This window comes from Dasypus novemcinctus (assembly GCF_030445035.2).
Source record: "Dasypus novemcinctus isolate mDasNov1 chromosome 12 unlocalized genomic scaffold, mDasNov1.1.hap2 SUPER_12_unloc_2, whole genome shotgun sequence".
Lineage (NCBI taxonomy): Eukaryota > Metazoa > Chordata > Mammalia > Cingulata > Dasypodidae > Dasypus > Dasypus novemcinctus.
The window spans coordinates 199,892-271,980 of record NW_026688130.1 but is presented as its reverse complement, the minus strand read 5'-3'; the positions used below and the strand labels follow the sequence as shown (position 1 = coordinate 271,980).

At 42.4% G+C, this 72,089-nt stretch overlaps 1 long non-coding RNA gene across 1 annotated transcript; it reads right to left on the bottom strand.

The window, feature by feature from the left end:
• Positions 1-19,231: 19,231 nt before the first annotated feature.
• Positions 19,232-70,703, bottom strand: LOC131277406 (uncharacterized). The gene is made up of 4 exons (XR_009184576.2): positions 70,477-70,703; positions 69,920-70,015; positions 69,127-69,299; positions 19,232-19,389 (listed from the first exon to the last, which is right to left on the bottom strand). It is a non-coding gene; the product is annotated as an uncharacterized lncRNA (long non-coding RNA).
• Positions 70,704-72,089: the final 1,386 nt, after the last annotated feature.

Below are 72,089 nucleotides of genomic sequence, written 5' to 3'. Positions count from 1 at the left end.
GCATGCTGCAGCACACTTGATCCTAGAGACAGACTAGGAAGGTAAGGCTCCAGGGTTTCATCTGCCTTGTGCATAGAGGCCTTCAGCACTAAGAAACTGAACCAATCTGAAGGCAGTGTTCATTGTACAACTGGCCATATCAAGCCCTCGCCAGCTGCTCCAGGAGTCTGAAACCGCAACGTCCTCTCCATCCACCTCAGGAACGTAACCAGAGATGCGGTAGATCATTTTGAAGAGATCAGTGACCACCTCAGCCAACAACTCAAATGGAGAGGCAACATGCAGGGAATTTCAGCCAGGGTGGGATGCACAAGAGAGTTTAAATGAGATGGACTTCAGTATTGTTAATCTTTATATACTTTCTAAATACTTCAGAGGCAACATATAACATACTAAATGATATTACTTTTGACAAGATTATGTACATTAATGGGTATTATACTTGAGCACTACAGTAGAAAGTAGTTTCTCCAACATTTTGTGAAAACTAAGAGTTCCCAATACAATCAAGATTACCTTCCTTTACCACTACTTTTATTTTTAGATGTATTTTTATTTATTTCGCACATGTGGTAGGCAGACGCCATATCCATTGGGCCGAATCCCCTTCCCTTTACCAATACTTTAATATGCAGATTGACGTGGCCTCTCACAGGATTTCCTGTAATGAAGTTACTTTTTGTTATTAATATCGATTTACATTCTGAATTAATAATGGCTTCTTGGAATTAGCCATTTATATGCTTCAGTTTAGAAGATGCTTTTACAAACTCATAATGAAGCATAACCACATACACTGGATAATTTTCATTGAAATAATTCTATTTTTTGTTATTTTTTATTTTTTTGAAGATTTATTTATTTATTTAATTCCCCCTCTCCCCAGGTTGTCTGTTCTCTGTGTCCATTCGCTGCGTCTTGTTTCTTTGTCCGCTTCTGTTCTCGTCAGCGGCACGGGAAGTGTGGGCGGTACCATTCCCGGGCAGGCTGCACTTTCTTTCGCGCTGGGCAGTTCTCCTTAAGGGGTGCACTCCTTGCGCGTGGGGCTCCCCTACGCGGGGACACCCCTGCGTGGCAGGGCACTCCTTGCGCGCATCAGCACTGCGCATGGGCCAGCTCCACACGGGTCAAGGAGGCCCAGGGTTTGAACCGCAGACCTCCCATGTGGGAGACGGACGCCCTAACCACTGGGCCAAGTCCGTTTCCCTGAAATAATTTTATTAAATTACAATTAGGGAATGTTTTGCTAAGAAAAAGGCAGAAAGTCTAAATGCGATATAAAAACAGCTTTATTCAATTAAATGACTTTCAGGTTATATCAAATGATTATAATAACTGGGTAATCACAATAGAAAATAATTACTTAGAGGTATAGCAAAGAAACAAAGTATGTATAAACACTCACCAAACTGGGGGAAAATAACACCTGATCCTTCACAAGGCCGGGAAGTCCCTTTAGTGGCCAATCAGAGTCCCAGTTGGAAAAACAGTCCCAGGCAGACCAGCCCCGCCTGGGTGAGACTTGAACCAGAAGCCAAAACATGCCCCACTTTTATACGAGACCAAATCTATGATTTCAAGGTGATCATGCAACTTGTGATTTGTCAGCTCCACCTGGAACCACAACGTACAACTCCAGGGCAATGGCCAGTTCCCCTGAGGAGGGACACTGTGCCCCAAAAGCCCTGTTCTATACTCGGCACTCTGAGCAGGAACATGAAGATATTCAGCTTTTAGTTTTACAGAGGATACAAACGGGAGGTGCAAACGCCACCTCTGATAACTTGTTCCTGTTAAACATTTGTTTTTTTGCTTACTAGGTATGGGGGTTGTCTGCATAACAGCATTACAACATTCTAAACGACAATGCACAAGTTAATCATTCGCAAGTCTAGGCTAAAACAGAAGACACTATTGATTAGAAAGCTTATGAATTCACAATTATTAATCATTTTCCTATAGTACATCAGGGGAGCAGATATGCCACAAGCAACTGGGCTCCCGCCTACCATATAGGAGGTCCCAGGCTTGATTTCCAGGGCCTCCTGATGAAGACCAGCTGGCCTGCGTATCACAGAGCTCTGTCAGCCGGTGCCAGGGAGAGCTGATGGCCTGAATGGGGCACAGCGGATGGCCCGCGCCACAGAGCTGGCAGCCCATGCTGTGGGCAGCTGGCGCAGCAAGATGATGCAACAAAGTGAGATGAGGAGGAGAGACAGTGAGAGACGCAGCAGACGGGAGATGAGGCAGCTCATGACTGAGCGTGTCTTTCCCACACCCGAGGTCCAGGGATCAGTACCCAGTGACTCTTGAAGAAAAAAGAAGACACGAGAAGCACATACGAGAACAAAAACAACAAAGTCTGGGAGGAATAAATAAATAAAACAACTCTTTTAAAAACATTACAATTAGTAACCACTGAAATTTACTTTGTTCCTTGAAGGGAGGGCAGATCTACATTTCCTTCTTTTAACATAGTTTCATTAAACATGAACTTACAACTTTTATCATCTTAAAGATTTAATAAATGTTAATTAATTTACTTGGTATTATATAAACATAAGGAGAGTATACCAAAGTTAAAGAAACTTGAAGCCATTATAGTTTATTCCAGCAATGTTCTTTTTCTTTCCTTGACAAGAGGGTTCTAACATTTTCTTTAATAAAATTGTAAAACTGCGAATCATCTTAACACCACACTGAATGCTAGGTTCTGGAATATATTACAATTCATTTAACTTGTTTTAATTATAATTTGGAAAAGATCTTTCCATAGCTTTCAAGGACATTCCTTTTACTTCATGAAATTTGTTACGAGGATTAATAACCACCCTTATTTTAATGTGTTAAAAGGTTTAAATTGGAAAACACAGGTCAAACCCATTCTTAATTCCCCAGCCTAGAAAACAGTTTTAATCTGCCACAAGAAGCCCCTCCTCAGAGCTCTTGGAAAGAAAGAGAAGGCCCTGGCAGTTGGGTAGATCAAAGGGCTCAGGAAAATCTTTCCCCTTCCCAATTCCCATATGCCCCTCTCTCTCCCCTTCCCACACTTGCCCACATTAATAACATCCCTCATTCGTGTGGTACATTTGTTACAATTGATGAACACATATAGCAAAACTGCCACTAAGTGTGGATTATACTTTATATTTTAAATTCTCATCTAGACAATTCTGTAAGTTATGAGAAGATCTATAATGGCGTGTATCACGCAAGGGAATGCCATGAAAATGCCCCCATATGATACCTATTTTGCCTTCTCCTTCCTCTCAGAACTTTTGGTGGCCATTGCCAACACATAAATGATCGAACTTATTCCACCACCAGAATCACAATAAGTTTATGGTAGAATAGCAATAAACCTATGCTGGTGGAGCATTCATTCACCAAGCATGAGGATTCTGGGATGGTGATGCCAACTCTGACTCTAATTAAGAGGGGTTAGTTCCCATGGGGCAGATGGATGAGACTATCTTCTTGTAGTTGTAGACTCTCCCTGTTCCTTGGAATGGTAGTTGTCCATGATCATCTCCTTCTCAGTTGTCCTTGGTTCTAACACCTGGAAAGTAGGTGTTGCAACCTGTTGAGATTTAGGGCTCAACTGGGAAATGGAAAGCCCAGAAGTTTAAGTCTCTTGGAAATAAACCTATCAACTCTAGTCCGAACTACAGGTTCAAATAAAATTGGCACAACAGCCTTGTGTAGGGAAACCACAACTGAGTCCCACCTCTGTCACACTGGGGAGCAGAAATTCCAAAGGAGAAAGGAGGGCCCACTGGCAAGGAGTCAAACTCCTGAGTTGACTCCCTCCCTGTAGTGTGTGGATGTCTCCAGAGCCCTCAGGAGACCTGCTAATTGAGGCAATACTTACTGTGGGAGCCAATGAGATCCTGTTGAGACGTGCATAATCATAACCTCTAAAATGACCTCCAGGCTCACTTCGTTTTTTAATTTTTAAATATTTTTTAATTTTTAAAAATTTCTTACGTTTTTAATTTTTCTTTCTTTGATTTTTAATGCTACATTAAAAAAATATGAGATCCCCATATAAACCACCCCCTTCTCCCGCCATAACAACAACCTCCTCCATCATGAGACATTCATTGCATTTGATGAATACATCTCTGAGCACCTCTGCACCTCATGGTCAGTGGTCCACACCATACCCCACACTCTCCCACAGTCCAACCAGTGGGCCATGGAAGGACATACAATCTCCGGTAACTGCCTGGCTATCACATGGTCAGTCCAGAGATTCAGGTCCCCTGGGTAAATATTAAACCCCAGCATGAACTACAGTTCTGGTAAAAGTAACAGGAGAGGCTTGTGGACAAAGGTCAAATCTGAGTCCAGCTCCATCTATCAGAAACACAAACTCCAAAGTAGGGCCAACTGACATGGCACTGAACTCCATCTGCCATGACCATAGAACCTGTGGGTCTCTGCAGCCCTCAGAAGAACCAATACCTGGGGTTGTATCTACTTTAGCTGTCTCTGGGACTCTGCTGAGGTGTGCGTAAGTGCGACCCGTCTGATGACCTCCCGGCTCTTTTCTGGAGACTCGCAGACATATAAACTCATTTGTCCTTTCCTTTTCCCCCATTTACTCAAGGTCAAAATGCATTTTAACTCCTGATATTACATGTAGGCTGAGATCTTCTGCTGGTCTGTGTTGACCCTTTTATTCAAGGTCATTTTCTTATTTTTTTAATTATTTATCTTTTATTACATTCAGAAAATATGAGGTTCCCATATATCCCCCACCCCCTTCACCCCACTTCTCCCCCCATAGCAACAATCTCCTCCATCATCATGAGACATTCATTGCATTTGGTGGATACATCTATGAGCACCGCTGTACCTCATAGTCAGTGACCCACATCATAGCCCACACTCTCCCTCGCTCCATCCAGTGGGCCATGGGAGGACACACAATGTCCGGTAATTCTCCCTGCAGTACCACCCAGAACAAATCCAAGTCCCGAAAACTCCTCCACATCTCATCTATTCCTCCCATTCCCCACACCCAGGAGCCACCATGGCCACTTTCTCCACACCAATGCCACACATTCTTCGATTACTAATCACAATAGTTCATGAATAGAATATCAGTAAGTCCACTCTAATCCATATTCTATTCCTCCATCCTGTGGACCTTAGAATGGTTGTGTCCACTCCACCTCTATACCAAGAGGGGGCTTAGATTCCACATGGATGCTGGATGCAATCCTTCTGCTTTCTATTTTAGCCAGTCTTGGTTCCATGGTGTGTGGTTGATTTCTTCAACTCCATGTTGGCTGACTGGGGTAAGTCCAATAAACCACAGTGTAGGAGCTGAAGTCTGTTGAGGCTCAGGGCCTGGCTATCATATGGTCAGTCCAGAGATTCAGATCCTCTCGGTATATATTAAACCCCAGCACCAACTACAGTTCTGGTAACCGTAACGGGAGAGGCTTGTGAAAAAAGATCACATCTGAGTCCAGCTCCATCACACAGAAATACAAACTCCAAAGAAGGGGCAACTGACACGGTGTTGAACTCCATCTGCCATGACCGTAGAACCTGTGGGTCTCTGTAGCCCTCAGAAGAACTGATACCTGGGATTGTATCTACTTTATCTGTCTCTGGGACTCTGCTGAGGTGTGCATAAGGGCGACCCCTCTGATAACCTCCCGGCTCTTTTTTGGAGACTCATAGCCATATAAACTCACTTGTCCTTTCCATTTCCCCCTTGATTCAGGTCAAAAAGTATTTTTAACTCCTGGTATTATATGTAGACTGAGATATTCTGCTGTTTTCGAGTTCAACCTTGTATTCAAAGTCATTTTCTAGTTACATCATCAGCTGGTAGTAGTCCCTCAGCACCAGGGAGGCTCATTCCCGGGAGTCATGTCCCACGCTGGGGGGAAGGGAACGCATTTACATGCTGAGTTTGGCTTCGAGACTGGCCATATTTGAGCAACACGGAGGTTCTCAGGAGGTAACTCCTAGGCACCCTGCAGCTCTAGGTCTTGTTCTTATTTTAGGTGCACAGGCTTACAAACACAGTCATTAGGATAAAGGGCTCATGGTTGGACCTTCCTTCTTTTTCGGTCTTTACCATTGCACCTCGGGGATTATTGCTCTTCCTTTAGGGACTGTGACAGAGCTCCCCTGGCTAGGAACTCAGCACTCCCTCAGTTGTTGTTTTTAATTGTAACCACTATCAAAATACCCAAACATTTGTATGGACCCTGGATATATGCCCTGGGGAGCACCCTGCCAACCATGTGTACCCTGTCAATAGCATCCCACACCAGTATTCCTCTCCTGCCATTGTTGAACCTCTCCGTGATGCAAAACTTCTTCAAAAATAAAGCCCAATATATTCCCAGGTTCCATTAATAGTAAAATGGAATATAGTGATGAGTTTAAAGGTTAGACATAGAATACAATTTTAAAAAGTTAATGTAAAAATAAATTGGGGTATCAAAAAATTTTAAAAAGCAAAAGCTTTGTTTTTGGTGTTTTCCCTTCCATCACTGAAACAAGTGTTGCCCTGTATGCAAGTTAGCAAGGCAACTTCTTCTGTCTTTTCCTCGGTGTCTACATCCTTTCTTTTTCTTTTTCTTTTCCTAATTATTGAGCTCATCTTAACAAAAGTTTTAGATCCCAGTAATTCATATATACAATATACAGTACCCCACATATCCAACATAAAAACCTTTTGCCTCCCAAAGCAATAATCTTTTTACATATTCATATTATATTTACTGAAACTGATGTACAGATATTGAGACAACAGCTTTCAAGCGAGGTAACATTTGGGTTTACATTGTGGTTTATATTTTAGACTATACAATTTTCTAAATTTTTAGTTATCTTATGTTTTACATTATGATTTACATTTTAGCTGATCAGCCACTATATGTTTTTCGTGTACTTTAACATGTCTTATATCTATCCTTGCATACTCTTGTGGAACACTTCTACTACCCACACAGTTACACTGATTCCATCTATTCAATACCTCTCTCCCCCTCCCCTTAGGGCCCACAGTGAAGGTCAATCTTCATTGCTTGAAGGGCCCTGTTCAGAGATACTTGCAATAGGGTTGAGGGCTTGACATGCTCAACTTGCCATAATGCATTGGGAGCCACCATTTCTCTCGAGAGATACAATTCCCTTTCTTTGAGAACATCAGTCCTTCCCAGGATGTGGGCATACTTTCACTGTCATTATATGCGTCTCTATCCAATGATATAACCCCCTATGGCAAAATGAGCACCCACACACTCCCTAGGAGCCTGTCCTGGGTCAGATTATCCCGTTTAGGCATCCTAAACAGGTAACCTTCCTTATTGTATTTTCAAAAAAGTTTCCGCAGCATTATACTCTCAGCCACATACCTGACAATCTCCTAAGTTCATATGTTCAACCACCCTCCCCGCAATTTCTTAGGCAATATTACCCATCCTCCCATCCCTAGCCCTCCTTAAGCCTGCAAAGCGCCACCCAAACATAACCCTATGCCCCCACGTTATCGCTTCCTTGTACAAATACCTCCAGCTTATCATAGATTTCACCCATGTACGTGTCAGCTTACATCCTTCCTCTGCCCCCCCAATTTCCTTTAACCTATCATCCAGTCTCTAGCTGTCTGAGGCAACTTGGTTTACTTATTTCATATCACTGAGGTCACGTAGCATTTGTCCTTCAATGCCAGGCTTGCTTCACTCAACATAAGGTTCTCAAGATTCATCCATGTTATCACATGTGTTTGTAGTGTATTCGTTCTTAAAGATGAGTAGTATTTCATTGTATGTCTATACCACACTTTATTTATCCATTCATCTGTTGACGGGCATTTGGGTTGATTCCAACTTCTGGCAATAGTGAACAATGCTGCTATGAACACTGGTGTGCATATATCGGTTTGTGTCCTTGTTTTCAGTTCTACTGGGTATATGCCCAGCAGTAAAACTGCTGGGTCATATGGTAAATCTATACCTAGTTTTTTGAGAAACCGCCAAACTGTCCTCCAGAATGGCTGGATCCTTCTGCATTCCCACCAGCAGTGGATGAGTGTCCCCATTCCTCCACATGCTCTCCAGCACTTGTAGTCTTCTGTTTTTTTCATAGCTGCCAATCTTATGGGAGTAAGACGGTATCACATTGTAATTCTCATTTGCATTTCACTAATAGCTAGTGCTTTTTAGCCATTTGTATATCTTCTCTGGAGAAGAGTCTCTTTTAAATCTTTTTCACATTTTTTAAATGGGTTGTATGTCTTTTTATTTTCGAGATATACTAGTTCTTTATATATGCACGTTATAAGACTCCTATCGGATATATGGTTACCAAATATTTTCTCCCATTGTGTAGGCTCTCTTTTCACTTTCTTGACAAACTCCTTTGAGATGCAGAAGGCTTCAATTTTGAGGAAGTCCCATTTATCTATTTGTTCTTTTGTTGCTTGTGCTTTTGGTGTGAAGTTCATGGAGCCATTTCCTATTACAAGGTCCTGAAGATGCTTCCCTACACTGCTTTCCTAGGTCTTCAGGGTCTTGACACTTATATTTAGGTCACTGACTCATCTTGAGTTGATCTTTCTATAAGGTGTGAGTTGGTAGTCCTCTTTCATTCTTTTGCATATGGAAATCCAGTTCTCCAGGCACCATTTGTTGAATATGCCATTCTCTTCCAGTTGAGAGGGTTTGGTAGATTTATCGAATATTATATGACTGTATAAATGAGGATCTATATTAGAACTCTCAATTCAGTTCCATTGGTCTGTGTGTCTCTCCTTGTGCTAATACCATGCTGTATTCACTACTGTAGCTTTGTAGTATGTTTTGAAGTCAGGTAGTGTGATTTCTCCAATTTTGCTTTTCTTTTTCAATATATCTTTGGCTATTTGGGGCCTCTTTCCTTTCCAAATAAATTTCACACCTAATTTTTCTAGTTCATTAAAGAATGCTGTGTTGATTTTTATTGGGATTGCATTGCATGTGTAGATCAGTTTGGGTAGGATAGACATCTTAATAATATTTAGTCTTCCAATCCGTGAACAGGGAATATTCTTCCATTTATTTAGGTCTTCTTTGATTTCCTTGAACAATCTTGTGTCGTTCTCTGTTTATCAGGTTTTTCCATCTTTAGTTAAATTTATTCCTAGGTATTTGATTTTTTTATTGACTATTGTAAATGGTATTTATTTCTTGATTTCCTCTGGAGCTTTCTCATTATTGGTGTACAGAAATGCTACTGATGTTTTTGCATTGATCTTATAACCTGCGACTATACTAACCTCATGAGTTCTAGAAGCTTTGCTGTAGACCTCTCAGGGCTTTCTATGTACACGATCATGTGATCTGCAAATAATGAAATTTTGACTTCTTCCTTTCCAATTGGAAAATCTTTTATATCTGGTTCTTACCTCAGTGCTCGAGCAAGTACTTCTAAAATAATGTAAATAAAAGAGATGACAGTAGGCATCCTTGTCTTGTTCCTGATCTTAAAGGGACAGATTTTAGAATTTCACCATTGTAAACAAAGTTGACTGTGGGTTTTTCATAAATACTCTTTCTCATGTTCAGAAAATTTCCTTATATTCCAATCTTTTGCAGTGTTTTTATCAAGAAAGGGTGCTGTATTTTTGTCAAATGCTTTTTCTGCATCTATAGATATAATCGTGATTTTTTTTTCCCTTCAATATGTTTATATGGTGTATTATATTGACTGATTTCCTTACGTTGAACCATCCTTGCATACCGGGAATGAATCCCACTGGGTCATGGTGTATAATTCACTAAATGTGTTCTTGAATACGGTTAGCAAGTATTTTGTTGAGGATTTTTGCGACTAGGTTCATTAGAGAAATTGGTCTGCAATTTTCATTTCTTGTAGTGTCTTTGTTTGCCTTTGGTAATCGGGTAAGGATGGCATCATAGAATGAGTTAGGTAATGTTCCTTCTCTTTCGATGTTTTGAAGGAGTTTCAGCAAGATTGGTGTTAGTTCTTTCCAGAATGTTTTGTAGAATTCACCTGTGAAGCCTTCTGGCCCTGGACTCTTCTTAGTTGGGAGGTTTTAAATGACTGATTCTATCTCTTTACTTGTGATTGGTTTGTTGAGATCATCAATTTCTTCTTTCAATAAAGGCTGCTTATGTGTTTCTAGGAATTTGTCCATTTCCTCTGAATTGTCATTTTTGTTGGAATAGAGTTTTTCAAAGTATCCTCTTAAGATAGTCTTTATTTCTGAGGGGGCCGGGTGATATCTCCTTTCTCATTTCTTATTTTGTGTATTTGCATCTTCCCCCTTTTTTTCTTTCTTAGTCTAGCTGAGGGTTTGTCAAGTTTATTGATCTTCTCAAAGAACCAGTCTTGGTTTTATCTTTTCAAGTGCTTTTTTATTTTCTATTTCATTTACTTCTCTTCTTATCTCTGTTATTTCTTTCTTCTTCCTGTCAGGTTACTTTGTTGTTTTTTTACTAATTCCTCCAAGTGTGCAGTTAGTTCTTCAATTTTTGCTCTTTCTTCTTTTTTGATGTATGAATTTATGGCTATAAATTTCCCTCCCAGTACTGCTTTTGCTGCGTCCCATAAGTTTTGGAATGTTGTGTTATAATTTTCATTAGTTTCAAGGTAGTAATTTCTTTTGAGATTTCCTCTTTGACCCACTGTTTTTCAAAGAGTGTGCTGTTTAATTCCCATATCTTGGTGTGAAATCTGGGCCTCTGGCCCTTGAAGATTTCCAGCTTCGCTCCACTGTGATCAGAGACATTATTTTGTATGATTTTAATCTTTCTGAATTCACTGAGCCTTTCTTTGTGGCCTAGCATATGGTCTATCTTCGAGAATGATGCATGTGCACTTGAGAAGAATGTATATCCTGCTGTATGTCGGTGTAATGATCTATATATGTCTATTAGGTCCAGCTCCTCTAATATACTGTTCAAAGATTTTGTTTCTTCATTGATTCGCTTTGGAGATGTTCTGTCCAAAATTGATAGTGGTGTATTAAATACTCCCACTATAATTGTAGAGATACCTATTCTTTCACTTACTTTTTCCAGTGTTTGCCTCACGTATTTGGAGGCACCCTTCTTAGGAATGTAACTATTTATGATTGTTCATCCTTCTTGAAAGATTATCCCTTTCACTAATATGTAGTATGCATCTTTGTCTCTCAAAATTGTTTCACATTTCAAGCCTATTTTGTCTGATAATAATGTAGATACTCCTGCCTGTTTTTTTTTTTTTTTTTTTTGGTTATTGTTTGCATGTAAGATTGTTTTCCAGCCATTCACTTTCAACCTCCTTGAATTCCTGGGTCTAAGATGTGTTTCTTGTAGACAGCACCCAGGTGGGTCATATTTCCTTATCCAATCTTCCAGTCTGAATCCTTTGACAGGTGTGTTTAATCCATTTACATTCAGTGTTATTACTTTCAAGGAATTATTTATGCTAGCCATAATTTGTTTGGACTTGTGTTTGTCATATATTGTTTATTTCCTTCTCTTTCTGTCTTTTTTGTTGCCCTTACACTCTCCTCCAGCTCTGCCTCTCCTGTTTTTTTCTTTCTTCCTGAAGTAGTCCCTTTAGCATTTCTTGAAGGGCGGGGTTCTTATTGCCATACTCTTTTAATTTCTGTTTATCTGTGAATATTTTGAACTCACCATCATTTTTGAATGCCAGATTAGCTGAGTAGAGTATTCTTGGTTGGAAATTTTTTTCTTGTAGTACCTTGACTATATCAGACCACTGCCTTCTTGCCTCCATGGTTTAAGATGAGAAATCAGCACTTCATCTTACGAAGTCTCCCTTGTATGCAATGGTTCTCTTTTCTTTTCCTACTTTTAGCATTTTCTCCTTGTCATGAGCATTGGATAATTTGACAAGTATATGTCTTGGGCTCGGCCTGTTGGGATTTATGGTGTTTGGGGTGTGTTGTGCTTCCTGGACATGTCCATCCATCTCTCTCAGTAGTTTTGGGAAGTTTTCAGCCATTATTTCCTCCAACACCCCTTCCAGGCTCACTTTGAACTCTCTTATCATATAAACTCATTTGCATTTACCCTTTCCCCCTTTTCTTCAATGACTTTTTCCAGTTGAACTACTAGGTACTTGGTAGCAATCCCTTGTTACCAGGGAGCCTCATTCCCGGAAGTCATGTCCCATGCCAGGGTGAAGATAGTGCATTTCTATGCTGACATGGCTTAGAGGACACACTTGAGCAACAAGGAGGTTCTCAGGAGATATTCCTTAGGCAGCCCATAATACTAAGCTAAGCTTCAATTTCAAAAGTAAGGATTCCTAAGTATAGTCATCAATATCAAGGGTCCATCAATGGTCCATCCTCCTTCACTAGTCACTGCCCCTGTACTTGGGGGATTCTTGCTACTCATTAGGGAATGTGGCAGAGCTCCCCAGGATGGGAATTCTATATTAAATTGTTTATTGGGTGAATCTCCACACATCTTGACAATACCCCATGAACATTTCACCACATGCAAATGCCTTGTAAGTATGCCCCAGGTGAACTTCGTCCCATATATCCCCCAACACTGACATCCCACACCAATGATCCACCCCTTCCACAGCTGTAACCTGTCTGGGATCCAAAATTTCTTCAACACGAAGTCGACAAAATAACCAAATACATTTAATAAGAAAATGAAATAATCAAACTATTAAAACTAAGAAAATTTAAAAATTTTTAAATTTTGAAATAAAAAATTCAATTTAAAAAATTCCATTATGTCTTTCATCACTATAAGATCTACTGTCCTGTAAGCAAAGTGACATTTTTTTCAATATCCCCCGTTCTTTAATTTTTTTTTTTAAAGAAGCTTTAGGTTATAGTAAAGTCATGCAGAGAATACACCGCATTCCCATATTTCAACATCCTCCCCCTTTTCATGTTTCCCCTATTAATTATATTTTACATGTGGATGGTGAATTTGTTACAAATGAGGTAAAAATATTGAAGCATTTCTGCTAACAACGGTCAATGATTCACATTATGCTTTACAAGTTGGACCATGCACTTCTAAAAATTTTGATGAATTTTTACATATCCTGACCCATCACTGTAAGATAAAGTAGAAATATTCCAATGTCCCATGTTCCATCTATTCCATTCTTGCTCCCCCTTTCCTCAGGAGTCACGGCAACCACCAAGCTTCACTCCTTGAAGAACAAGATTCATAATTACTTATGGTAACATCGAAGGCTTGACATACTGGCCTATCCTCACCTGTTAGGCTCTGTCTTCTCTCTCTAAAGACTCCCACCCTTGTATTTAAGAACATAGCAGCACTCCCTAAGATGGGAGTCCATCACCTTCCCATTCACTGTGGGTCTCCATACACTGAAACAGCCCACTATGACAGGATGAGCATTCTCACACTCCCCACAAGCCTGCCAAGGTGCACCCGCTCCTGCATCGCCCCCTCATCAAACACCCTAAACCAGTACAACTCCACTGCTGCAAAGGCCAAAAGAACATCCCTAATGTTCTAGTTTCTACTGCAAAACCCCAGCGATCATCTACTCCCTCCCCCAAAACTGCCCCCAGTTCCATGGACAGTGCAAACCCCCACCCTACCGCCCCCACAGACCACCACCGCCCATCCCAATACCATCACTGCAACACTGTCACGTCCATCCAGCGCACAACTACACCCTTCTACCTTACCATAGATTTTGCCCATATGGACATTGGCTCACAGCCCTTTATGCCATTTCTGAGAGACACTTAAATTTGACACCCTTGTCTGATTCATTCAAAACTGGGAAAGGATTAAAATAAAGTGGATATTTTTTGACAAAACAGCTGTGTTTCATGGACAGGACACTGGCCTTGGAGTTTCCACTCCCAGCTGTGAATCCACCTCTAAGTTATTAATTTCTGAGATCTCAGGGAAGATATTGCACTTTTTTAAAAAAAGATTTACTTATTTATTTATTTAAAAAACCCCTCTTTTTGACATGTTTTTGGCTACCTGTTCTCTGTTTCTATTTGCTGTGCATTTTTGCTATATTTGCTTGTCTCCCTTTGTTGTGTCGTCTTGCTATGTGAGCTCTCCGCGGTGTACAGACCGTCTATTTCTGTGATGGGCAGGCAAAACTCCCTTACCAAGGAGGCCCAGGACTTGAACCCAGGGCCTCCCATATGGCAGGTGGGAGCCCAACTGTTTTGAGCCACAGCCGCTTCCCCGAAAGGCACTTTTTTAAAAAATTGATTTATTGAAATACATCACCCACTCACAAACATACATAAACAATAAGTGTATACTAACAGTTGTGAAAGAAAGGAATAAACATATATAACATCAGACAGGACTCCCATGACTCACCTACCAACAACAACTTATATTCTTGTCAAACCTTTTAAACTAATGATTCAAGAGCTTTGTCAAAATATTACTATTAACCAAAGTGTTTTCCCCCAAGCCTCCCTCTTATTATCTTCATGTCATATATATATGAACATACATAAACAATTTGGGCAACATGGAGGTTCTCAGAGGTAACTCTTAGGCACTCTGCAGTTCTATGCCCAGTAGAAATTTCATGCACACAGGCTTATGATGACAGTCATCAGAATCGAGGGAGCATCACTGGGCAATCCTTCTTTACTAGTGTTTGCCCACCTAGGTCCTACAGTTATGACAGATGGCTCTGGAGTTCAGTGCCTTGCCAGTGGGCCCTACTCTGGACTTGTGCCCCTGAGTGTGATGGAGTTGGACTCAGATGTGATCTCTCTACATATACCTCTTCTGTCACTTTTACTGAACCTGAGGTTGGTGCTGGGATGGGTATATGCTCAGAAGACTTGAATTTCTGGGCTGTCCATGTGTCAGCTGGGCCCAGAGCCTTAGTAGAATTGCAATACCTACTCCTTGGTTCGTTGGACTTACCCAGGTTAATTAACAGGGAGGTGAGGATGGTCAAACACCACACCAGGGAATTGAGAAAGTCTTCAACTGCAAGCAGGAGAATCCCATCCATTGGTCATGGGGGATCTAAGCCCCATCTCGATTTATAGGTGGAATGGACATCGCCATCCCAGGGTTCTCAGCATGGAGGAACAAATTATGGAGGAATAAAATATGGAGTTATTGGTATTCTACTATAAAATTATTGTGACTCTAGCAATGGAAGAAACAATATCATTGATGTGGAGACAGTGGCCATGGGAATTGCTGAAGGCAGGAAGAGGGAAAAAGACGTGTGATATGGGGACATTTTCAGGACATGGAGGTGTCTTGAATGAAATTGCATGAACAGATGCAGGACATTATATATCCTGTCATAACCCAATGAATGGATGGAAAGACAGTGTAAACAATAATGTAAACGATAATCCATGCTGTGTAGCAGCGCTTGAACATATATTCATCAAATGCAATGAATATGACACACTGATGAAAGACGTTGTTATATTGGAGGAGTTGGGGGGTAGGTAGTGGGGTATACGGGAACCTCTTCTATTCTTTAATGTAACATTTTGTCTGATCTCTCAATCTTTAAAAAAAAGATACTAAGAAATAAAAATAATACCCACAACATAACAGAAAGAAAAACAACACAATTAAAAATGGGCAAAGGATATGAATAGGTAAGTCTCCGGAGGATATACCAATTACCAGCGAGGACATGAAAAGGTATTCAAAGACATTATTCATTAGGGAAATTCAAATGAAAACAACTTATATACTACGATAGCCAAAATAAAAACATGAAAGGAAAAGAATAAGTCCTAGAATGTGAATAAATAAGAGCGCTGATACATTGCTTGTTAACCAAGAGCTTCCATACCCTCTAGCCCCTTCCTTGTCCTAGTCAAGTCAAGTTCCCTGAGCAAGGTGACAGTGTCTTTGTCTCCCAGCTGCCTTGGAGGACATGTTAGAGGAGCTTCTGACTGACAGGGTAGATCAAGGGCCATATCTAATGCCAAGATAAAGTCACCTGTTTTTCTATAAAACGGATGTTCCTTTCTTGCGTTCACTCTTTTTCAAATGAGTACAGACATGAAAACACGACCATGTACACTACAGACGCCAGCTGCCATTTTGGGGGAGGAGACATATCGAAGAGGGAACTCCTAATAAAAGACACCTGATAAAAACAGGCAGCCTCAGCTTATAAGGTGTATGGTCGGGAGCCTTTTCCTCTAAAGCAATTTTTCCTCCTTGAACTAAGGCATTTGTAATTGCCACCAAATGGACAGGAACAGCTCATGCAGGTACCCGCTACAATTTTCTTCGGGTCTTTGAATTTACTGCTATTTCAAAACTCACCAAGATCTGAGCAAACACTGTACAGCATGACTCTCACAGAGTTTTATTTTTTCTAATTGCAGGGGGCTTCAAGAGCAAGCTAAGAGAGTACATATTATGGAATCACTCAGCTTTGAGGGGAAAAAGTAGATGATTTCAAAACCACGGTATTTGAGTTGCCTGGAATTGAATCCAATCCACCAAAATGGTTGCTTTGCATCAACTAGAAATTCCTAGAGAACATATGGCAAATGTATGGTCAGCATATGTGGATCCATGTGGTTGAAAAGATCTGGAAGATGTCAAAAGGACAACAGCAATGTTGGAAATTTAGGATAGGCACCACGGGACACTGTCGTTGAATTATTTTAAATAGAAATATAACATACGTACATAAACATATATCAACAATAAATGTATAATAGGGGAAGGGGACTTGGCCCAACGGACAGGGCATCCACCTACCACATGAGAGGTCCACAGTTCAAACCGCGGGCCTCCCTGACCCGTGTGGACCTGGCCCATGTGCAGTGCTGATGCACGCAAGGAGTGCCCTACCACGCAGGGGTGTCCCCGGCGTAGGGGAACCCCACGTGCAAGGAGTGTTCCCTGTAAGGAGAGCCGCCCAGCGCAAAAGAAAGTGCAGCCTAAGAATCGTGCAGCACACATGAACAAATACAAGAAAAAGAAACGCAGATTCCCGCTGCTGCTGCTAAGGATACAAGCCATCACAGAAGAACACACAGTGAATGGACACAGAGAGCAGACAACTGGGGTGGGGAGGGGAGAGAAATAAAAAGAAAAATGTATAACAGTTGCGAACTTAGGAAACAAACATACATAACATCAAATAAACATATATAACATCTCACCCTACCACCAATAACTAGCATTGTTTTTAAACCTTTTTGACTAATGATTAAAGAGCACTGTCAAAGTATTACTACTAAACAAAGTAGTTTTCCCCTAACCATCCGATTACTATCATCTTTATATTATTTATATATGAATATACATAAACAATGTATAGTAAAAGTTGTGAACCTACAAAGCAAACATGCATAACATCGTACAGGGGTACCATACATCAACCCTCCATCATGAGACGTTTGTTACAAAGTATGAAAGAACACTGTCAAAGATCTTACTACTAATCATAGTTCTTATCTTACATTTGGTGTGTTTTTCCTCCAACACACCCTAACATTATTTTTACAATACGTATATATATTTTTAATAACAAAAGCTGTAACTTATAAGGCAATCATGCACATGCGCAAAACTGCCAAACAACACCCCTCCATCAACACACCACAATGTGGTGTGTCATTTGCTACAGATAAAATAATATCATCTGATTATTGCCATGTCCATAGTGTACATTTGGCTCACATTTTCTATACTGCCTCAGTATCAACACAGTACATCTTCTGCATAAAATCAAGAATATTATACTATTACTACTAATCACAATCCATAGGTGACTCCAGCTGTATTTTTCCCATGCTTCTCCACATTCCCAAGACCCTGCAGTAGTCATATACATTTGATGGAGCTCACAAAGGACACTCGTGCATCTGTACCATCAACCACAATTCTCACCCACCTCTTGGTTTACTGTGCTATCCAGTTCCTAGATTATTCTCAAGCATTCTGTCAATTTGCATTTACATAATTGGACTACCATTTTCAGTCACATTCCAAATTATAAACTAGCTGTTACTCACTGTGTGTTACCATCGACTCTATACATTTCCACAATGTTACATTAAAGCGAATTAAAACTTCTACATACATCAAACTTCAGTACTCCACTCAGTCCTTCCCTTATCTCATTTAAGAATCCACCACCTACCACCAGGTCTTCAAGATATTTTCCTGTTTTGGGGAAGTGGAGCTTTCAATTCCAGCCTCGGAACAGCTCCTGAGATGGGTTGTGCCACCAGCGGAGGATGGGCACCGGCCTCCTGGGCGTGGAGCCTCTACTTACGAGTCTTCTCTGCAGATGGGCATCTCCTCCTTCCACTCCTTCAAAGACAACGCAGGACACTCTTCTGGCCTCCTGGAGCCTTCCAACAGGTGCTTCATCTCGTTCCAGAGAGCTCTGGGTGTTTGCTAACTGCCCTGTGGCAGGAGCTGACTCTAGGAGCTCCTTACTCTGCCACCATCTTCCTGTATAGTTGCCATTGAATTTTAATACCATTTCTACACTAATTATCACAAGTTAGGTTAGGTTGCCATTAACTACAAAACCAAGCACTCTAATTCACATTTCTTGCCTCCCACTGTCTTTGCTATTCTTCTTATACTAAGATAGATGGCTAAACCAGCAGCTCACACTGAACTTGTTAATCCACAAACTCCAAACACTCTACCCACCTGTCCAAGGCCAAAATATTCCAAGTAATTCATGGTTAAAATGCCAATGTGCTCGGAGATACTCTATGTCCTCCCAGCTCCCAAGGAATAAATGATGGTTGAGGTTCTCAATGACTAAGAAGATGAGGTGGCACCATCTAATGTTCAGGTGGGGATGCTATTCCATTCTACGATATAAATTTTACCTTTTTTACTTCTTTATCTTTCCAGTGATTTCTTATAAAGAGACATAATCATGTACCTGTATTTGAGATAAACAACTTTGTAGGAGAAGAAAGTGTCAAATCGGGTCCTATTCAAATTGACCCCTTTATAAAAAGGGATTCTCAAGAGGCAGCAGCAGATTATTAACTATATGGTAGGGGTCATTACCTCAGCAACACTTTTCCCTCCATCTATTAAGAATTCTGTAATTGCAAAGCAACATGGACTTGAGAGACGTATGTCCGGGCAAAGCCAAGCCTGGCCCTTCCACAGATGTCCTGATACTTCCTTATGGGGCCTTTGACTTAACCACCGTTTCCCACCTATTCTTCTAAAGCACCAAGAGAACACAGGACCTGAGCAAACACTACACAGCATGATCTGATACAGAGTTTTCATTTCTGTAATTGGGCATGACTCTAAAAGCAAGCAAAAACAGTGCATATTCTGGAATCACTCACTTTTGAGGAAAAATCTGTATAAGAAGATAAGAGACTGACTGCTGGCTTTGTCTGAAGAATCATTCTGGTTCCATATGCTAGAAGAAACAAGGATTGGGGTATGGTTAGAGAAACTGATATTCCAGGTAAAGAACTACCGTTCTTATAAGCATCAGTGGTCCCGTAAGCTGGCATGGATTCTGGGTACAGGGACTTGGAACTCTCTATGTGCAAGCCTGTGGGGGTGCTTGTGAATGTGGGGTCAAGGCAGGAGGTGTGAGTGAGAGGGGCAGTGGGGGACATATCCTGGGACACACTTCTAGCCTCCACTCTTCACCCAAATCCAAAATTCCAGGATTAGGAATGAAACTGAACTGGCTCCCATTTGAGAGAAAGTGCTGTCCAGCTGCCCCTCAGCACTGCCCAAGGCCTGGCAGGGTTTCTGGAGGACTTGGGGAAGGGGCGACTGACTGGCCTGTTTCACACCCTGGCTCTCCCCCTCTGCTGACCTGCTCTCCTGGAATGAACCAGGCCCACCACAGCGTCTCTGGACCACAGGGCCCAGGGCTCCCTGCTCCTCTCAGCACCCACAGCTCCAGCCAGACAGGGCTGCCCTGTCCCCCAAGCTCTACTCATGCCCCTCCCTGACAACGTTCCTCAGGCCACTGCGGGTTTTCCTGCACTGGGCCACGTGGACACGCATAAATCTTTTCCCCCCTCCCTCCCCCAGCTGTCAACACTGTTCCAGAACAAGTCTGATTCTAGAAATTATCCTGTACTAGGGTCAAATAAAGAGATTTGGGAAGTAAAAAGAGATGAAAAGAAAGAAGAGGAAATGTGGAATCAGAAGAAGAGAAGAAGGGAAACAAGTGCACATGGAATCCACAGCTTTCCTAGCTTTCTTTTTGGCATTTCAGGAAATTCAGGAATACTGAAGGGAACACAAGGGTAGCTGCAATTAATGTCTTATGTCACCATGCACGTGAAGTATAGAACTAGCTGATGAAAACAGACACAGGAAGTGAAAGGTGTCCTGAGAACTACACAGGGAACAGAGACCCCTTCCATACAAGCCCCTAGGGTGCTTGGTCATTCACCCAAAGGCTCCTCAATTTGGAGAAGAGGGCTTGTAGCTGTCTGTAGGGTCAACATGGACAGCTTCCTCCTCCATTCCTCTCTCTGCCTTCCCAGATTCCAGAACGTGTGTTTGTATTGCGGATCCTAGTACTGACAGCTACAAAGACCATGCATGAACTGAGGGTCTTTGCAGGAACCTCAGAAGATCTCTTGTTTGCAGACTGAAAGAAGGCATAAAACCAAAGAAATGGAGATGCCTCAGGACTCGACCCCTTATACCCTTTCTCTAATGAGCCAATTCTGTGAAAGTCGGGGTTTTAGTACAATAGATCTAAAGTGAGTTTTAGAAAAAGGCTTTACTTTTAATATTAGGTATTATATTAAACAATATTTTACCCCAACTAGTTTTTTTCTTAATATTGATCAATAAAACAAACACATATACAGATAAGCACCCTAAAGAAAGACAGAGTTCCCTGGATTATATGAAGTCTGTCTTCCCGGTGGCTTCCACCAAGGACACTCCCTCTCTCATAGAACCCTCATTGAGTCATAGCTGAACAAGCAACTGTAAATTTAATACTTAGCATCTGTCCTCAGGCCAATGTCTTTCTAAACACTTCCTTTATTGAACTCTGCTCACTCACATGGAAGGGAACAACGGAACATTATGACCCATGACCCATGGACTAAATGTAATACTTGGACTTCCATGCCTTTTATACTTGCACATCAGTTTTCTTGGGTATAAAATTAATGACTCCATTTTCCTTTGACACGATGCACTGTTTTCAAAACGTTGATGATATTCTAATGTTCTTTCAATTATGCCACTTGGTTTTTTCTAAATGCACAAAGGATTTCTATTTTTCTTTAAAGCCCACCTATTTGACTAGAATATATATTGTCATTATAATCATTTTCATTCAGTGCTCTGTTTGAGAGCAGCAAGAGACAAGCAATGCATGTAAGACTAAACACAGATTTCTCATCAGAAACCATGCACGAAAGAACAGAGTGGAATGATGTATTTAAGACACTGTAAGAGAAAAACTTTGAAATTAGAATTTCACATCTGGCAAGACTGTATTTCAAAATTGAGGATGAGTATAGAATATTCACAGATAAACAGAAATTGAGAGAGTTTATAACGAAGAGACTAATTTTGCAGGAAATACTAAAGGGTGTGCTCCTGCTCGAAAAAACAAAAAGAGGAGAGAGAGGCTTGGAAGAGAGTCTACAAATGAAGATTGTAGCAGTAAAAGTAACTGAGAGTATCAAAAGAGTGGTGAAAATAAAAGATGATAGAAAAAACCTCAATGTTTAGGCATGAACTTAACCAACATTGCAAAGCCCCTGTATACAGAAAACTACAACTCATTGTTAATTTTAAAAAGATCTAAATAATTGGAAGGACTTTCCATGATCGTAGACTGGAAAATTAATATTAAATGCCAGTTCTACTCTAATTGATACACAGGTTCAGTGCAATCTTATTAAAATTCCACCAGCATTTAAAAAAGAAAAGGAAAGCAGGATTATAAAATTTATTTGAAATGGGGAGGGGTCTTCAATAGCCAGACACATCATAAAAACGATAAGCGAACTTGGAGGACTCTCACTTCCATATGCACTCTCACTCTGGATTTTAACTCATATTCCCTACCTGCAGAGGTAAAAACAGCATGGTCCTGGCATACAGAAAGACACACAGACCAATGGAAACAACATGATGGTTTCAGAAACAGACCACCACATCTAGGGTCAAGAGATTTTGGACAAACCTGTCAAACACACCCAGCTCAGGCAGAACTGTCCATTCAACAAATCTACATGGGAGAACTGTAGAGCCGTAGACAAAAGAAAGAAAAAGGACCCTGTAGCACTTTGATATTATTCATACATTTCAAAAGAAATTTTGGATTATGTTTGTAAATTATCTTTTCCTCTGGGTATATGAGATTATACTGGATTCACAGGTTTACTTGATTCAGTAAACTTAACCTACTTGTGTCAGTAGGGCCTTGAGCACCAGCCCCATGGCGGGTTGGGACTCTCCGATAAAAAGTATGGCGAGGACAGAATTGAGGGTTTTTGATGTTGGAGTTTTGATGCTGGAGTTTGATGCTGAAGTCTTAAGGTGGAGCCACAAGAAGGAAGCACAGAGAGGTAAGAGAAGCAAGCCCCAGGAAGGGAGGAACCCAGGAAGCCTGAACCCTTGCAGATGGCAGCAGCCATCTTGTTCCAACAAGCAAAAACAGACTTTGGTGAGGGAAGCACCTTATACTTCATGGCCTGGCATCTGTAACCTCCCACCCAACCAATTTCTGGTATTTTGCATCAGCACCCCCTTGGCTGACTAATACAGAATTTGTTCCCGAGGTGTGGGGAAGTTCTTTGGCAATTACCAAAATGCTGGAATGGTTTTAAAAAAGGGCAAGGGGTATTTTTTTAAGGAATTGTGAGATACTTGGAAGAAAAGACCTATAGTGCTTTGAAGAGACTGCTGATAGCAATATGGATGCTAAAGAGACTTTTGATGATGCCTTACAAGTAAGCGATGAAACTATCATTGGAAACTGGAGGAAAGGCGATCCATGTTTTAAAATTGCAGAGCACTTAGCAAGATTAACTCCTGGTATTTCATGGAAGGCAGAATTTGAAAATGGCAAGCCTGGGCATTTAGCTGAAGGAATTTCCAAATGAACCTGGAGAATGCAGCTTGGCGTCTGCTTTCAGCTTATAGCAAAATGCTAGATAAGAGAGATACGCTGAGGACTGAACTGTCAGGAATAAAGAAAACAGAAACGGATTCCAGAATTTCCAAGCTTCTGGAGATGAAGATCCCTGATGGAAGTGCCCCATTGGAGGACTTAACTAAACTAGGAACTAGTAAATCAAGATTGAAGATATATTTATCTAGGAAAGATTTGTGGGACGGCTTACTGTCTGAACGCGTGTACCCCTGCTTACTACATGCTAAACCAACAAAGTTTATGAAAGAGCTGTATGAACAAAAAAAACCTGTCAGCCTGTAATAAAAAGGACAGGGAAAGGAGAGATTGAAGGAGAAACAGCTTTAAGAGGAAAACCATGGAAGTTGAGATCTGGAATTAGGACATCACCTTGGGACAAGAGAGGAACCCCACTCATATGGACAGAGGGTGATTTTGCCAGCAGTTGAAGAGGGTGGATGTTCCTGACCGATGTTCTGGGAGAGTTTTGCTGCCCCATGGTACAGAGAGGGTGGAACACATTCCCCAAGGAATAGGGCAGTTAAAGTCAGCACCCCACAGGTCTGAGATGGGTGGACCCATCCCCCAAAGGTTAGGGAAGGCCAGGTCGTCAACTCACTACTCTGTGAGAGGGTTGAGCCTGTATGCCGAAGGTTAAGGAAGGCCAGGTGGTCAACTCATTGCTCTGAGAGAGCTGAGGTTGTATGCCATAGGTTAGGGAGAATGGTGTCTTCACATCACTCTACTAGGGGGGGGTTAAGACTCTAACCCAAAGATTGGGTAAGGTGTGGCAATCACCCCAACACACTTGGAGGGAGACACCTAGACCTTGGTCAATGCCACGATGCTTCATGAGGGTAGAAACAAGAAAATAACCATTGGACAAGTCAGTGGTACGGGTGGTTCCACATATGGACCCAAGAAGAAGAAATCATCATCTGAAGAATAACTCGAAGACTGACACTGAATGGAGGATGCCCGGCAGCTTTACTGAAATGTAGAGTACCCATGACTCATGTTTCCCTCCCAATTTCTCTTGATTATAATGAAAATGTTTACCCTTTGTCTGTCCTTTTCTGTACTGGAAGTAGATGAATGGTTTTGTAAGTTTCACAGGTCTATAGAAAACTTTGCTCCAGCACAAACTGTATTTCTTTAAATTGATGGCCATGTGATTTAGTACTTGCACTGTAACTGACTTAAATTTTTTTTTTATTGGGGATGTCTTTTTGGAATTTCGAGGGTGGGGTGTAGCAGTTTGCAATTATTGATGAATTCCAAAAAGAAATATTGGATGGTGTTTGTAAACTGGTCTTTTCCTCTGGACATATGAGATTATACTGCACTCAGTATACTTGAGTAGTTAATCAAGTAAACCTCTTATGTCACTTGGGCATTGAGTACCTGAACTTGGTGGGTGGGGATTGACAGATAAAAGGCATGGCAAAGGACAGAGTTGAGGGGTTTTGATGTTAGAGTTTTGATGATGGAACTTGATGCTGAAGCCTTATGCTGGAGGCCCAAGAAGTAAGCACACAGAGGTCAGAGAAGCAAGCCCCAATAACGGAGGAACTCAGGAACCCTGAACCCTCACAGATGTCAGCAGCCGTCTTGATCCAACAACTGAAAACACACTTTTGTGAGGGAAGCAACTTATGCTTGATGCCCTGGTATCCGTAAACTCCTACCACAAATAAATACCCTTTATAGAAACCTAACTCTGGCAGTTTGAGATAACTGATGAATTCCAAAAAGAAATACTGGATTATGCTTCTAATCTGATCTGTATATGGGCGTGATTGAGTTATGATTAGGGCTTTGACTAGGCCACCTCATTAGGGCATTGATTCCCCACACCATGGTGGGTGGGGACTAACAGATAAAAGGCCAAACAAAGGACAGAGTTGGAGCTTTTGATGCGAGGGTTTCTGATGCTGGAGTTCGATGGTCAAGACATAAGCTGGAGCCCTGGAAAGTAAGCTCACAGAGGAAAGAGAAGTCAGCCCCAGGAAGAAAGGAACCTTGAACCCAGAGAAAAGCAAGCCCAAGGAATTAGGACCCAGGAAGCCAGAGCCCTAACGGACATCGGCAGACATTTGCTCCAAACAGACTTAGGTGAGGGAAGTAACTTAAAGCTTCATGGCCTCGTATCTGTAAGCTCCTACCCCAAATAAATACCCTTTATAAAAACCAACCAATTTCTGGCATTTTGCAGCAGCACCTCATTGGCTGACTAATACACCAGCCCATTTCTGTTATTTTGCATCAGGACGCATTTGGGTGACTCATACAGACCCCTACCTCACACCTTGTACGAAAATTAACTCAAAATTGAACAAAAACCTAAACATATGAGCAAGAACCGGGAGGCGGACTTGGCCCAGTGGTTAGGGCATCCGTCTACCACATGGGAGGTCCGCGGTTCAAACCCTGGGCCTCCTTGACCTGTGTGGACCTAGCCCATGCGCAGTGCTGATGTGCGCAAGGAGTGCCGTGCCACGCATGGGTGTCCCCCACATAGGGGAGCCCCACACGCAAGGAGTGCGCCCCGTAAGGAGAGCCGCCCAGTGCCAAAGAAAGTGCAGCCTGCCTAAGAATGGCGCCACCCACACGGAGAAATGACACAACAAGATGACGCAGCAAAAAGAAACACAGATTCCCGTGCCGCTGGCAACAGAAGCGGACAAAGAAGATGCAGCAAATAGACACAGTACAGACAACCGGGGTGGGGGAGAGAGGAGAGAAATAAATAAATAAATAAACCTTTAAAAAAAAATAGCAAGAACCATAAAGCTTCTAAAAGAAAATGTAGGAAAATATCTTCAAGACTTGTGGTGGGTTGTAGATTCTTAAAGGAGATAAGAGAAGGACTGAGATGGACTACTGATGTTTAATGTAGGTAGAAGTTTTAAGTAACCTTACTGTAAAAAGTGTGGAAATGTATAGAATTGATGGTAACACATTATAGTGAGTAACAGACGGTGTATGAACGGGAATATGGCTGAAAAGTGTACTCTAGGGATGTAAATGTCAGTTAACAGAAAGCTGGAGAATCATCTAGGAACTAAATAGCACAGTAAAACCAGAGGTGGATGAGAACTGTGGCTGACGGTACAGATGCAAGAGTGTCCTTTGTGATGGAGAGCAAATATACATCACTATTGCAAGGTGGTGGGAATGTGGAGAAGCATGGGAAAAATACAACTGGAGTGACCTATGGACTGTGGTTAATGATAATAATGTAATATTCACAATCAATGCCAAAGATGTACTGTGTTGATAATGTGGGAGGATGGAAAAGCGTGCCAACTGTAAGCTATGGCCTTGGTAATAACCTGATGATATTGTCTCATAACCTGTAACATATATGCTACCACGTTGTGGAGTGTTGATAGAGGGGTGTTGAATCAGAATTCTGCATATCTGCATGATTGTTTTCTAGGTTTATAACTACCGTCATAAAGATATATTTAAAAAATAAAAACAGCCCAATTGGAGGAAAAACAAACAAATGTAAGATAACGACTATAGTTGGTAGTAAGATTTTGATGATATTCTTTCATAATTTGTAACAAATGTTGCAAAACAATGCAAGGTATTGCAGGAGCATTGATGTATGGGACCCCTGTATGACTGTATGCATGTTTACATTATAAGTTCACACCTTTTACTATACACACTGTTTACCTATGTTCACGTATGAATCCTACAAAATAATACTACTATGGTGGGTTAGGGGAAAAACACACCAAAGGTAAGATGCTTTGGTTAGTAGTAATATTTTGAGGATACTCTTTAATGTTTAGTTAAAAATATTTCACAACCATGTAAGGCACTGCTGGGAGGGTGAGGTATGAGAGCCCTGGATGACGTTAAGTATGTTTGTTTTGTAAGTTCACAACTATTACTATAAATTTATAGTTTATGTATTTTTAGGTATGAGTGATATACTTCAATAAATGAACAAAAGTGAAAAGAAAATCCACAATTCAAAAGTTCCCTGGGGGCGATCAATAAGAAAATGGAGGTAAAACAGGCAAGCGTCAGTGAGATGGAAGTGAGATGAGTAAAATGATTTACTGAGGATCACGGGGGAAAAAAGATTGAACTAAAGTTAATGGAGCCTTACAGACATGTAGGAGAGTTAACATTCATACCAAATGCTCCTAAAAACAAACTAGCAAAACAAGTGAATAAACCAACTCACGGGAGTTAACTACATGACTCAGCGGGGGCAGTGCCAGCTTCTCACAATAAGGTCCCAGGATCAACGTCCACTCCTGCAACCACAAAAAGAAAAACGAAAAATTTACCTACATCAGCGGAGACAAAACCGGCGATTGGGATCAAAAGAGGAGGAGGATGGGAAGCAGACTTGGCCCAGTGGTTAGGGCGTCCGTCTACCACATGGGAGGTCCGCTGTTCAAACCTCGGGCCTCCCTGACCCGTGCGGAGCTGGTCCATGCAGTGCTGATGCGCACAAGGAGTGCCCTGCCACGCAGGGATGACCCTGCGTAGGGGAGCCCCACACGCAAGGAGCGCGCCCCGTAAGGAGAGCCGCCCAGTGCCATGAAAGTGCAGCCTGCCCAGGAATGGCGCCGCACACCCAGAGAGCTGACACAACGAGATGACGCAACAAAGAGAAACACAGATTCCTGTGCCGCTGACAACAACAGAATTGGACGATGAAGAACACGCAGCAAATAGACACATAGAGCAGACAACGGTGGAGGGGGGGAGAAATAAATAAAATAAACTTTAAAAAAAAAAGAAGAAGAGGAGGAGGAGGAAGCAGGGAAGTCCTGAGGGGGAATTTACACAACAAAGAAATAGCCAGTGACAATAGCAGAAGAGAGTCACTGGCTAACCTCCAAGGGAGGGGGCATGGCAAGCAAACACATGAAAATGGGCAATTATTTAAACAGACATTTCTTCAAAGAAGATATACAAAGGGCCAATAAGCATATGAAAAGATGCTCAAGTCCATTAGCCATCAGGGAAAGGCACATCAAAAGCATGAGGACTTATGACTTCACACCCATTAAAAGGGCTATTATGTTAAAAATTGGAAAAGAGCAAGTGCTAATGAGGAAGCATGTAAATAGCAAACCTTATACATGGGTGGTAGGAATATAAAAATGCACCCAGTGTGGAAAACAGTTTGGCAGTAACTCGAAAAGTTAGACTTAGAATTAACATATGACCTGGCAATTCCACTTCTAGATATATTTCCAAAACAAATGAAGAGGCAGGGATTCAGACAAGTATTTGTATACCAATGGTCACCGCACAGTACACAAAAGGTAGAAGCAAATATCCACCAACAAGGGCTGCCAAGGCTGTAGCTGCGGGAGGGGTGAGCCTCACTCTCTGGTAGAGGCGTGGGTGGCCGCGGCCTCTGGGCTGGGATGAACCGCGCTCCTGCTGGAGGCAGGACAGCCAAACCCGAGCTAAAGCCAGCACAGCGGTAGCAGCTGGACTGACCATTGCTGCTGCAGGATTTGCAGGCCGTTAGGTTTTGCAAGCCATGAAGCAAATGGAGCCTCAAGTAAAACGAGTTTTTCAAAGTCTCCCAACATCTGCCTTCAGTGGTGGCTATTACAGAGGTGGGTTTCAGCCCAAAACGACAAAACCAGAGGCAGCATTCATACTAGGTGGAAGCCCTACTGCCAATAAAGGAAAACTAAGGGATGCTCATAGACAAATTATGCTCTTACATCACCCAGGCAAGGGAGGATCTCCTTATTTAGCAGCCAAAATCGATGCAGCTAAAGATTTACTACAAGGTCAGGCTAAGAAATGAAGTAAATGTAGGATGAATTTTAAGTTCATATCAATTTATGCATATGATTACCAATTTTTATAATAAAATGCCTCTAAGCCGTAATTTGTAAGAAATGAGTTAGCACAAAGCCTTGTTATAATTGTTTAAACTTGAGAATTTAAAATCATACTATACACTAGGATATTTGGAGGTTTTTAATGATAAATGTACTTAGACCATTTAAATAAAAATATTATTCATTACTCATTTAGCTAATAATTATCTAACTATGTGTACCAGGCATTCTACAAGGGAAGGTGAGCCACAGAGTTCTCAGACTAATGGCAGGCTGATAAACAGGTAATTAAAACACAGTGTGATGTTCTGATGGAATTCGCACAAACTCTTGTAGTGATTTTTACCTTGTTAGGAGAACACAGAAAACCACTTTGTAAAAGGCAACGGCCCAACTACTTGGAACCCTGTAGCTAAGTGACACAATCTTGATAGAAAAAATTAATCCAACTATGTATATGTAACAACGCACAATTCTTACATTAAAAACTGTAATAATAAGATACAAAGAAAAAAAAGCCAACCAACTGATGAACGGATAAACAAAATGTGGTAAATACATATGACAGAATATTATACAGCTGTAAGAAAGAAAAAAGTCCAGATGCATGTGACAGCATGGATGAACACTGAGGACATTATATTCAGTGAAATAAGCCAGACACAAAAGGAAAATCATCGTATGCTCTCACGGATAGTAACTAATGATAATAAGCAGACTCATACATTTAGACTCCAGACTAATTTACCAAGGGATAGAATGGGGGTAGAGAATGGAGAGCTCATGCTTAAATCGCACAGAATTTCTATTTCGGGTGACTGTAAATGTTTGGAAATAGACAGTGATGGTGGTAGCACACTACTGGGAATGTAGTTAACTGTGCAGAATTATGTTTATAAATGTGGTTGAGAGGAGTTTAAGGTAATATACGTTACAGAAGGAAAGTTAGAAGCCAAAACAGGATTGTTTAACTGAACGCTGTTGTGGATGATGGACTCGGTTAACAGTACAAATACAAGACTGTTCTTTCATGAATCATAGCAAATATATGACTCTATGACATGTTGTTAATAATAGGATGGTATATGGAAAATGAAACCCTCATGTAAACTATGGACTGTAGGTATCAGTAATATCTTATTTTCCTTCATCAGTCCTAACAAAGGTAGCACACCAATGCAAGGTATCAATGGAGGGATACATGAGAACATTGTGTTTTTCACATGACTTTACTATAAATATACAACCTCGCTAATTATTACAAAATTGCACAAATTTAAGAAAGCATTAGGCTAACTGAAAGAAACCAGACATAAAGTACTTCATATTCTATTATTTCATTACTATAAAATGTAAGGATAAATGAACTTATAGAGATGGAAATAGATTAGTTGTTAGTCAAGGCTGGGGAATAACAGAGGGATTGAGAGGTGACTGCTAAGAGCTATGGGGCTTTCCTTCCTGAAGTGAGAAAATGTTCTAAACTTGACTGTGGTGATGAATGCACAACTCTTTGAATATACTAAAAGTCATCGAGGACACTTTGTACAGATTGTCTGGTATGTGAATGTATCTCAAGAAAACTGCTCCTAAAACTTGGTACATACATCGTGGAGGTCCTTTTAGTTCAGTATAAGAACTCTGGATTTTACTGTAACCTGGGAACGTATGGGGTTCAGTAAAGAGTAACAAGGGACAACACCTGCCTTAGGCTTTCACAGGATCATGCTGACTACAAGAGAAGAATGGACCACAGAGGCAAGCAGGCCACAATGCAGACCAGGTAGGAGCTATCACAGTATTCCAGGTAAGAGACATGGTGGATTAGACAAAGCAGTAGCTGTGTAACAAATGGACCACACTAATGAAAGATGTTGTTCCTGAGGGAAAGTGTGCTAGCGGGAAGGGTGGGGTATACGGGAATCCCCTCTATTTCTGATGGAATATGTATGTCATCTAAAGCTACTTTATAAATAAAGAAAAAAAATTTTTTTTTATTTTGACATGGAAGCAGAAGAATCACTGGAGTCTCGGTCAGGCTAGGCAATAGAAATACTGAGGCATCATCAAACCTATTTCATATTTGAAAACATGGAGACGGAATCCTAAGGGAGAGTGCGCTGAATGATCCATAAAAAACAAAAATGACACATCAGTCTTAGACAAACTTTAAAATACCGATCTATAAAACATAAACTATAAAGGCAAACTACTGACCAGAAAAAATATTTGCAAACCTAACTAACACAAAGAAAGAACAGATATCTAGAAAATCTGGAGCTGATATATGGAACAGGTATCTAGAAAATCGGGAGTGGATGTGGCTCACGCGGTAGAAAGCCTGTTTCCCATATGGGAGGTTCCAGCTGCAGCGCCGATACCCCTTAAGAAAAAAACAACAACAACAGAGAACTAGCAAAAAAACAAAAGAACAACTCAAGGGAGCCAATTTGGCTCAGGGGTTGAGGGCTGCCTTCCCACTTATGAGATCCCGAGTTCAATGCCTGGACATTGTTCTAGGAAATAAATAAAAACCCTCATATCTGGGATGTATTAAAAGAATTTCCAAAATTCAATCATAAAAACATTATTATTAGAAAGGGCAAAATATATGAACAAACATTTCACTACAGTAGATATATGGATGGGAAATAAGTACATGAGAGATGCGCAATATAATTGGCAATCAAGGAAATGAAAACTACACCATTATGAGGTATAACTACATGTAATTAAGACAAAAATAAAGTGACAACACCAAATGCTGGTTAGAAGGCAGAGAAGCTAGATCTCTCGTATATTGCTCGAAGGGATATAAAGTGGTATAGTCGCTCTGAAAACTAGTTAGCAATTCCTTCTAAAACTAAATATACACTTATCATACAGCCCGGAAAGGGCACTCCTGCACGTTAATCACAGAGAAATGAAAACTAAGCCCAACTAAAGCATGACTTTCTTCTTTGAAAGATTAATCAAACTGATAAACCTCTACGCTAACCAAACATAAAATAGAGAAGATACAAATTACCATTACCAGGAAAGGAGGAGAGGTCATCCCTCCTGGTTCCACGGACATTAAAAGGATACTCAGGGAAGCAGACTTGGCCCAGTGGTTAGGGTGTCCGCCTACCACACGGGAGGTCCGTGGTTCAAACCCCGGGCCTCCTGACCCTGTGGAGCTGGCCCATGGGCAGCGCTGATGCGCACAAGGAGTGCCCTGCCACGCAGGGGTGTCTCCCGCAAAGGGGAGCACCACGCGCAAGGAGTGTGCCCCGTGACGAGAGCTGCCCAGGAGTGGCACCGCACACATGGAGAGCTAACGCAGCAAGAGCACACGACAAAAAAGAGACACAGACTCCCGGTGCTGCTGACAAGAATGCAAGTGGACACAGAAGAACACATGGCGAATGGACACACAGAGCAGACACCTGGGGGGTGGGGGAGAGGGGAGAGAAAAAAAAAAAGGATATTCGAACAAGACTACGAACATCCCTACATCCAATACTTTGATAACTTAGATGCAATGGCCCAAAACTCCTTCAGAGATACAAACTATCAAAACTAATACAAGAACAAATGTATAATCAGAATAGACCTATAGCCATTAAAATTCTGAATCGAAAATCAATGACATTTGAAAAAAGAAAGGACCAGGTTCAGATGATTCATACTATCCATCATTTAAGGATAAATGAAAATTCTCCACAATCGCTTTCAGAAAACAAAGGGAACATTTCCTAACTCACTCTAGGAGCCCAACATTACCCTAACGCTAAAACCACATAAAGATATTTTTAAAATGGAAAATTACACACCAATATGTCTCATGAACATAAAAACAAATTTTCTCCCATTCTCGGGGAATGTCCAGCTGACTAGAGGTTCCTGGAAGGAAAATTCACATAACAGGACATACCTATCTTTATTATTATCTATCTTTATTATTACTTTGTATTTGGTGGAAAAGAAACACATGCTCATATTAGTAAAAATCAAATGTTGAGACAAGTACACAACTAAAGGCAAGCCTCCCTCTCATCCAGCCCCTGCTCCTCAGTTCTACCCCCTCCCAGACACCACTTACCAATTCCTCTCATCTTTTTGCATGAACAGGCCAGTCAGGTATAAGCACATATATCTATGGTTCATTGGACATTCTATTTTTTGTGCATTTTAAAATTTTTACCCAAATAATTCAGTTATTCAGATATTAAGTCAACCGTCCTGAAGTAAATTTCTGAAACAGACCTAATAACGGGACAATATAACATAAAGTCACATCAGAATAGTCTTAGTGGAACGGGTGACATGAAAAGGGAGGACAACAGACATAACCCAGGACTGCCCTGGACAGGTGGGAACACACCACGTTAAGGTACAAATCAGGGCTCTGGAGTCCCCTCGGGTCCACAGCAGACACACGCACCACCTCCGGCTCCAGGCGCGGGGACGCTCAGTGGAGTAAAGGAGAGGGAGCTCAGATGAAGGGGGGCCCCCTCAGTGCACAGGACTCACACCTACCACAATCCTCCGAGGTGCAGAGCTCAAGGAGGCCTAGATCTGAGGAGCCACAGCCATCGCCCAAGGCCTGGCGCTGAAGCCTGGACACCACCAACTGCCAAGGCCTGCAGCCTGGAGCTGAGCATCATGGGAGGAGGGGGCAGCTTCCAGGACCACCCACATGAGGCCCTCCCCAGACCCAGGGACAGCCAGGGCCGAGGGACTGCGATGGCCCTGCCCACCTCCTGGCTCAGGCACCCCAGGGGGCAGACGCTGGACCAGCTGCACCATTCCTCAGCCTGTGCCTTGTTTTTTATCTTTACCATTCTCCATTTAAGACTTTCAGTCCTTTCTACTTTTTTATCCTTCTCTTTAGACTTAAGCATTATCTTGTCACCTTACTTCGTGGAGATTACATTTCAATCTTGAACTCTTTTCCCATTGTCCTTATTTTCTTCTTCTCATTAATTTTTCAGGTTTTATTTAAACTTATGATGTATTGTCATATATTATTTCATTTTCTTAATGCCTTTCATCTTCTTTTCAGAAAATATATTTCAGTACATCATGTAGGTCATGATAAAGAGTTTTCATTCATTTGTGGTGGGATACTCTGCACTTTTCCTTCAGTACTTGAGAATAACATGAATTTTTTGTTGTTATTCGTACAATTTTTAAAAACTATGGACGATAGATTCAAAACAACTTTTCTAATGACAGATCTACTTTTCTTTCTAGATTTTTAACAGAATTTTTTAAAGGATGAAAGCTTTCTTCATTATATTTCTGCACTCTGTACTTCTACCACTCTTATAAACGGGTCCTCACTCTCATTACTTCTACTTCTACCTTATCGATTTTCTTTCTCCCACTGACTACTGAGTATTCCTCTTATATGCACTCCTCTCTTGAAGAGAAACATTAACACATTGCCAAATATAGTCATTTTCAAAACATATTTACACATTTTCAAAATTAATTATCTGTAAGTTATTTCAATGAGTTACACTGGATTTCATGTCTTATTTTTTATGTGTAAATGTACTGTTTCCCTACAATCATTAGATTTTAGTTTCTATTTATGTTATAATGAAATTTTTTGTCTTTATACTTTAAAATTCACTTCATCAACAACTACACACACTGACATGAGGTACCCCCTGATGTGAAGCATCTAAGAAGGACATAATGTTCTTTCTGTGGTAGTACTGACAAAGTGCATACTCTTAAATAAATAAATAAATAAAAACCTCAAAAATAAAAGAAAGCAAATGAAAATGGTAGCTATTCTGGGCTCATCAAAGTATGCTGAGAAAAACTGAGATAAAATAGGGGGCTTCCAGCAAGCTGTAGGCTGGACACCTAGCCTGGTCACAGCCTCAAAGGAGGATGTGGACATGATGAAAGACTTCCATTCAGGAACTGTCCTTCTTTGCAGAGTTTCCAGGAATGGATCTGTTTGCTTTCAGGGTTACAGGTTAGGCTGAGGGAGGCTTAAGGGAATCCATGTGAGTCTCTGTGGTGTGACTGTGAGACTATGTGTGAGCTTGTGGGGGTCTCTGTGTGCATTTCCCCGAGGTGAGATGGACTGCTCAGGCTCTGGTGCTCCAAGGGGCAGGGCCTTAATGTGAACCCAGGCGTGTGGCTCCAAAGCTCTGCACTACAGACCTGCAGGCATCACTCAGTCATGGGAACATCAGAAACCACGTAGGGAAGCAGATGTGCCTCAAGAGGTTCAGCTCCTGCCTACCATATGGGAGATTCTTGGTTTGGTTCCAGGAAGCTTGCATGAAAGGCAGGCTTGGGAAACCGACACAACAAGATGATGCGACAAGAGACACAAGAGGAAAAATGTAACGAGAGACACAAAAAAGCAGGGAGAAGACGTTCCCAGTGCCTCCTTAAGATGACAGCAAGCTGGTTCAGTGGGAAGCCACAGCAAGCTGACACAACGAGATGATGCAACAAGAGACATGAACGGAAAAACATAATGACAGAAACAACAACGACCAGAAACAGAGGTGGCTTAAGTGATTAGGCACCTCCCTCTCACATCAGAGGTCCCGAGTTCAGTTCCCAGTGCCTCCTAAAGAAATAAAAGCAGACACAGCAAGTGTATACAATGAGGGGATAGAGAGAAATAGAGCCATGAAAATAAGTCTTTAAAAAAACAACAAAAAGGAAACCAAAAAAACCACCACAAGAACAAAAAAAGAAACCACAAGGGAGTTCCTCCATCTGTGCATGTGCTTACAATTCCCTGAGTCTACAGAGAGACCAAACTGTCCACCTTTATAAGGAGGCCTTCAGATCGCAGGGCCTAGGGAAGCTAGCTGTGCAGACAACCTCACACTCCGGCATTAGTTCCTGACGTCCAAAACTAAAAGAAAGCCCACAAGACTCTGCGTTAGATCACAATCCTGGGAGTTGTGAGGAATCACAGAGAATGACCTGCCAACCTCCACGCTGACGTCACAGCCAGGAGCTCTGCCACAGCGCACAGGCATTGGGAAGGAAAGTTAGTGCACTGGATTACGGCGTTCCCACGGACCCCCTAGATTCTCAAATCTTGGACTCACACAGGAGGGTCTCTGATGAGTAAGAACTCAGATTCCACTTGTTTCTTAACCTGGTGTGCAAAACCTTGGTTGAAATGCAACTAGAGAGCAAGCTTAGAGGGAGTCAGCACTGACCCTCTGCGTCCCTCCATAAGGACTGTCCCACTGCCAAGGGCCAAGAATTCAATGAACAAACACACATGGTGAAGAAAAGGAAGACTGGATGGAAAAATACACAATAATTAACTGGTCATTTTTAAATGGTAAGATATCAATATTTTCATATCTATAATTATTATATTTACCAAAAAGATTAGTGAATGAATATGAAAGAATGGATTGCCAAGAATGGAACTGATTCCACCAAAAAAAGACTGCCTCCAATCAAGTAGAAATTCCATTAGTATATTTAGTAAATGAAGTGTCAGTTTATGCAGATCCACGGAGGTCAAATTCATTGGAGATGTCAAGAAGGCACCAGTGGGAAGTGGACTTGGCCCAGTGCTTAGGGCCTACGCCTACCACATGGGAGGTCTGCGGTTCAAACCCGGGGCCTCCTTGACCTGAGCGGAGCTGGCCCATGTGCAGTGCTGAAGCCCACAAGGAATGCCGTGCCATGCAGGGGTGTCCCCCGTGTAGGGGAGCCCCATGCGCAAGGAGTGCGCCCTGTAATGGCAGCCGCCAAGCGTGAAAGAAAGTGCAACCTGCCCAGGATGGTGCCGCGCACATGGAGCGCTGACACAACAAGATGATGCAACAAAAAGAAACACAGATTCCTGTGGGGCTGACAACAACAGAAGCAGACAAAGAAGAACACACAGCAAAATAGACACAGAGGACAACTGGGGTGGGGGAGGGGAGGGGAGATAAATAAATGAATAAATAAATAAATAAACCTTTAAAAAAAAGAAGACACCAGTCACAAATTATAAGAAGAGAGCAGAATACAAAGACATGGGACTCTCTCCTCCTCCAGAAAAGCAGCTGGAGGACAGGCTGAAACAGACTGGAAAAAGAGCTCTAGGCTTTAGGACAGCAGGTGAAGGCTGGACCCCACCCAGAACAGAGACGGACAAAGGAGGGGAATCGCGGCAGAAGAACTGTGACTGGAAAGCAGCAGCTACTGCTCCTGGCACCCTCCCTGACTCTAAGGACCTCACAATACTCAGGCCTCTCACCCAACTTTAGACAAAGGGGTCTCCAGGGATCCACAGCCCCTGGAAAGCGGACGGAGAGGGACACCATCTAAGGCTGCACATTCTAACCCACACAGCTGGTCTGCTGTGTCCCCACCAGCCTTTCCAGGCCAGGTGGGACCCCTCAATCTCACTCTCTTATAGCCAGGACTGAGTGTGGAGGACTCGCCTCTGCAGCAAAGAGGAGAGAGAGGGACACAGCCTAAGGCTGAAAACTTTGAACCCACAAATTTGGTCTGCGGACTCCCAGGAGCTCTACCGGGCTGGGCAGTACCAGCTCATTGTTTGCCTTGGGAGCCTGCAAAGGACTAAGGAGATCTGACCCTCTCAATCTCCTACTCTACTAACCTGGAATGACTGTGGAGGACACAGAGGGGAGTGGAACCATTTCCTACCCAGGAAAAGAGAGGCGGTTGCTGGAGAAGTCTGACGAATTCTTTCTGAGAAAGTTTAAATTACAAGGCTCTTCATCTCCAGGCAAGAACCTCTACCACACTGTTCCAGTCTGTGTCACAGCAAAAACGCTCCAGCCAGGCACTGACCTGAAAGAGCTGCCAAAGAGTACCTTCCAGGAGCAGAACTAGGTAGAACACATGAGTAAATTAAAAATAAATAGCAGAGGCTTCTGCTAGCCTTTATGGCTTCCCTCCGAAGGCCCCAGGAAGCAAGTCTGCAACCCATTACTGGGCATAGCAGTTTGATATTACTGATGAATTCCAAAAAGAAATATTAGATTATGCTCATAAATTGGTCTTTTCCTCAGGGTATAGTACATTCTCTTGGATTCAGAGGTTTACAGGATTAAATGATGATCAAGGCTTTCATGGGGCCACATCAGCAGGACGTTGCATCCCTGCCCCTTGGTGGGTGGGACGCACAAAGAAAACAACATGACAAAAGAGATGGCTGGAGTTTTTGAGCTGGAGCCCAGGAAGTGAACACACAGGAGATCATCGCCAGAGGAACAGAGAGAGCTCTTTAGACACAGCTGAAGCCCAAGGGAGAGGACAGATATATTTGCCTGATACTCTACAGCTGACCTCGTAGAGAGAGGCAAAGCCTAGAGAGCTTTCTAGTCTAGAGCTGAACTTGTGGTGAACAGACAGGAGCTGGACGTGGAGAGAATTGAACCCCGGGAAGAGAGGAACCCAGAAAGCCTGAACCCTGGCACACATCGGCAGCCATCTTCCTCCAACTTGTGGCAACAGACTTTGGTGAGGGAAGTAACTTGCACTTCAGAGCGTGGTAAATAAGCTTCTACCCCAAATAAACACCTTGTATAAAGGCAACAGATTAATGATATTCTGCATCAGCACCCCTTTGGCTGACACTAGGTGCGGAGCCCTGTTTTGAGCAAAGAACAAGGACAAGACAAACCATCCAGGAGGAACACAGAATCAAAGAGCAGCAATAACACACAGCCTCCCACCACCAAAGCCCAACAAAAAGAAAGAAACTGAGCATCTGAGGAAACTGCATCCTAATCAGATGCCTAGCATCAGCAAAAATTTACAAGCCAGACTAAAAAAATGGCAGACATGACCCAGGAAAAGGAATATAACAAAGCCTCAAAAGAGACACAGGATTTGAGAAAACTAATTAATGAGATGCATACACAGTTCCAAAATCAAATTGAAAGAAAAATGAAAGAAAAATATGGCTAAAGAAATGAATGAGATCAAGAAGATAGTGAACAAGCACACAAAAAAATGTGAAACCCGAAATAGAAAAATAACAGAGCTAATGGGAAGGAAAGACACGACAGACATACAGCAAACTCGAAATGAGAGAAGAAAGAATAAGTGATACCAAAGACAGAAGAGCTAAAATTACAGAGAGAAAAGACTGGGAAAAAATGAACATGGGTTCAGAGAGGTTGAATGACAACTCAAAAACCAACAACAAACATGTCATAAGATATCCAGAAGGAGAAGACAGGGGAAGGAGGGGGGGGGCTAGTATTTGAGGAAATAATAGTTGAAAATTTCCCAACTCCAGGGAAAGAAATTAACCTACATGTCTAAGAAGCCCACTGTATCCCAATCAGAATAAATCCAAATACACCTATTCCAAGACACATACTACTGAGAAAGTCAAACCTAAGAGATAAAGAGAAAATTCTGAGAGCAGTAAGAGAGAAGAGAACCATTACTTACAAGGGACACCCAGTAAGATTTAGTACAGATTCCTCATGAGAAACCATGGAGGCAAGCAGACAGCACTATGATAAAATGAGACCGAAAGAGAAAAACTGCCAGCCGAAAATTCTGCATTCACCAAAATTGTCCTTCAAATACGAAGGCGGGTATATAATATTCACAAGCCAATACAAATAGAGTTCATAATAAAGAATCCATCTTGCAGGATATATTAAGGGAAGCCTTAGAACCTGAAAGAAAAAGGAGAGTGAAGCTTGGAGGAGAGAATAGGAGAATAGAAGGAGAACCAAAAAAGTAAAAAGACAGACCAAAATGTGATATGACATAGGATAACCAAAGAAGAAAATGGAGGAAAGAACTAATGCATTTACAGTAATATCACTGAATATGAATAGATTAAACTGACCAATTAAGAAATACAGGCTGACAGGATGTATTTAAAAAAAGCATGAGTCAGTCGTATGCTGCGTACCAGAGACCCACCTTAGACCCACGGATACAAACTGCCTGAAAGTGAAAGGCTGGAAAAAGATACTCCATGCAAATAGTAACCAAAAACAAGCAGGCTTAGCTATACTAATATTGGAGAAAACAGACAGTAAGTGCAAAAAGTTAAGAGAGATACAGAAGGCCATTAAATATTAATAAAAGGGACAAGCAACCAGGAAGGTATAACAGACATAAATATCTATGCACCTAACCAAGGTCTCCCAAATACATGGAACAAACTCTGGGAAAATTGAACAGAGAAACAGGCATCTCTACAATAAACAAGTGGAGATTTTAAAACACCTCTCACAACATTAGACAGAACTAGACAGAAGACCAACAAGGAAAGAGAGACCTGAAACAATATGATCAATAAGTTAGACCTAACACACATATACAGAACACAGCATCCAAACTCAGTGCATTAGACATTCTTTGAACATACCCATGCATCCTTCTCAAGGACAGACCACATATCAGGGCACAATACAGCACTCAATAAATATAAACATAATCAATTTATACAAAGCATCTTCTCAGATCAGAAGGGAATCAAAATCACAATCAATGACAGAGAGAAAAAGTTAAATTCACAAATGCCTATATTAAAAAAGAAGAAAGAGCTAAAATCCAAGAATTAACTGAACAACAGAAGAAACAAGAAAAAGAAAAGCAAACCATCCTCAAAACAAGCAGGAGATAAGAAAGATTAGAATAGAATTGAAGGAAATTGAGAAAGAAAAAAAAAAAACAGTCAAAACCAAAAGCCAGTTATTTGAGATGGAGATCAGTAAAATTCACAAACCCCTACCAAGATTAACAACGAAAAAAAAATCCTAATAAATACAATTGGAAATGAAAGAGGGGAAGTTATGACTGATCCCACAGAACTCGAAAGGATCATAAGAGGATATTCTGAGAAACTGTCTGCCAACAAACTAAACAACCTAGAGGAAATGAGCAAACGCCAAGAAAAGCACAACCAGCCTGCATTAACACTACAAGAAATACAAGAACTTACCAAACCAATCACATTGAAGGACACTGAAACTGTCTTTAAAAATCGCCCAACAATGGAAAAATCTAGGACCATGTCACTTCACAGGTGAATTCTACCAAACATTTTAAAAAGAATTAACACCAATCCTGTTTAAACTCTTCCAGAAAGTTGAAAAGGAGGGAAAATAACCCACCATTTTTTAGAAAGCCAACATCACTGTAATACCAAACCCAAATAAAGACACAGTAAAGAAAAGAAATTACAGACCAATCTCTCTAATGACCATTGAAGCAAAAATTCTTACCAAAATATTTAAAAATCGAACCCAGCACCATATCAAAAGTCCTATACATCACAATCAAGTGGGATTTATTCCTGGTGGGCATGCCTGGTTCAACATACGAACATCAATCATTGTGATACACAACATTAATAAATGGAAGGAAAAAAAGACACATGATCATCTCAATCGAGGCAGAAAAGGCATTTGATTAAAACCAGTATCATTTCTTATAAAAACATTTCAAAACAGAAGAATAGAAGGATTATTCCTGAATGTGATAAAAACCACACATGAAAAACCCACACCTGACATCGTATCAACTGGGGAAAGGCTGAAAGCTTTCCCTCTAATACTGGGAACTAAACAAGGATGCCCACCAGCACCATTGTTATTCAGCATTGTAACAGAAGCTCTAGGTAGAGCAATTAGAGAAGAAAAAATAATTGAAGACGTATAAAGAAGAAAGAGGAAGTCACCTTATATTTAGAAAATTCTGAAATGTCTACAACAAAGCTATTTGAGCTAATAAAAGAGTTCAGCACAATGGCAGGCAGCAGGATCAACACGGAGAAATTAGTAATATTTTTGTACACTAGTATTCCACATTCTGAGGAGAAAAAAAAGGGGAAAATTTCATTTACAATAGCAACAAAAACACTCAAATACCTAGCGATCAATTTAACAAAAGACATACAGGACCTATAGGGAGAACATTACAAAACAATGCTCAAAGAAATTTGAAAAGACCGAAACAATTGGAAAGACATTCCATGTTTGTGAACTGGAAGACCAAACACCATAAAGATGTGAATCCTACCCAGACTGATTTATAGATTCACTGCAAGACCAAGCAAAATTTCAACAGCCTACTTTAGAGAAACAGAAAAGACAATTACCAAACCACTTGGAAGGGAAGTGCATGTGAATAGCCAAAAGTATTCTAAAAAAGAACAACAACACAGAAGTAATTTCACTGGCTGACCTTGAAACATATTGCAATGCTACGCTGGACAAATTCACATGATACTGCAATAAAAAGAGAAAGAGCGATGAGTGGGATAGAACTGCGAGTACAGGAATTAACCGTCACCTCTATGGTCAAGTGGTTTTTGACAAGCCCTCCAAGCCTGTGTTAATGGGAAAAAAACAAGACTCTTCAGCAAATGCTGCTGGGAGAACAGGTTATCTGTAACCAAAAGAATGAAAGGCAACCCCTATCTCACTCTCTATATAAGAATCAACTCAAGGGAAGCAGATGTGGCTCAACTGATGGAGCATCCACCTACCAGATGGGAGGCCCAGGGTTCAGACCCAGGCTCACCTGACCCATGTGGTGAGCTAGCCAACACGGAGCGCTGATGCACGCAAAGAGTGCCGTGCCCCGCAGGGGTGTGCCCTCCGTAGGGAAACCCCGTGCCCAAGGAGCACGCCCCCACAAGGAGAGCCGCCCTGTGCGAAAAAGTTCAGCCTGCCCAGGAGTGGTGCCATGCACACGGAGAGCTGACACAGCAAGACGACACAACAAAAAGAGACACAGATTCCCGGTTCCAATGACAAGAATGCAAGCAAACTCAGAAGAACACACAATGAATGGACACAGAGAACAGACAATGGGTGTGGGGGGAAGGGAAGGGGAGAGAAGTAAAATTAAAAGCTTTCTAAAAAATTAATAAATAAATAAATGATAATAACACACAAAAAAAGAATCAACTCAAAATAGATACAAAGACCTAAATAGAAAAGCAAGTACCAAAAAACTACTAGAAGAAAACGTAGGGAAGCATCTTAAAAACCTTGTGGTAAGTGGTGGTTTCTTGGACCTTACACCCAAAGCACAAACATCAAAAGAGAAATTACATAAATTGGACCTCCTTAAAACTAAACACTTTTGCACCTCCCAGGACTTTGTCAAAAGGGGGAAAAGGCAGCCAATTCAATGGAAGAAGATACTTAGTAATCACATGTCCCATAAGGGTTTAATATCCCAGATATAGAGAGATGTTTCAACTCAACAATAAAAAGACAAATGACGCAAAAGACATGAATAGACATTTGTTGAAAGAAGAAATACAAATGTCAAAAAGCACATGAAAAAATATTCGACATCATTAATGATTAGGGAAATGCAAATCACGACGAGATATCACTTCACAGCTATCAGAAGGGCCACTATTAAAAAGTCAGAGAACTACAAGTGTTGCGGAGGATGTGGAAAGACAGGAACATTTATTCACTGTTGGTAGGAATGCAGAATGCTACATCCACTGTGCACATCTGTTTGGCAGTTCCTAGAGAAGTGGAATATAGATTCGCCACGTGATCCTGCACCACCACTACTGGGTACATTCCCGGAAGAACTGAGAACAGTGATATCAACAGGAATCTGCACACCTACATTCATAGTGGCGTTATTCACAATTGCCAAAACCTGGAAACAGCCCAGGTTTCCATCAGCCAGTGAACAGATAAACTGTGTTGTATTCACACGATGGAAGATCACGCAATGCTAAGAAGAAATAAAGTCATCAACCACACGACAACGGGAATGCACCTGGAGGACAGGATGGTGAGTGAAGCACATCCCAGGCACCAGCCAATAGATATTCATATTTTTTTCCCAGTTGTGGCTGTCAGGCACTTGCCCTGATTAAAAAACCGTGATGTATTGACATGACAGAACATTATATGGGCAGTAAAAAGAAATGATGTCATAAAGCATATGACACCGTGGATGAATCTACAGGACATTATATTGAGGGAAGCGAGCCAGACACAAAAGGACAAATACCATATGAGCAAGTTACCATGAACCAAATATATTGTGTAATATATTGTATCATTGAAAAAAAGTGTATATGTATGCAATATATTTTAGAAATGTATGATTTTATCCAACAGGGTTTTCTTTTTAAAATATTCTTTATATATTCAATTATTAAATGTAAAAAATGAAGTGAAAAATAAAGTGAGGTTACACTAAAGACTTGAGCATTGGAGACTTTAAACTTTGTTACTTAAGAAAAAGATGTAACAAACAAGAGAGTGTAATCAAACGTTATTTTTCAGCATAGTAAAACCAAGGGTGGAATATGAATATAGATAAAACTGCATATATGACGGTTTTCTTTGAAATTGAACAAATGTATGTTAACACTACGAAATGTTAATATGTTAATATCACTTATGCTATCTGAAAGAAACCTGACACAAACTACAACCTACTGCATGCTTCTATTTATAGAAAATGTAAATGAGTTTATAAAGATGAAGTTAACATTTGTGGTTATGTAGGGATGGGGAAGGACTGCTAAGGGGCGTGGTTTTTTCTTAAAGTACTAAAAATGTTCTAAAAATTTTTATGGTGATGAATGCACAACATAGTGATTATACTAAAAGTCACTGATTATAAACTTTGGATAGATTGTGTGGTATGTGAATATATCTCAATAAAATTCCTAAATACATAAATATAATTGTGCTTCTATTTCCAGCATGGAAATCCGTTAGAGTTTGGAAGAATTTTCTTATTACTTTATTTTTCTTCTTATTGAAATAATGAAAATATTCTGATGCTGACTGAGGTAACGAATGCACATCAATGCGATTACACCAAATACCATGGGTTGTACACTTTGAATCAACTGTATGCTTTTCTTAAAATATCAATAAAACACTGATTTCCTAAAAACCTATACATGGATCAAGAAAATCATTAAAAAAAAAACAAAAAAAAAAACGGGACTGCCAATCCTCATCCAAAGATTTCATTGCTAAGCTTTTCTTATAAAACCTTCCTGGATTTTCCCACTGAGAGCACACTATATCCTTCCTCGTCACACGGAATTGTTAAAACATACATGTATCAATAAAATTAATTTGTTAAAAAAAAAGAAAAAGGACTGCTAATCCTCATCTAAAGATTTCATTGCTACGGTTTTCTTATAAAACCACTGAGAGTAGCACTGTATTCTTCCTCGTCACACTTAGCATCTGCTGAGCGACAGGGCACTAGGAGAACAGCGTGGTCATCTGCATGGAAGTGACAGGGCCCCAGCAGCCCTGCCTGGCTCCCCTTCCAGGAGGCAACCCTGTGAAAACCACCTTCAGAAGTGCAGGGGGAAGTGCAGGGGACAAGAGAAGGGGGTGGGCTGAGAAGGTCCAGCCATCTGTCCTGAGTGAGAGCAGCGGCTCCACAGCCCTGAGCTGCTTCCCTACAACGGGACCAACTCTTCTAAGAGGCCAAGAACAGTAAGCACAGAGGCGTCCTCTGCAGCCAGGCTCCTTTAAGGCCAGCTGGGTGACTGCTCCTGGTAGACAAAGCAGGCTACAGTGGTGTCCCCAAGACACCCAGGTCACCCCCCTGCCAAGGAGAGGCTCCTGGAGCTCCTGGAAATGCTCAGCACACCCCTGGGACCGTCAGCAGCCTCAGGCAGGCGGTCTGACCAGCAGGCGCCCTTTCCCAGGCTGTGCAGAGGGTCCTAGCAGGCACCAAAACTCAGTGGCCCCCACCAGCCAGCTGCCCTCCTCCGGCCCTAGCAAGCTATCACCTGAGCAAGAGCTCTCGAACCGTTTCCACCCAGCGTTACTCCAGGAAACCACACTTCTAAGAAAACCTGTCACCACCACCAAAAGGAAAGAGTGTCCTGGGACCAGGGGGAGCTCTGAGGGAAGCCAAGGCTGAGGCTGTCCTGGGCCGTCTGTGGGGGGGAAAGGATGGCGGGAAGCAGGAGAGGGACCCTGAAGGGGAGCAGGGACCTTGGGAGAGGAAGGAAACTTGGGGTATAGAAGAGACAGTAGGGGAGGAAGTGGGGGCCACGGGGGGACAGAAGAAACTGTGGGGAAAGGAAGAGTGGGCAACGGTGTGATCATAGGGGGGACTGGAGGGAGGAGAAGAGACTTTGGAGGGGCAGGGACGGAGGGGGAGGAGGAGGGACCATGGGGGGTACTGTGGGGGGTGATGATGGGGGGAGAGACAAGTGGGGAAGTGACTTTGGGGGAGCAGGAGGAACCATGGGGACCGAGGAGGGACCCTGTGCGGGAGGGAGATTAGGGCAGGGAAAGGGACATGCTGAGGCTGGAAGGGCAGTGGGGGTCAGGAGGGATGGGCGGGGGGGGCATTAGGAAGGTTGGGGAGGGCAGGGGCCTTGCAGGGGGAGGGACCGAGGGACCAGGAGAGACTGTGTGGGAGGAGGGGGGGGCTGGAGAAACCTGTGGGGGGGACGGCCAGAGCACAGGAGGGACCTAGAGGGGCAGGAGGGACTGTGAGGGGGCAGTAGGGACCATGAGGGGCAGGAGGGACCAAGGGGGGCAGGAGGGACCATGAGGGGAAGAACGCACCATGGTGGGGAAGACGGGCCGCCCTTCCCGTGAACCCCGGGACCCCTACTACGACACGGCCCCGCAGCCCAGGCCTGCCAGGTGGGCCGAGACACCGACTAAATCTGCCCAGCCCCGACTGCACCCTGTGACCCCACGAACTGCACCCCGAGCCCCCCCCACTGCACCCTGCGACACCTCCGACTGCACCCTGAGACACCCCACCCATGCACCGCCGCTCCCGCCCCGCGCTGCCCTGAAGCAGCCCCCCCCCCCCCCTGCCAGGCCCCGCCCAGGCCCCACCAGGCCCTGAGGGCGCGCAGGACCAGGGCCGCACACGACTTCCCAGTACCCCCGCCCCCGACGCGGCCGGGGGGGCGGGGAGGGGGAGAGGGGGGCTCCTCGCCCCCTTCTCCGCGCCCCCGGTGGTGCCCGCCCGCCTGCCGCGCCCCGACGCCAAATCCATCCCAAACTTACCGCTACCCGAGGTGGGACATGGGCGGGGTCCCTGGGAGCGGGGCCGAGCGCTCCCGCAGCCCCCACGCCCGCCGACCACATGCCCTCCCACCCTCGGGGTCCTGGGCGGCACCCCCGGAACACCCAGCAGGGCCTCATGCGCCCCACACGCCGCCAGCTCTTCAAGGCGCCCCCGGCCCGGAACGGGGCGGGGCTTGAGGGGCGGAGCGTCTGCGTCGGCGCCAGCGCTTGAGCCAATGAGCTTCCGTCCCGCTCCGGGATGCCACGCCCCTACGGGGGCCTGTCCTACCCTTGACGGACAGCCACAGGCACCCAATCACCTACTACCCGGCTTGATCCCCGGACACCTGTGCAAAAACCAAACACCTACACCAATAATGACCAATAGAAGGAGGAAATCAAGAAATAAACCATCATTTATAATAATAATATAAAAACATCACATACTTAGGAATAAATTTAAATAAAGATGTAAATGACAAACACAGAAAACTACACAACACTTTAATCAAAGAAGACGTAAATAAATGGAAAAATAGTCCCTGTCCATCAATACGAAGAATAAACGTCATTACGGTGTCTATACTGCCCGAAATAATCTACAGGTTGAATGCAATCCTAATAAAAATCAACACAGCATTTTTTACTGATTTGGAAATACTCCCTATGAGATGTATTTGGAAGGGCAAGGGACCCTGAACAGTCACAGACATATTGAAAAAGGAAAATGAAATCAAGGAAGAGCACTACCTGACGTTAAAACATATTACAAACCTACAGTGGTCAAAACTGCATTGTATTGTCACAAAGACAGATGTACTAACCAATGGAACTGGACTGAGAGTCGGGATATAGATCCTGACGTATAGAGTCACCTGATGTTCGACAGGGCACCAAGCCCAATCAACTGGGAGAGTATGGCCTCGGCAACAAGTGGTCCTTGGAGAACTGCATATCCATATGCAAAGGAATGAGAGATGAACACCTGATATAAAAATCAACATGAGGTGCATCAAAGATCCAAATATAAAAGCCAAGACCATAAAGACCTTGGAAGATAACCTAAGGAAGGATCTACAGGACCTTGTGATAGGAAATGCCTTCATGAACTTCACACTCAAAGCAGGAACAGAAAAAGAAAAAATAGATGAAAGGGACCTCCTCAAAATTAAAACCTTTTGTACCTCAAAGAAGTTTCTCAAGAAAGTGACAAGGCAGCCTCCCTAATGCAAGGAAATATTTGGTAACCATATACCTGAGGGAGCCTAATATCCAGCATATGGAAAGGAATCCTTTTTCTCAAAATAAAGAGACAAACAACCCATTTAAAAAATGGGCAAGAGATTTGAACAGACATTTCTCCAAAGAAGAAATACAAATGGCTAAGAAGCACATGAAAAGATCCTCAACATCAATAATTAGAAGGGAAATGCAAATCAAATCTATAATGATGTACCATCTTACACCCATTACACTGGCTACTATTAAAAACGAAAGGATTTCAAGCGTTGGAGAGGATGTGGAGGAAGAGGAACCCTCATTCCCTGCTGGTGGGAATGTAGAATGGCCAGGCATTGTGGAGGACAGATTGGCACTTCCTCCAAAAACTAACTATAGGTCTGCCACATGACCCAGAAATTTCACTTCTGAGTATATACCCACAACTGAAAACAAGGATGCGAACAGAACTATGCACACCAATATGCATACTGGCATTATTCACTATTGCCAAACGGAATCACCCCAAATGCCCTTCGACAGATGAAGGGATACACAAAATGTGGTATACACATACAATGGAATGCTACTCAGCTGTAAGAAGGAATACAGTGTGAACACACGGGTAACAAGGATGAATATTGAGAACCTTCTGTTGAGTGAGCAAGTCACGAGTTTGCGGACAAACATTACGTGACCTCTCAGATATGAGGTAAGCAAATCGAGCCGACTCAGAGAGCTACAGTCTGGAAGACAGGCTTACAGGAAAGAGAAGGTTGTGAGTAAATACCCACACAGGCAAAATCTATGATAACGTGGAAATGAGTGTTTGCGCAGGGAAGGGATATGGTAGGGGTATAAGATTACCATTGGGTTGAGCAGTGCAAGCGTCACAGGTTCTAGGGTGGGAAGGATGGATCAGATGTCCATGGAACTCAGGGGAATGTTGGGGGAAGGAGCAGATGAACACTGGGGATTCACAGGTATGTGGTTGAAACTACAGTGTTGAGTAAACACTCTGGCAATACGACAAGGAAGGATTACTAGTTTAAGGGGCTGAATAAGAGGCATCTGGCATAGAATGCACCTGGAGCAGGCTTCTAGAGAGTGTGTGAGTGCTCATCATGTCACAGTGTGTTATATTGCTGAGTGGAGAGCCATACAATGAGTGGGAAGGGGTTGTACCCACTTCCTGGGGAGGCCTGATGTTCTCAAACAGAGGGGAGGGTGTCTCTCGAGAGCATGGGTGACAGACACCTAATGGGGGAGGACAGACTAGCGTGTCAAGCCCTCAGCATTGTTGCAAGTTATAGACGAATCTTGTCCTTCAAGTAGTGAAGCTTCGTTGTCACTGTGGTCTCCGAGGGGAGGGGAACAGGGGAATAGGATAGATGGAAGAGGGAAACTGGAGGGGGGAAATGGAAGTATTCTCCATGATCGTGAAATTAAGGATACAGGTCATGTTAAATTTCACTAAAAACTTATAAACCTGTACGGTCTGAAATATAAACCAAAATGTAAACTACTGACCATGGTTGGTAGCCATGTTTCAATACTTATACATCAGTATAGCAAATGTAATGTCCACATGTAAAAAGATCATTGGTGGGGAAGGGGTAAAGGGAGGATGTTGGGGTATATGGGAGTCCCTTATGTTCTGTATGTGACTTTAATGCGACCTAAAACTTCTTTGAAGACATAAAGAAGAAAATAAAGAGGTAAGACCCTGAGGTAAAAATGGAAGAGATGGCCTTGACACTGTACAGTCAAGACAACACCTATTACAGTGATGAAAGGAAAAACGTCCAAAAAAAATTTTTGTAGTATTTTTCCACTTTCAATACCCCAATTTTTTTAAGTTTTCTTACTTTTTTCTAAACTTATATGTATTTGCATTGTAATTCTTAAACCAATCAGTATTATTTCATTTTCCTCTTAACAAAATCTGGCAATATATTAGGCTTAATTTTTTAAGAAGTTTTGGATAGCAGAGGCGGTCAGCTATGGCAGGGGAGGAGCACTGGTGTGGGTGTCATTGATGGGGATGTATGGGAGGGAGCTCGCCTTGGCAAGCGTATGACTTAGACATGTTTGGATGTACGTTGGGTATTGTCCTAGTGGGGAGAGTTTCACACTACAACTGAAGGAGGGCTGGGTTCCCATCTGCGGAACTCTGCCACATTCCCCATGGAACAGCAACAATCCCCCAAGTGCAAGGGCAATGACCAGCTAAGAAGGATGGTCCAAGGATGGGCCCTTGATACTGAGGACTATGCTTATGACCCTGTTGCGCTTCAAGTGTCAGCTGGCCTAGTGTTGCAGGCTGCCTAAGAGTTACCTCTGAAATACCTCCACGTTGCTCCAATATGGCCACTCTCTAAATAAACAGTATATAAATGCATTACATTCCCCCAAGCATAGGACATGACTCTCAGGGATGAGGCTCCCTGGCACCCAGGGATTACAACCAAGCACCAGCTGGTGATTCAACTGGAAAAAGACCTTGAATTAAAGGGGAATTGGTAAAAACAAATGAGTTTATATGGCTAAGAGACTTCAAAATGAGTCAGGAAGTCATCAGAGGTATTGTGCTTATGCACTTCTCAGCAGGATCTCATAGACAGCCAAAGATGACACAACACAACCCCAGGTAGTGGTGCTCCCAGGGGCTATGGGGACACCCTCATCCTATGGTCATGGCAGATACATGCAGGGTTCAGTCCCTTAACAATGGGCCCTAATTAGCAGTTTGTCCTCCTGTGATGGAGTTAGACTGGGATATGACATTCTACAATGCCTCTTCTGTCCCTTTTTATTGAACTTCTTTTGGGTGCTGGGTTTGCTGTATGCCCAGGAGACTTCAATCTCTGGGCTGTCCAGGTTTCACCTGAGCCCTAAGTCTCAGTGGTGTTGCTGCACCACCTACACTCCACTTCATTGGACTTACCCAGGTCAGCTGATTGGGAGATGAGGATGGACAACAACCACACCAGGGAACCAAGACAGTCTATGGCTGTGGGCACGAGAGTAACATCCACCAGCCATGTGGGAAAGAAGCCCCTTCTCAATCGATAGAAGGAGTGAGCATCGCCATCCCAGGGTCCTAGGGATAGACAAAGAAAATATGGACTAGAGTGGAGTTAATGGTATTCTACGACAGAATTATTTTTACTCTAGCAATAGGAGCAATTGTATCATTGATGTGGACACAGTGGCCTCTGGAGTTGCTAAACGCAGGGAAAGGGAAAAGGAGGTGTGATGCGGAGGCATTTTCAGGACTTGGAGATGTGCTGATTGATATTGCAGGGACAGATGCAGGACATGACATATCCTACCAGAATCCACTGGATGGACTGAAGAGAGTTTAAACTACACTGTAAGGAATAGCCCATACTGTGTAACGGTGCTTCAAAATGTATTCATCAAATGCAATGCACGTACCACACTAACGAAAGAAGTTCTTGATGTGGGATAAGTGTGGGGTGTGGGGTGGGGCATCGGGACCTCCTACTGCTTTTAATGTCACATTTTGTGTGATCTACGTATGTTTTGAAAGTAAATAAAAATATATATCTAGGCAAATTATGTCCAGATTGTATTAGTTTTGAAAGGATTGAAAGAAGTCAGTTAACTAAACAAAAAAGATTACCTATTAAAAAATCAATGATGGCGGAGGACTTGGCCCAGTGGTTAGGGCGTCTGTCTACCAGGTGGGAGGTCCACGATTCAAACCCTGGGCCTCCTTGACTCGTGTGGAGGTGGCCCACGGGCAATGCTGACACGCGCAAGGACTGCCATGCCATTCAGGGGTGTCCCCGCATTGGGGAGCCCCACACGCAAGGAGTGCACCCCGTAAGGAGAGCCGCCCAGCGCGAAAGAAAGTGCAGCCTGCCCAGGAATGGCGCAGCACACACGGAGAGCTGACACAACAAGATGACGCAACAAAAAGAAACACAGATTCCCAGCCGCTGAGAACAACAGAAGCAGACAAAAAGACGCAGCAAATACGTACAGAGAACAGGCAACGGGGGTGGGGAAGAAGGGGAGAGAAATTAATAAATAAATAAATCTTTAATTTAAAAAAGTAAAAACAAAAACAATGATAGAATTAAGGAAAATAAATTCTGAAAAGTCATGCAACTAAGAAGAGGGTTACTTGTAATATATAATGTTAAAAAATTCCAAACCTATACAGTCAAATTCTCTGTATGTAGAGAAATTATGCATTAAATCTTAAGAATAAATACTTTCCTAGGGAGAAATAAAGTAGAAAAGCCTCTTCCTAACAACCATGCCCTAAAAGAAACCTTCAAAAATTTGTCCGGGAGAAAGAAAAAGATATAGATCCGAAAATCTCATCTTCTGAATGAAAGTTACAGCATTATTGTTGGAGTAATGAGGTTTAAATAAAATATTTTCTTTTTCTAATCAAAAAAAGTTAACGTGGTCACTCAGACTATGACCATCTGAAGCTAAAGGAACTTCAGCGAGACAAGGCCAGCACCACGGACAGTTCTCCAAGGCTGTGCCTCAAATGCAAAGAAGCCTAAGGCTTAGAGGGAGAACTGCTTGCCGATCCTGGTTCCACCTCTTCCTAGCTGAAGGTCACTACCATGGGCAGGAAATTTAATTTATATCACCATCAGATAGAAATAAAATATGCTCTAGGTTGTTCTCAGTGCATACATACCAAATGATTAGTAAGAGCTGAATCGCAGTTGTACAAATCAAAGATGTTAAAATGGTTTTTATTCACTTTCACTTCTAATGAATGACCTTTCTCTACATAATACTGTAATATATTAATGAAATTGCTAGATTCTTCTCAAGGAGTTACTAAACATCTCAGCAGTTAAGTAACCTTATGAAAGAAACGAGAATACAATAAATAGACACTTTATCGGGGAGAGAATGAGGACTTATTGTTGACACTGTAGGTTCAGACAAGGGTTCTTATGTTGGGAGCGATAAAAAGAATGTATGTTGGACTCAGCGAGAATCAGTAGCATGGCTGCCAGAGAAGAGCCAACCCTCTCAATTAAGCAAACTATAATTAGCCCCTCACAATATGTCAGGTCCCACAACATGGCAGAATCCAAATCTGCCTTGTCACTTCCTCATTCTTCTTCCCCTTCAGGTCTTTGTTCTCTGTCTTCCCGCCACTGCCCAGGCTGACAAGGCAGTGCGCAGGCACAAGGCAGGTAAACTGAAACCCACTCTACATATCAGTAGTGACCACAACCAATCCCTAACTTTCACCTCCACCCATTACCCCTCCTTTTCCCAAGAGTATATATCCTTTGTTCCCCTCAATAAAATTTGCAGCTTGATCCTCACCCTGTCTCGCTGTCATTCCTCGCGTCTCCTGTCTCATCATTCTCCTCCACGCAAGCCACGAGCCCCAGTTCGCAGCCCCGCTGGCCGGGGCATTCACATTCTTAAATGTGTTATGGTGTCTCATTTTCATAACTCTTCGGTATTACCCACAGAGTAGCAGGGAGTAAGTCCATGCCGTGTTCCTGAATGGCCTGAAATGAATGGCATCTTGTATGTCAGCCTAGAGTGGTGTCAAAACTCAGACTCCTGGCTTTTCCACGAGTAGTCACTTCTCAGGGTTTTCTTGATTTCAGAACATGTGAGTGAAGGACAGATGGAACAGAGAGTGAAAAAGCACACCTCAGCTCTAGAAGAGAACGTATGGACTTCCATGACCAGGAGATGGAGATATAGATGTCCAGAGGCCCCTTTGTGCTGAAGGTCTGGCCATGGTGGGGATTCTCTGCAAAGACCCTCAACCCAGTGTCTATTGAAGGAAATTATAAACCAACTTCTATATCTGTGTGATACCTTAGGCAATGCAGGGGCATATTAGTGAAAAGCATCTAACTTTATACTGAAGGATTTTAAGAGGAATGAAGTCTATGTCATTAACATTTAATATCCTGTCTCTGAAGCCAAAGTATTTTTCTTCTCATCCCGCTATTCATTCTTTTTTTTTTTTTTTTTTAAAGATTTATTATTTTATTTAATTCACTCACCCCCCCGGTTGTCTGTTCTTGGTGTCTATTTGCTGCGTCTTGTTTCTTTGTCCGCTTCTGTTGTCGTGAGCGGCACGGGAAGTGTGGGCAGCGCCATTCCTGGGCAGGCTGCTCTTTCTTTTCATGCTGGGCGGCTCTCCTTACTGGGCGCACTCCTTGCGCGTGGGGCTCTCACGCGGGGGACACCCTTGCGTGGCACGGCACTCCTTGCGTGCATCAGCACTGCGCATGGCCAGCTCCACACGGGTCAAGGAGGCCCGGGGTTTGAACCGCCGACCTCCCATATGGTAGACGGACGCCCTAACCACTGGGCCAAAGTCCGTTTCCCTATTCATTCTTAATAGACTTAATTTGAACGTTTATTTCAGAATAGAATACTAAATCTAGGTTTTCTACACACATGAATTTTCCATGTGAAAAATGATTTGTATATGTAAGTTAATTAATATAAAATGTCTGATAATGAGAAATGATTTGGTACCAAAGAAATGCCCCCTACATCTTTCCACATAGTTCATCTTATGAACATATGGATGGAGATAGCTACAAGGAGCTTTATAAAACAACAAGACATAAGATCAGCTTGGCTGACTTTTTTATCAGTTTGATAGATGTCTGCCATTATCTGTTCAATAGCCCACTGAGGAATCGGTTGAAACAGCAGCAATTTTCTACTTAGGTAGCATGTTACATCCATTACCAGAAGCAAAGGATTCATGTATGCGGCAGTTTTCCCTCAGAAGTTTCAAGACAAAAATGTTATTTACTAGTCATGTAATAATTTATACATTCGAAAGATCAATGTAATGGGCTTGAATTCAGAAGGTGCTAGTTTGAATCCGTCCTTCATGGTAAACTGTTTAAACTCTTGGAGCCTCAGTTTCATCCTCTGAAAATGGACTATTCACGTATGTCATAGCATGATGTGGGATTACATTAGATGATGCTGGTAAAAGGGCGTACTATTTTTACCATGTCTTTTTAAAAGAAACCTGATTTATAAAAATTATCTTTTTTGGCTATTTTCAACAGAAAGTGAGGGAGAAGTTTGGAGGAGGTGAAGGAACCAAGCTAGATGATGACTTCAAAGAAGTGGAAAGAGTAAGTGTTGATCTACTCAGAGCTCCTTTTTACAAAAGAGAGAGGGGAGAAATGGAAGAGGAAACTGTTATCCACATGAACCTGAGACTACATTAAGTTATTCTCAAAAATATTATCCTTTTGGTATAAGTTTGAAAACATAAAAGGTAATGTCTCCTGATTTTTCTTGAGCTATCCTGACAACAAAACCTCAATGAATGTGAAATGTTATAATCTACTTTTCCTGTTGGATTTTCTTAACACTCTTCTAAGTAGGGACAAAGGGTAGCTGGTCTGAATTGCTGTAAGGTGGGAAGAAAACAGGAGAATGTGGCTAATGACGTCAAATATTTTCTGAAGACTTGGACTCTGTCTTGAGAGGATTTCTCTGTCAAGACGGTACCCCTGGCAGTGATGGGGTGTATTAGGCAGAGTGCAGTTTTGGATCCTCTCAAGCCTTGGCCCAGTGCCACTTCGGACACTTGCTGAACAAGCCAGTTCTTTCCTGAGCTTGCATTTTCTTATAAATACAGAATGGGGTTCCCTATACTTTACTCTACAGATCTTAACGAAGGATCAAAAATAAAACAAATTGGACAGGTTCTGGGAAGCTGGTACCAGAGCAGGAAGGCAGGGCTCAACTCTCTCATGAAAAAACAATAGAGGAAGGGCCAAAAACTGTGTGAGGCACCTTCTCTGCGGTCAGCAGACCAGGACAGTGTTGCACAACGCTAGGGGTACAAGGCACAGAAAGTCAAAGGACCTGAAAAAACAAACAGGAGTTACTAAACCTGAATGGAGACCAGGAAGGGCTCCCTCTACCCACCATCAAGACTTTAAACCTGGATAAAACCCCTGCCTCACTGCAGCTGACCTAGAGGGAAACAGATGCCTTCCTCCCTGTCAACTGTCACAAGGGAAGAGGGAGGGTGAGTTGGAGAGCTTCTCTTCAGTGAATTTGCCCAGGAGGGCTTACTTTACATCTTGGCACCGTCCAGACTAAACGCACTCAAAGTGGAAGTTGAAAGAACTATTTCACTGATGAGTGCCAACTGCTGGCCGGACTGGAAACTGTGATCCAAAACTTCAAAAGTGAAGACTAATATACTGCCAATAAATAGGAAAATGAAATAGTTACGACAGGTTTAATGATTAGAAATAGAATACATAATAATTAAGAAAAACTAAAAGTAAAAATAAATTGGTGTATTAAAAAATGAAAAATATCATAAAAAAATGTTTTGACATTTTGCTTTTCATCACTGGAATAGGTGTTGCCCTGTATGTACAGTGATCTCTGGTCAATTTTGATAACACAAACTAGGCAATTTTTGAGACTTAGAAAAAGTTGAACAAAAAATCAAAGAAGAGCTGTGATAAAAAAACGCTAAGTAACAGAAAGAAATTTGTCATCGGCATAAATTCACAGACATATTCAGATGCCAAGACATCACCAAAAAATTACAAGCCATACTAGGAAACAGGAGGAGATGGGCGAGTCAAAGGAACAAACCAAATATGCTGAGGAAATACACGATTTGAGGTAACGAATCAATAATAATCACAGAAATCTCCTAAATTAATTCAAGGAGTTAAAGGAAAATATGACTGAAGAATTAAGGATATTAAGAAAACACTGGGTGAGTTTAAAGAACTATCTGACAGCAAGCAAAGAAAAGTAACAGAGCTTATGAGAATTAAAGACATGATGGATGAGATTAAAAACAGATTAGAGGAAGTGGATTTGGCTTAACTGACAGAGCGTCCGCCTACCACATGTGAGGTCCAGGGTCCAAACCCAGGGCATCCTGCCCCTTTGGTGAGCTGACCCATGTGTAGTGATGATGCGCACAAGGAATGCCGTGCCACACAGTGGTGTCCCCCACGTAGGGGGGCCCCACTTCAAGGAGTATGCCCTGTAAGGAGAGCTGCCCCATGCAAAAAAATGTACAGCCTGCCCCAGAAGAGAGCCGCACACACACACAGAGCTAACACAGCAAGATGATGCAACAAAAAGAAACACAGACTCCTGGTGTCGCTGACAAGAACGCAAGCGGACACCGAAGAACACACAGTGAATGGACACAGAGAGCAGACAACTGGGGGGTGGGGAGAAAGGGAGAGAAATAAATGAAAATTGTTAAAAAAAATAAAAATGAAACACCTTAGAAAACTTCCCCCAGCGTGAGACATGACTCCAGGGATGAGCATCCCTGGCACCGAGGGATTACTACCAAGCACCAACTGGCAATGCAACTGGAGAAAGACTGTGATCAAAGGGGGAAAAGTTAAAGAAAAATGAGTTTATGTGGCTGAACACTTCAAAGTGAATCAAAGGTCATTCTAGAGGTTATGCTAATGCAAATTTCAGCAGGATCTCACTGACTGCCAAAGTAAATACTACCTCAAGTAGCAGGGCTACTGCTGGCTCTGGAGACAGGCAGACACTAAAGTCAGGGCAGAGAGCTGAGGAATTTGTTGCCTTGACAATGGGCCGTACTTTAGAACTTATGCTCCCCAGTGTGAAAGAGTTGGACTAGGTTGTGGTTTCCCTACACATGGCTTTTCTGACCCTTCTATTTGAACCTATAATTAGTACAGCATATGTCTAAGACACTTCAATCTTTCTGCTGCCTCTGTATCAGCTGGGCCCTGAATCTCATCAGAGTTGCAACACCTACTCTCTAGTTCATTGGACTCACCTAGGACAACAAAGAAGGAGATGATGATGGACAACAACCATCCCAAGGAACTGAGAGTCTACAACTAACTGAAAGCAAGAGAGTCCCATCCATCTGCCCTACGGAATCAAAGACCCCTCTCAATTAGATGTGGAGTGGGCATCACCATCCCAGAATACTCAGGATTGAGGAGTGAACTATGCACTAAAATAGATATACTGGTAATCGACTATAGACTTACTGTGATTCTAGCAATGTAAGAACTTATATGACTGATGTGGAGGCAGGGGTCACAGGAGGTTCTGAGGGCAGGCAGAGGGAAAATCAGGTGTAATACCGGGGTAATTTTGGGACTTGGGAATTGCCTGAATGACATTGCAGTGATAGATACAGACCACGCAAATGATGGATATTGCTAATATGGGAAAATGTGGGAGGTGTAGGGATTGGGGTATGTGAGAAACCCCTATAATTTTATGTAACATTCACGTAATCAAAGTAACTTTTTAAAAAGTAAAATGAATTAATAAATAAATAACAATAAAAAAATCTGCACAGTCTGATGAATATGATGCAACTAATACCTGGGTAAGGTGCTCTGGTGTTTCCAGTCTTGACAAGCTCCCAGAACTTAGCTGAATACTTGAATCAATGCTGGGACCAAATTAGCACTAAACTTGAATGAAGCTACAACAACAACAATCTCCTCATGATGAAGTTTCACCTCCCATTTCAGATTGCTCTCAGTGAGCTTTATTCCCAATTTTTGATAAACTACTGGGCAGAAGTGAACTCCCTTGATCCCACCCATCCTCAGGTAGAGGAAAATATTGTGGACAAAAGAGCAATTGTGATGGTTTCCAAAGCTCAAACAGAGTATTGATAGTTATGTCCACTCATGGAATCACTGAATCAGTGGTTGCATGAAATGCACTAATTAGTTTCCTTAATAGGGAACCTGGAGAATACGTGTACTGTAAGAAGGGTAAGATGCTGGCAGATTAGGGAGTTCCCTTCAGGGCAGTTAAGAATCATCCAGAGCTACCTGGCGATTCAACCTGTTTGTGGGACCCAGGAGGCCTGAAGAGCATTCTACAAGATCCTTGGAAGAACGGGAGGAGGAGACTGCATATCTGCACTGAAGATTCATGAGGAAAGCACTACATGCTGCGGAGCCTGGTGCCCAGTCCCCACTGGCAGGGCAAGATGCCTTCGGAACTAGTTCCTGGATGGAGTTGGAAGCTTCATGTCCCATAAACAGGGGAGGAAGAAATGACTGGGTGCCTACTTCAGTCACTGATGAGTAAATTTGGCTGGATGAAGTACAGCTGAAGATTGGATCTGTACAACTCAGAAAGAGACTGGCAGCCTTCATTTAAACAATGCCTCCAGCGTAAGAGGAAGCAGGGCTACTTTAAATTCACAGTGAAGGTAGGGACAGGCTTCTTTCCACGCAGGTGTGACTGCTGACCTAGACTGGGCTCAAGCCACGACTCCAACATGGAGGAAGCCGGGGACTTGTACCAGACTCTCCAGGCCACTAGAGTCACTTTCAGCCAACAGAGACGAGGAGAGGGCTCTACTGTAAGGCCACATGTCCATTCCCAATGCATTCTGGTGAAGTGTGTGCTTGGAACTGTTCAACATCAGTCCTGCAGGACTGATCCCTGCCCTCCCAATCACCTTAAGGTCAACAAGGAGTTTCACCAGTTAAGTACTGAGAGGGGTGGAGAGTTTGGGGTGGCCTTGACTGCCTCAGGGTAAGCTTTCCAGGGGAAAGGTTACATTAACACTCTTCACTTGCTGGGCTGCTCTAACAAATACCACTGACTCTTGCCTTAAACAACAGGAATTTATGGTCTTGCAGGGTGGGAGGCTAGATGTCCAAAATCGGCATGTCAGCAGGATCACTTTTACGGTCAGCAGCATTCTGGTGGCAGGTTGCCAGCAACGCACAACTGCATCCCTGCCTCCACCACCTGGCCATCTCTTCTCTGTCTTCCACTCCTGAGTGGGTCCCAATTTCCTCTACTTACAAGCACTCCAGTCGTACTGAGTTGAGGTCCACCCTTATGCAGACTGGCTTCACTGTCGTGAATGGGATCTTTGAAGGTCATGTTCATAAATGAGTTCACAGCCATAGTGTAGGAGATCAGGACCTGACATGTCATTGTGGAGGCCACGATGCAACCCATAATAAAGACTGAGGCACTCTGGGGTGCCCCCCCATGCAAGCAGGGGAGCTCCTCTGGCCCAGCTTTCTATCTAGTGGGTACTCAGCAGGCGCGACTGGGAGCTGCCCAAGTGCTGAGGGCCCTCTGCCCCAGTGGAGGCCTGTTCAGGGCCCAGGTCACCCCATGGCACCTTGTCCCAAACTGAGGTTACATAAAATTCTGTAATAATATGTATGTAAAATACCAACGAAAACAAAGCCTGAAGGAAAATGTACTTGCAGTGATCACTTGGGATGAGTGAATGGATAAGTTCCTTTTTTATTTTCTAATATTAAAATTAAAATAAATATAACGGGTTTTATTATATTTTAGAGTATTTTTTCTAACTGTTTTAGGTTAAAATTTACTAAAGTGAAAAAATGTATGTTTTTTTAAATCAAACAATCTTTTTTTTTAAATTTAAAGGCAAAAGTAAAGGTTGCTAGTGGCTTTACCAAAAAAAATGGCAGGAAGCAGATGTGTCTCAACTGATACAGCGTCCGTCTACTTATGGAGGGTTCAGGGTTCAATCAGCAGGGCCTCCTGACCCGTGGGGTAAGCTGGCCGACACGCAGTGCCGCCGCGCACAAGGAGTGCTGCGCCACGCACGGGGGCCCCATGTAGGGCTGCCCCATACAGAAGGAGTGCGCCCCACAAGGAGAGCCGCCCCACGTGAATAAAGTGCATCCCGCCAAGGATTGGCACCACACACACAGCTGATGCAGCAAGATGACGCAACAAAAAAAGAGACGAAGTTTCCCAGTGCTGCTGCCTAAGAACACACGGGGAACAGACAGGGACAGCAGACAATGGGGCGGGGGAAGGAGGAAGGGAGAGAAAGAAATAAAATAAATCTTTTTAAAAAAAGTTATTAGAGAGAAAAAAGGAAAAGCACCAGGAAGCTGCCATTTCTTGATATGCAGCTGTCGGTACTGGACAGTGTTGAGGGTAGGGGTCATAATGAATCATTAAAATATATAATATCATGAAATCATTATGTCAACCTCTTTCCTTCACAACTCCGACTCATCACATGTCCCAAGTGTGGTATCACCTCTGCCATCCCAGAGTCCTAGACCCTCCCCTCTCTTCTCCATCAGTGTCACTCTTCGGGGGAAATTTATACCAAGGCTACTCAGCCAAGCAATACGTAAACACACGGTATGCCAAACCAGAGACCTGAAAGCGAAAGGTCAGAAAAAGATACTCCATCCAAATAGTAACCAAAAAAGAGCAGGGGTAGCTATGCTACTATTGGAGAAAACAGACTATAAATGCAAAAAAGTACGAAGAGATACACACGGCCATTAAATATTAACAAAAGGGACAATCAACCAACAAGATGTCACAGGCATAAATATCTACGCACCTAACCGAGGTCCCCAAAATAAATGAAAGAAACTCTGGGAAAACTGAAGGGAGAAATAGACATCTCTACAATAATCATTGGTGACTTCAAAATACCTCACACATCATTAGATGGAACTAGACGGAAGACCAACGAGGAAAGAGGGAACTGAAAACAATACAATCAATGAGTTAGACCTAACAGACATAGACAGAAGGCAGCATTCAAATTCACTGGGATATACATTCTTTATGCGTTCCCAAGGATCCTTCTCCAGGATAGACCACATGGTACGGCATAATACAGCTCTCAATAAATATAAAAAGATTGAAATTATATAAAGCATCTTCTCAGATCATAGGGGTATGAAATAAAATCAATAACAGACAGGAAAAAGGTAACTTGGCAAATGTGTGGAGGTTAAACAACACACTCTAAGATAATTACTGGGTGAAAGAAGAAATTGCAAGTGAAATCAGACAAATGAAAATGAGACCACAATTTATCAAAACTAATGGGATGCAGCAAAGGCAGTCTTGAGAGGCAAAGTTATAGACCTAAAAGCCTGTATTAATAAAGAAAACAGAGCGAAACTCAAAGAATTAAGTGAACAAAATGAGAAATTAGAAAAAAAACAGCAAACCAATCCTCAAAGAAAAGAGAGGAAATAATAAAGATTAGAGAAGAAATAAATGAAATTGAGAAGAAAAAGAAAGAGAAAATCAAAACCAAAAGCAGATTCTTTGAGAAGATTAGTAAAATTCACAAACTCCTACCAAGATTAACAAAGAAAAAAAAAAAAAAAAACCTACTAAATACAATTTGAAATGAAAAGGGGCAACCCAAGAACTAGAAAGGATCCTAAGAAGACATTCCCAGAAACTGTATACCAATAAACTAATCAACCTAGATGAAAGGCGCACATTTCTAGAAATGCACAACCTAACCTACATTGACACTACAAGATACATAAGAACTTAACAAACCAATTACAATTAAAGACACTGAATCTGTCTTAAAAAATCTCCCAACAGAGAAAACTCCAGGACCATCTGCCTTCCCAGGTGAATTCTCCTAAACATTTCAAAAAGAATTAACACCAATCCTGCTTAAAATCTTCCAAATATTGAAGAGGAAGAAAAATAACCCAACACATTTTAGGAAGCCAACATCACCGTAATAACAAAGCAAACAAAGACACTGGAAGGAAAAGAAAATTACAGACCAATCTCTATAATTAAGATTGATGCAAAAATTCTCAACAAAATATTTATAAATTGAATCCAGCAGCACATCAAAAGACTTATCTATCAAAACCAAATGGGATTTATTCCTGGTAGGCAAAGCTGGTTCAACACAAGAAAATCAATCAATGTAATACACCACATTAACAAAGTGAACGGAGTGAAACCAAATGATCATCTCAATCACCGCAGAAAAAGCATTTGAAAAAATCCAACACTGTTTCTTATAAAAACATTTCAAAACAGATGAGTAGAAGCGAAATTCCTGAATATGGTAACAGGCACATAAGAAAAAACCCACAGCTAACATCGTACCCAGGGGGAATGGCTGAAAGCTTTTTCTCTGAGACCGGGAACAAGACAAGGATGTCCACTAGCACCATTGTTCTTTGACATTGCAATAGAAGCTCTAGGTAGAGCAACTAGAGAAAAAAATAAAGGCATCCAAATAAGAAAAGAGGAAGGAAAACTCTGTTTTCAGAAGGCATGATCTTATATTTAGGAAATTCTGAAATGTCTACACCGAAGCTACTTGAGCTAATAACTGAGTTCAGCAAAGTGACAGGCAGCTCGATCGACACGGAGAAATCAGTAATGTTTAGGTACACTAGTGCTGCACAACCTGAGGAGGAAATCAGGGGAAAATTTCATGTACAAGAGCAACAAAAAGACTCCAACATCTAGCAATCAATTTAACAAAAGCAGCACAGGACCTATAAGGAGAAAATTACAAAACAATGCCAAAAGAAATTTAAAAAGACCGAAACAATTGGAAAGACATTCCGTGTTCATGGACTGGAAGACTAAATATCATAAAGAGGTGAATCGTACCCAAATTGATTGATATATTCACTGCCATACCAATGAGAATTCCAACAGTCTACTTTACAGAAATAGGAAAGACAATTGCCAAATCATTTGGAAGGGAAAGTGCACACGAGGAGTCAAAAGTATTCTGAAAAAGAACAACAACATAGGAAAAATTTCACTGACCTTGAAACATATTACAAAGCTACAGTGGACAAATCAGCATGACACTGCCATAAAAAGAGATACACCCATCAGTGCAATAAGATTGAGAGTACAGAAATAAACTCTCACCTCTATGGTCAAGCAGTTTTTGACAAGCCTACCAAGTCTGTGTTAATGGGAAAAAACAGACTCTTCAACAAATTCCTATAGAACAGGTTATAAATAACCAAAAGAATTAAAAAAGACCCCTATCTCACTCTCTATACAAGAATCAACTCAAAATGGATCAAACACCTAAATGTCAAAGCAAGTACCGGAGAACCAGGAAGATGGCAGAGGAGTAAGGGGCTCCTACAGTCCGCTCCTGCTGCAGGGCAGTTAGCAAACACCCAGAGCTCTCTGAGCCAGCTGAAGCATTGTTTGGGGGCTCCAGGAGGCCAGAAGAGCTTCCTGCAACATCCTTGGGGGAGTGGAAGGAGGAGATGCCCGTCTGCAGAGAAGACTCGTAAGTAGAGGCTCCACACCCTGGGGGCCGGTGCCATCCTCCACTGGAGGTACAAGCCGCCTCAGGAGCAGCTCCGAGGCTGGAATCAAAGCTCCACTTCCCAAAACTGGTGAGAGGCGGCAGACTTGGCCCAGTGGTTAGGGCGTCCGTCTACCACATGGGAGGTCCACAGTTCAAACCCTGGGCCTCCTTGACCCGTGTGGAGCTGGCCCATGTGCAGTGCTGATGTGCGCAAGGAGTGCCATGCCACGCAGGACACCCACGCGCAGGGTGTGTGCCCCGTAAGGAGAGCGGCCCAGTGCAAAACAAAGTGCAGAGTGCCCAGTAGTGGTGTGGCACACACGGAGAGCTGACACGACAAGATGATGCAACAAAAAGAGACACAGATTCCGGGGGTGGGGGAGGAAGGGGAGAGAAATAAATAAATAAATAAGTAAATACAATTTTTTAAAAAATGGGTGAGGAAGAGATGGATGGGCACCAACTTCAGCTACTGATGAGGAAATTCAGCGGGCTACAGTATAATCCTGAGAAGTCTGAGCCTGTCCAAGTCAGAAAGAGGCCGGGAGCTGCCATCTTAACTCCACACCTGTCACGAGGGGAAGCGGGGTGGACTGAGGATCCCAGTGCTGGCGGGGACCGGCTTCTTCCCACCAAGACCACATTGCAGCTCCAGCCTAGGCCCCAGTGCCACCGCCAGCCAGCAGGGAGGAAGCTGCGGGGACCTGAGCCAGCCTCTCTGGGAAATTACCGGCCAAGCCAGGGAGGCCCGTGATCATCCTACTCTGGCGGCACGAGCCGCCCCAGGAGCTGCTCTGTGACAGGAATTGGAAGATCCACTTCCCAGAAACAGGAGGAGAAGACAGTTGGCTGCCCATTTCACCTACTGATTGGGAGACTTGGCTGGCTAAGAGATAACCCTGGGAACAGGAAGGGTGAGAACGAGCCAAGCCGAAAGTCAGAAACAGGCCAGCAGACGCCATTCTGACTCCACCCCCAGCCTGAGGGGAAGCCGGGCTGACTGAAACTCTCAGGGTCAGCAGGAACCAGTTTCTTTCCCGCAGATCAGCCTGCAGCCTGCCTAAGTTTCAGCCCTGCCTCTGGCAGGGAGGACACTGAGGAGCCCTGCACCAGCCTGTACAGGTAACTGCAGGGAACTCTGGCTGGCACAGACTGAAAATCAGAAGTCTACCAGCGCCACTGTGGTCATCTTAGGACCCGCACTGCATAGATTGCTGCCCACACCTGCAGCTCCATCCCTGCCCCAGGCAGGGGAGAAAGGGATGTGAGGCTCCATCAGTCTCTCTGGGCAACTACAGTCTAGGCCTGCATGTGGATTATTCCAGTCACAGGGGCTGTGACTCTGTCCCTACCCCTGGCAAAGGAGAAAGTTGGAAGAAGCTTCACTGGTCCCGGCGCAATGAAGGGGGCTTGAAACTCCACAGCTCACAGCATCAACTACATGCTTGGCTCCTACTGCACAATCAGCAAGGGAGGAAGGATAGGAAGCCCTAAACTAAAGAGAAAGATTGCACCCAGAATAAATACTCTAGGAAGCCAGATGCAAAGACACCAACAAAAAATTACAATCCACACCAAGAAACAGGAAGCTACGGCCCAGTTAAAAGAACAAGATAAGCCTCCAGATGACATAAAGGAGTTGAGACAACTAATTATACATGTTCAAACAAATCCCCTTAATAAATTCAATGAGATGGCTAAAGAGATTAAGGATATTAAGACGACATTGGAGGAGCACAAAGAAGACTTTGAAAGCAGACATAGAAAAATAGCAGATCTTATGGGAATGAAGAAGGTGCAACTCATGAAATTAAAAAAAACATTGGAATCATATAATAGCAGGTTTGAGGAGGCAGAAGAAAGGATTGGTGAGCTTGAAGAAATGGCCTCTGAAAGTGAACTTACAAAAGAAGAGTTGAAGAAAAGAATGGAAAAAAATTGTAAAAGGTCTCAGGGAACTAAATGACAGCAAAAGGCATGCAAACATATGTGTCATGGGTGTCCCAGAAGGAGAAAAGAAGGGAAAAGGGGCAGAAGGACTATTTAAAGAAATAATGGTAGAAAAATTCCCAACCCTATTGAAGAAAATAGGTATCGCTGTCCAGGAAGTACAACATACTCCCATCCCAGAAAATCCGAATAGACCGACTCCGACACATACTCATCAGAATGTCAAAGGCCAAAGACAGAGAATTCTGAGAGCAGCAAGAGAAAACCAATGCATAACATATAAGGGATATTCAATAAGGTTAAGTACGGATTTCTCACCAGAAACCATGGAGGCAAGAAGACAGTGGTCCGATATATTAAAGATATTACAAGAGAAAAACTTCCAGCCAAGAATCTTATATCCAGCAAGACTGCCTTTCAAAAATGAGGGTGAAATTAGAATATTCACAGATAAACAGAAACTGATAGAATTTCTAAGCAAGAGACTAGAATTTCAGGAGATACTAAAGGGTGTGCAAAAGAAAGACAGGAGAGAGAGGCCTGGAAGAGTTTAGAAATGAAGATTATATCAAAAAGAGTAACCAAGAGTGTCAAAAAAGTGGGGAAAATAATACGACAGATAAAACTCAAATAGGAATAAACTTAACCAATGATGGAAAGCACTTGTATTCAGAAAACTGCACCTCAGTGTTAAAACAAATTAAAAAAGGCCTAAATAACTGGAAGCACACTCCATGCTCATGGATTAGAAGGCTAAATATCATTAAGATACCAGTTCTACTCAAATTGATATACAGAGTTAATGCAATCCTGATAAAAATTCCACCAGCATTAAAGAAAAAATTGAAAACACAATCATTAAATTTATTTGGAAGGGAAAGGAGTCTTGAATAGCCAGAAACACCATAAAAAGGAAAAGCAAACCCTCATCTCCAGACTTTAAATCATAATACCTACCTATAGTGGTAAAAACAGCGTGGTACTGGCCTAAAGACAGACACAATAGACCAATGGAACCAAATTTCTGGTTCACAAACAGACCCTCACAGGTATGGTCAAGTGATTGTTGACTAGCCTGTCAAACTCACACAGCTTGGGCAGAACAATCCATTCAACAAACGGTGCTGAAAGAATTGGACATCCATAGCTGAAAGAAGGAAAAGAGGACACCTATCTCACACCTTATCCAAAAATTAACTCAAAATGGATCAAAAAACTAAAAATAAAAACAAGAACCGTAAAACTTCTAGAAGAAATTATTGGAAAATATCTTCAAGACCGAGTGGTAGGGGGTGGATTCTTGAAGGAGAAAAGAGGGGAACTGAGTGGACTACTGATGTTTAATGTATGTAGAAATTATAGTTAGCTGTGCTGTAAAATTGGGGAAATGTATAGAGTGGATGGTAACACACAGTGAGTAACAGCTACTTTATAAATGGGGATGTGACTGAAAATCGTAGTCTAGTTATGTAAATGCCAATTGACGGAATGCTTGGGAATGATCTAGGAACTGGATAGCACGGTAAACCAAGAGGTGGGTGAGAATTGTGGTTGATGGCACAGATGCACGAGTGTCCTTTGTGAGCTACAACAAATGTATATTACCAGGGCAGGTGTTGGGAATGTGGAGAAGCATGGGAATAATACAGCTGGAGGGACCTATGGACTGTGGTTAGTAGTCATAATATACTATTCTTGCATCTATGCAAAAGATGTACTGTGTTGATACTGAGGCAGTATGGAAAAGTGAGCCAAATGTACGCTATGGACATGACAATAATCAGATTTCTGCACATGTGCATAATTGTTTGATAAGTTTACAACTTTTGTCATAAAAATATACATATTTAAAAAATAATAGGGCGGTTTGGCCAAAAAACACACCAAATGTAAGATAAGAACTATGATTAGTGGTAAGATTTTGACAGTGTTCTTTCATAGTTTGCAGCAAACGTCCCATGACAATACAAGGTTTTGGTGGAGGGTTGATGTATGGGACCCCTGCATGACGTTATGCATGTTTGCTTTGTAAGTTCACAACTTTTGCTATAGACTTTTTTATGTATGTTCATATATAAATGATATAAAGATAATAATTGTATTGGTTAGAGGAAAAATACTTTGTTTAGTAGTAATATTTTGACAATGTTCTTTAATCATTAGTTTAAAAGGTTTAAAAACAATACAAGTTACTGGTGGTAGAGTGAGATGTTACATGTTTTTTAAGTTCACAACTATTATACATTTATTGTTTCTGTAAAAAAAAAAAAGGACCATAAAACTACTAGTAGAAAATGTAGAGAAATGTCTTAAAGACCTTGTAGTATGTGGTGGTTTCTTGGACCTTACTCCCAAAGCACAAACAACAAAAGAAAAATTAAATAAATGGGACTTTCTGAAAATTAAACACTTTTGCACCTCCCAGGACTTTATCAAACAGGGGAAAAGGCAGCCAATTCAATGGGAGAAAACACTTAGACACCACATGTCCAATTAGGGATTAATGTACAAGATATAGAGAGAGATGTAACAACTCAACAATAAAAAGACAAACGACCCAATAGAAAAATGGGCAAAAGACATGAATAGACATTTGTCCAAAGAAGAAATACAAATGGCAAAAAACACATGAAAAAATATTCAACATCATTAATGATTAGAGAAACGCAAATCAAAATGAGATGTGATTTCACAGCTATCAGAATAGCCACTATGAAAAAGTCAGAGAAGTGCAAGTGTTGGAGAGGATGAGGAAAGACAGGAACACTTATTCACTGTTGGTGGGAATGCAGAAGGCCACAGCCACGGTGGAGGACTGTCGGGCAGTTCCTAAAGAAGCTGAATATAGACTTGCCACGGGACCCTGCAACAGCACTACTGGGCATATTCCCAGGAGAACTGAGAGCACTGACATGTCAGACACCTGCACACCTACCTTCAGAGTGCCGTTATCCCAACTGCCAGAAGCCGGAAACAGCCCGGGTGTCCATCAGCCGGTGACTGGAGAAACACACTGTGCTGTATTCACACGGAGGAACATCGTGCCGGGGTGTGAAGAAGTCAAGTCGTGAACCCGATGACAACATGGATGAACTGGAGGACGGGATGCTGAGTGAAGCAAGCCAGACACAACGGGACAAATACAGGAGGCTTGCACTACTCTCACCTAATTGCACTGTGTAACATAACGTATGATTCCATCTACGTAAGATGTCACTATAAATCAACGTATAGAGGGAAAAAAAGTATTTGTGCAAAAATACCTAGAAATGGGATCTGCGGACAGCAGGGGAAGCACAGAGAGATCAAGAGGTGATGTATTTTACTAGTTGTTTTTTTCATTTATTATTATTATTGAACTAACGAAAATGCTCTAATGATGACTGAGGGGATCAACTCATGACTTTGTGATTGTGCCAAATACCACCGATTGTGCACTGTGGATGAACTGTATGCTTCTTTAAAACAAAGGCAAACAGCACTTAAAAATGGGAGAAATACGAGAATACACATTTACCAAAGGAGAAACGTATGATCCTTTTCATCACTAGGGAAATACATGCTAAAATCTGCTATAGATAATAAAATGGCTAAAATCAAGAGACGTAATGCCAACCGTTAAAGAAAATGTGGAAAAACTGGAATCCTCACACATTTCCGGTGAGAATGCAAAACGGTGCTGCCACTTTGGGAAACATTTTGTCAGTTTCTTAAAAATGTGAACTTACCGTAATTCATCCTGACTCCACTCCAAAAAGTCTTTCCTAAACAAACGAAACTGTATCCGTGCAATGATTCCTAGAGCAACTGTACGGCAGCCAAAACTGGAGGAAAAAAAACACACACGTCTATGAGCTGGAGCATGGATAACAAAAGGCGCTGCATCCATCAACAGACCTGCACCTCTACCTATCTAATCTCAGGCACCTCCCCACCACGCTGCCCTTGGAAGCAGCCCACCAAGGCCTGTCTACAACCTACCTGGAGGACACGCAGGCCTCTACAGGACTAACTTCAGTGCTAATTACAGACATAAATAGAAGGACAGAAGAGCCACGTGTGGGGAAACAACTGGGCCCAAGTCAGTGCACTCGGCGGGACCATAAATTCCAAAGTAGGGACCACTGGCAGGGCACCAAACTCCTGAGCTGTCTGCCTGGCTCCAGCGCCTGGATGTTTCAGAACACTCAGGACACCAGCTCTCTGGGGTAGCATCGACTTTGGCAGTGAGAGACCCTGCTGAGACATGCATAAGCATCAACCCTGGGATAACCTCTGGGCTCACCTCCCTTTGCAGACTCTTAGCACCTCAACTGATTTCTCTTTTATCTTTTCCTCATTTTGGTCGAGGTCTTTTTCCAGTGGCATTGCTAGTTGGTACTTGGTAGTAATCCCTCGGTGCCAGGGAGTCTCATACCCTGGAGTCATATCCCACACTGGGGGACAGACAATGTATTTATAGGCTGAGTTTGGCTTAGAGAGAGGCCGCACGTGAGGAACGAGGAGGCTCCCAGGAGGCAACTCTTAGGCACCCTGTAACAGAAGGCTAAGTTTCAATTTCGAGTGTGAAGGTTCATAAGCACACACAGTCATCAATATCAAGTGTCCATCAGGAGACCATCTTCCTCCACTAGTCATTGTCCTTGTACTCTAGGGGGATTCTTCCTGACGTCTTAGAGAACGTGGCAGAGCTCCCCAGGATGGCAATTTGACATTCCTTCAGTTACCGTCTGAACCTCCATCCACCGAGGCGATGCCCCACGAACGTACATTTATGGGCCTTATATGGACGCGAGGTGGGCTTCCTCCCACGTTATCCCGTCCCTGACATCCCACTCCAGTGATCCTGCCACAGAGAGAGAACCACAGTGCTGGAGAGGATGTGGAGACACAGGAACGCTAACTCACTGTGGGTGGGAAAGCACAGTGGTACACCCCCTGTGGAGGACTGTTTGGCAGTTACTAAAGCAGTTAAAGATAAACTTGCCACATGACACTGCAACATCACTACTGGGTATACAGCCCTGATAGCAGGGACACAAACGTACATCAGCACACCCATGTTCAAAGCAGTATCATTCGCTATTGCCGGAAGTTGGGAACACCCCGGGTGTCCATCCGTTGATGAATGGATAAACGTACTGCGGTGTATTCACATGAAGGAACATTATGCAGCAGTAAGAAGAAATGAAGTCATAAAGCGCATGACACCATGGCTGAATCTAGGGGACATTATGCTGAGGGAAGCAAGCCAGACACAAAAGATCAAATACTATATGGTTGTGTTGACTATGAACCAAACGTATCGTGTAATATAATGTAGGATTGGAAAAAACTTATCAGATACCCAATATATTCAATTTATAATTGTATTGTTTTTATTCAAGTGTTTTCTTTTCTTTAAATTGTTTATATATTCAATTATTAAATGCACAAAAGAAAAAGAAAATAGATGAGGTTACACCGAAGAGTTGAGTTTGGAGACTTTAAAATGTGATCTGTTGCTCAAGAAACAGAGGTAACAAAAGAGATAGAGTAACCAAAAGGTTCTTTTTTAGCATAGGAAAGATCACGTGTGAAATATGAATATGGATAAAACTGCATATATCAGTGTAATTTTTGAAATTGAACAAATGTACGTTAACACTACAAAATATTAATATATCCCTTATGTTAAGGGAAAGAAACCTGACTCTAAGTACTACATACTGCATGATTCCACTGATATAAAATGTAAATCAGTTTATAAAGATGAAGTTAGGTTAGTGGTTATATAGGGCTGGGGAATGACTGCTAAGGGGCTTGAGATTTTCCTTTTAAAGTACTGAAAAAGATTCTAAAAATTTTTATAACGATGAATGCACCACACTGTGATTATACTAAAAGCCACTGATGGCA